Source organism: Salmo trutta, chromosome 32, assembly GCF_901001165.1.
Source record: "Salmo trutta chromosome 32, fSalTru1.1, whole genome shotgun sequence".
Lineage (NCBI taxonomy): Eukaryota > Metazoa > Chordata > Actinopteri > Salmoniformes > Salmonidae > Salmo > Salmo trutta.
The window spans coordinates 23996693-24058910 of NC_042988.1; the positions used below are offsets into that span (position 1 = coordinate 23996693).

At 43.7% G+C, this 62218-nt stretch overlaps 2 protein-coding genes across 7 annotated transcripts; both read right to left on the reverse strand.

Annotated features, from left to right (window-relative positions):
* Window positions 1-234: 234 nt before the first annotated feature.
* Window positions 235-16651, reverse strand: LOC115171493 (mediator of RNA polymerase II transcription subunit 25). 6 transcript variants are annotated; one of them, XM_029728371.1, is made up of 20 exons: window positions 16493-16651; window positions 15375-15502; window positions 15238-15283; window positions 15005-15129; window positions 14812-14910; window positions 13152-13272; window positions 12874-13030; window positions 12656-12783; window positions 12471-12546; window positions 11908-12182; window positions 11680-11778; window positions 10131-10216; window positions 9949-10006; window positions 9749-9856; window positions 9240-9413; window positions 5387-5500; window positions 3933-4004; window positions 1650-1820; window positions 1300-1420; window positions 235-778 (listed from the first exon to the last, which is right to left on the reverse strand). In XM_029728371.1, exons 2-20 carry the CDS (start codon window positions 15497-15499, stop codon window positions 672-674), a joined length of 2262 nt encoding a protein of 753 aa, XP_029584231.1. In that variant the 5' UTR covers window positions 15500-15502; window positions 16493-16651; the 3' UTR covers window positions 235-671. The 6 variants fall into 6 exon arrangements, with proteins under 6 accessions (XP_029584231.1, XP_029584232.1, XP_029584230.1 ...); XM_029728372.1 differs by lacking the exon at window positions 16493-16651 and adding an exon at window positions 15848-16046; XM_029728370.1 differs by lacking the exon at window positions 16493-16651 and adding an exon at window positions 15654-15734 and having other exon boundaries at window positions 12471-12519.
* Window positions 16652-24063: 7412 nt separating this feature from the next.
* LOC115171494 (synaptotagmin-C-like) lies at window positions 24064-58273 on the reverse strand. Its single transcript, XM_029728374.1, has 12 exons — window positions 57988-58273; window positions 56772-57182; window positions 47540-47926; window positions 47012-47126; window positions 38881-39063; window positions 36404-36530; window positions 35377-35595; window positions 31780-31900; window positions 29303-29474; window positions 25345-25474; window positions 24772-24862; window positions 24064-24300 (listed from the first exon to the last, which is right to left on the reverse strand). Exons 2-11 carry the CDS (start codon window positions 56917-56919, stop codon window positions 24776-24778), a joined length of 1689 nt encoding a protein of 562 aa, XP_029584234.1. The 5' UTR covers window positions 56920-57182; window positions 57988-58273; the 3' UTR covers window positions 24064-24300; window positions 24772-24775.
* Window positions 58274-62218: the final 3945 nt, after the last annotated feature.

Genomic DNA, 62218 nt, shown 5'->3' on the forward strand with positions numbered 1-62218 from the left:
ACAGGACTGTAGTGAAAGCCTACAGGACGGTAGCTCTCCAGGAACAGGACTGTAGTGAAAGCCTACAGGACGGTAGCTCTCCAGGAACAGGACTGTAGTGAAAGCCTACAGGACGGTAGCTCTCCAGGAACAGGACTGTAGTGAAAGCCTACAGGACGGTAGCTCTCCAGGAACAGGGTTGGAGAGGCCTGGTCTATGTGTACACTCACTTTTAAAAAGGACTCTACACATCGGTTGGCTCCTTGACAAAATGTATCTATTTCATCTCAATAAAACAACGTAATATAGCTCAAAAACACAACTTCAGAAAAAGATAAACCTCAATAAAAAATAAATTTCATATAAACAATTAAATGAATGTAAAACAGGTTTCCATACAAGCACACAACAGTAATGAACACTGTCCTCCCATTGGGTTGGCTTCATTAGGTGTGTGATACGGTGTGTGTTTGTGTGTGTGTGTGTGCATATGCATGAGAGTATGTGCTTGGCTTGCATGTCCTTCCCTCATCATCTCCAATAACTCTACAGTACAAACTTTTGATATAAAAAAAGAGAAAAAGAAAAAAAAGCCAGAGAAGAAACTAGGAAAACTACATCTCCCAGTCTGCCCCCATGATGAAACTGAAAATGCTGGTTGCTGGGGGGATGTAGTCTTTTTGGGTCCAAACTCAAATAAGGTCCATGAGAATCTCGTCCTCCATGACGGAAGACACTTGGGGCATCCCGGGGGGCTGGGCTCCAGGGCCCCTCTGACCAGCAGCCATCATCATCTGACCTGAGAGGGAGAGAGAGAGGAGAGAGTTAACCTGGGACAGCAACATGTGCATTGATGACATTACCATAAACACAGTGGTAATAAACTACAGACTAACTACTGATGAGTTACAGGTAGAGTCAGCGACGTACGAAGTAAACAGCATTATCGAGCAGACTTGAGCAAAAACCAAGAATGTGAAGAGCGAGTCTAAACTGCTCAGCTATTAGGTTGCAGCAAAGTGAAGGGCACCATGCACATACTCTATGAGACAGCATCACTCTAATCTGTGACATCCTCAATTCATCCTGCTGCTGGTGTCAACACCATATAGCCCAGTCTCAGTCTGATAACCATAGCCACAGATGGGAGAGATATGTTCAATCACCCTCCCTTTTGAATTTAGCCGTTTACACACAAAAGGTCAAATCATTAGGATTGCATTAGATTGCATTCTAAAGCCAATCCTTGCACTGATGTCTAGCTCCAAACTGTCTTCACAGTGTGTGATGTGAGTGAAAGGGTCCACAGCTGTAGCTAACCTGCCAGGGGCTGTCTCCACTGGGCCTGCATTTGGGGGCCCGCTCCTGGAGTAGGGTGGACCAGCTGCCCTCCCAGCCCCTGGTGAGGCATCATGCCCTGCATGTGACCAACACCACCCTGCTGAGAGACAGGAACACAACACCTAGGTTACCATCAATCATACAGTAGGTAGGACCTTCATTCTTATATCCTTTATCATTAACCAATAGAGACAAGTATTACATATTTAGAAGCCTTTCTAGAGTGTGCAGTGGTGATCTAGCCCTGGCTACAAGACGATGCACTATAACAACAAATGTATTTCATGAATGACGGTCAAGGCTGGTAGAGTTAACTGTTGTGTTCTTACTGGCTGCTGTTGGCTGAGGAGGAGACTGCGCAGCTGCGGATTGGCTCCTGGGTTTGGTAGGCGGAGCATGGCACCCTGGGGTGGGGCCTGTCCACCCTGAGCGACCTGGTTGGGCGGAGCACCGGTGACAGACGGCTGCTGATTAGGTGCGCCGGATGCTCTCATCGTCATCTGGATGAGAAGCAGAGAGTCGAAGAGGTTTAGAAGAAGGTTGGAGAGATAAGAGGACTAAGTAGAGAGACTTTAAATACAGTGCCTTCAAAAAGTATTCACACCCCTTCCCTTTCCATATTTTGTTGTGTTACAGCCTGAATTTAGATTTTGTGTCACTGATCTACACACAAAATTGAATTTTGTTTGAATAAAATTTTGGGAAAAAAATAAAAATCTAAACTGAAAAGTTTTGAGTAAATAAGTTTTCAACCCCTTTGTTATGGCAAGCCTAAATAAGTTCAGAAGTAAAACTTGGCTTAACAAATCACATAATAAGTTGCATGGACTCAATGTGTGCAATAATAGTGTTTAATATGATTTATGAATTACGAGACCCCAAACATACAGTACAACCATCTGTAAGGTCCCTCAATCGAGGAGTGAATTTCAAGAACAGATTCAACCACAAAGACCAAGGAGGTTGTTCAATGCCTCACAAAGAAGGGCAGAGATTAGTAGGTGTAAAATAAAAAAAATAAAAAGCAGATCATGAATATCCATTTGAGCATGGTGAAGTTATTAAATAGGCTTTGGAAGGTGTATCAATACACCCAGTCACTACGAAGATACAGGCGTCCTTCCTAACTCAGTTGCCGGAGAGGAAGGAAACTACTCAGGGATTTCACCATGAGGCCAATGGTGACTTTAAAACAGTTACAAAGTTGAATGGTTGTGATAGGAGAACGGAAACCTGTACAGCAGGGATCATAAACTAGATTCAGCCGCGGAACAATTTTTTCTTCAGCGGACGGTCAGGGGGCCGGAACATAATAAATAATTTGTAGACTTCAAATTGGGCTTCTTGCAGTCAAACAGATATAATATTTGACTAAAATATAATCATTTCAAACCTTGCTTACATTTGTACACAATCACATACATCTCTCTATTATACATGGGAATACCTTGGAGATTTCAAAAATTAAAAACACTGATTTGCTGGTATTTTTTTCAATCTTATGTCCAACAGAATATATTCCAAAGCATGCATCCTGTTTGCATCAAGGCACTTAAATTGTGACAAAAAAAATGAACTTTTTGTCCTGAAAACAAAGTGTTATGTTTGGGGCAAATACAACAGAACACATGACTGAGTACCAGTCTTCATATTTTAAAGCATGTTGGGGCTGCATCATGTTATGTGTATGCTTGTCATCGGCAAGGACTAAGGAGTTTTTTGGGATAAAAATAAATGGAATACAGCTATAAGCACAGTCAAAATCACAAAGGAAGACCTGGTTGTCTTCTTTCCAACAGATACTGGGAGAGGAATTCATCTTTCAGCAGGACAATAACCTAAAACACAAGGCCAAATCTACACTGGAGTTGCTTACCAAGACGACAATGAATGTTCCTGAATGGCCTAGTTACAGTTTTGACTTAAATTGGCTTGAAAATCTATGGCAAGACTTGAAATTGGCTGTCTAGCAATGATCAACAATCAACTTGACAGAGATTGAAGAATTTTAAGAAGAATAATGGGCAAATATAGTACAATACAGAAACTTACCCAGAAAGACTCACAGCTGTAATCATTGCCAAAGGTACTTCTACAAAGTATTAGTCAGGGATGTGAATACTTAGGTTAGAGATGTTTCTGTACTTCATGTTCAATAAATTTGCTAACATTTTTAAACACATTTTCCACTTTGTCATTATGGGGTATTTGTGTGTAGATGGGTGAGAAAAAAAAGTATTTAATCCATTTTGAATTCAGGCTGTAACACAACACAATGTGAAATAAGTCAAAGGGTATGAATACTTTCTGAAGACACTGTACATATGATTCATTAGAATGGTGTACCGGGTTCACTTTAAAAAGAGACAGGCCGAATGAAACAATGTAACTCGCTGAACCCAGAACATGCTGGGCTAGCTATATTGGTAGCAGTGAGCATCCATTGAGACAGTGTGAGAGAGTAGCCAACACATGCAGAGTGGAGAGGAGCAGCTCACCAACCAGGCAGGTGCCAAAACGAGCACAGGGAGAGTTTGTGCCTGGTAAAGTTCAGTGCATTTTTAAAATGTATTTTGGGTGAGAGTTTGTGTGTATATGTGTGAGAGTCTCACCAGGTTGGCCTGTCTCTGCTGTTCCTCCATCAGAGTGACCTGACTAACAGAGGGCATGCCCACCACCACAGACTGAACAGAGGAGAGAGAGAGGAGGAGGAAGAGGAGGTGCAGAAGGGGAGGAGATGAAAGTCATTGCGGGACATGCAGTCATTGCGGGACAATAGAAACAGGAGATGCAGACAGGAGGAGCGTGTGAGGGGGGAAGGGAGGAAAGGAGGAGCGTGTGAGGGGGGAAGGGAGGAAAGGAGGAGCGTGTGAGGGGGGGAGGGAGGAAGGAGGAGCGTGTGAGGGGGGAGGGAGGAAAGGAGGAGCGTGTGAGGGGGGGAGGGAGGAAAGGAGGAGCGTGTGAGGGGGGGAGGGAGGAAAGGAGGAGCGTGTGAGGGGGGAGGGAGGAAAGGAGGAGCGTGTGAGGGGGGAGGGAGGAAGGAGGAGCGTGTGAGGGGGGGAGGGAGGAAAGGAGGAGCGTGTGAGGGGGGGAGGGAGGAAAGGAGGAGCGTGTGAGGGGGGGAGGGAGGAAAGGAGGAGCGTGTGAGGGGGGGAAGGGAGGAAAGGAGGAGCGTGTGAGGGGGGAAGGGAGGAAAGGAGGAGCGTGTGAGGGGGAAGGGAGGAAACGGAGGAGCGTGTGAGGGTGGAAAGGGAGGGAAAAGGAGGAGCGTGTGAAGAGGGGGGAAGGGAGGGAAAGGAGGAGGAGCGTGTGAGGGGGAAGGGAGGAAAGGAGGAGCGTGTGAGGGTGGAAAGGGAGGAAAGGAGGAGCGTGTGAGGGGGGAAGGGAAGGGAAAGGAGGAGCGTGTGAGGGGGGAAGGGAGGAAAGGAGGAGCGTGTGAGGGGGGAAGGGAGGAAAGGAGGAGCGTGTGAGGGGGGGAAGGGAGGAAAGGAGGAGCGTGTGAGGGGGGAAGGGAGGAAAGGAGGAGCGTGTGAGGGGGGAAGGGAGGAAAAGGAGGAGCGTGTGAGGGGGGAAGGGAGGAAAGGAGGAGCGTGTGAGGGGGGAGGGAGGAAAGGAGGAGCGTGTGAGGGGGGAGGGAGGAAAGGAGGAGGTGTGAGGGGGGGAGGGAGGAAGGAGGAGCGTGTGAGGGGGGGAGGGAGGAAAGGAGGAGCGTGTGGAGGGGGGAGGGAGGAAAGGAGGAGCGTGTGAGGGGGGGGAGGGAGGAAAGGAGGAGCGTGTGAGGTGGGGGGGGGAGGGAGGAAAGGAGGAGCGTGTGAGGGGGGGAGGGAGGAAAGGAGGAGCGTGTGAGGGGGGGAGGGAGGAAAGGAGGAGCGTGTGAGGGGGGGAGGGAGGAAAGGAGGAGCGTGTGAGGGGGGGAGGGAGGAAAGGAGGAGCGTGTGAGGGGGGGAGGGAGGAAAGGAGGAGCGTGTGAGGGGGGGAGGGAGGAAAGGAGGAGCGTGTGAGGGGAGAAGGGAGAGGGAGGAAAGGAGGAGCACAAGCTGAGACACCACAGGATTAATCACAGTACCTGCTGCTGCACGTTGCCATGGGAGACAGGGATGGGCCCCTGCGGCCGGTTGAGGAAGTTCTGATTGGGTTGAACCTGGCCAGGTGGCCCTGGCATCGGCCCTCCTGAACCCAACTGGAGAAAAGAACCAACAAGGTTACTTTTCTAGTGTAAGGTTTACATGTGTAACCAACATCTGTATAACTAGGACACATATGTACATTGTATCGCTTATAATGGTATTCCTGCCTATCCTGTCGAATCCTGCCACTGGATGAGACAACACCACCATCTACGACATGTGTCAAACTCAAGGCCACAAGATGATTCAATCCTGCCAGCTGTTTTTTTTATCTTTTATATTTTTTCGGGGGAAAACCAATCTCAATTGACATTGCAATGACTAAAACCAAATCAAAACTGTGTAGAAATTATAATTGACCTACATTTATAGTCTCTTCACTCTGTCCAGTTTGCTAACAGTCAACGAAAGCTAGACAGTCAGGGAGCATCGAAAATTCCAAAAGAGATGGAGGAATATTTTTGCACATTTTGACGGCGAGGAAATATTACCCATTTGAAGTGCGGCCCTCCAGACCTCGGTGAAGACAGAATGTGGCCCGCGGGGTAAATTAGTTTGACACCCCTGATCTAGGATCTGTAGTCTCTCAGGATAAAAGCTGTCCGTCTCCTCTCCTCTATTTTCTCCTCTCTCTTCCCTGTGGACTTCCTATTTAACTCAGCAGCCTGCCTAAAAACACCCAGAGCACACATTAAAGGCCCAGTGCAGTCAAAACCTGATTTTACTCTGTTTTACATACTGCGGTTGGAATAATACTATGAAAATTATGATAATGCGATTTCAGTGTCAGAGCTGTTTTAAAAAGACCATCTGAAATATTGTTTTGGTGGGTTGGCGTTTTGGCCTAGCTGGTGACATCACCAGGTGGTAAATTAGTTAATAGACCAATAAGAGAGAGAGTTCCAAACCTCTCTGCCAATAACAGCTAGTTAAGTTTTCCCCTCCCCACTCAGACCTCTCCCAGACAGCAAAGAGCATTTTCTTAAGCTAAGAAGCTATTTTTGACAATTTTAACTAGGGATGTGCATGTATTCAAATACTTGTTGAGTATTAATTTTATCAACAAAAAACATATAGGCCTATTTTAACACTGAAAAATACTTTTCTAAATTAAAATGTGACATTTCAAATAATTAAAACATTTTCTGTATAATTTTTAATAAAACAAACTTTACAATGTAGTTTTTATGACATGCTCCCAGAAAAAAAGAGGTATCCTTCACGTGTATAGCTTGTTATTTATGTTGGCCAATCAAAGCTGCGTAGAGGCTCAATGTGTAGAAAATGTAGTGAGAGTTTACTAATACATGCGAACTGGAATAAAATGATATAATAAAACGTTAGCGAAATGAGAAGGAATAGGCTACAACGAGCAACCAACAGGTAGGTTGTTATTAGCCTAGCTAACTATAGCCGTCTTTCTCACATACACCGCCCCCTCTGCAGCTGCAGCAATAGTGCGCCAGCCTCTCTCCTTCAGGCAGCAGTTTTCAGGTTAAAGTTTAAAAACCACATGTATTTAGAATATCCAGATCTGACAAAATCTTCATGATACTATTCAAATAGTGAAATTATTTCTAACCCACATCCATAATTATAATTGAATACAATCACAGTAAGGTACTTAATTGTTACCCAGAAATGATTTGATATTGAGAGAAAAACAGCTGCATTGGACCTTTAACATCAAGTCATCGGTATGGTTCAGGGAAAATATTCAATTTGGGTCTTTCACGGTTATAAAATCTTATCTAATCACCAGTAACACTATTCCAGAGCCTCGTCTGTAAAAAAAAATACCCCAAACAACGATCAAATAATTGAAATTTTAATTGTGTTGAGATTGCCATAGCAATTCTCCATTAGCAATGCAGCTTTGAATATGTAATAGGACACAAGGTCTCGGTCTTCTCTAAATACACACGGTCTAACATGTTTTTCACATAAAATTAGCAGCATGAGTAGACAGGCGGCATCAACTATAATGGGAGCAGAAAGGCTGTGAGGATATAAAGTCATGCAGACCACAGGCAGGTTGGATTTGGAACTGAGGCATTCCGTTTCTGTCACAAAATCTGCACGCTAAATGTTTACCTGAAGGAAAACACGGTATCCTAACGGTTGTTAGAATTGTGTTGGCTGTAATCGAGATCAAACCAGAAATGACAAGGGGCAGTGCTCTCAAACCGGAAAACATTTTCCGCAGGTAGCCTAGTGGTTAGAGCGTTGGAGGGCATATGGGGTGGCAGGTAGTCTAGTGGTTAGAGCGTTGGAGGGCATATGGGGTGGCAGGTAGCCTAGTGGTTAGAGCGTTGGAGGGCATATGGGGCGGCAGGTAGTCTAGTGGTTAGAGCGTTGGAGGGCATATGGGGTGGCAGGTAGCCTAGTGGTTAGAGCGTTGGAGGGCATATGGGGCGGCAGGTAGCCTAGTGGTTAGAGCGTTGGAGGGCATATGGGGCGGCAGGTAGCCTAGTGGTTAGAGCGTTGGAGGGCATATGGGGCGGCAGGTAGCCTAGTGGTTAGAGCGTTGGAGGGCATATGGGGTGGCAGGTAGTCTAGTGGTTAGAGCGTTGGAGGGCATATGGGGCGGCAGGTAGCCTAGTGGTTAGAGCGTTGGAGGGCATATGGGGCGGCAGGTAGCCTAGTGGTTAGAGCGTTGGAGGGCATATGGGGCGGCAGGTAGCCTAGTGGTTAGAGCGTTGGAGGGCATATGGGGCGGCAGGTAGCCTAGTGGTTAGAGCGTTGGAGGGCATATGGGGCGGCAGGTAGCCTAGTGGTTAGAGCGTTGGAGGGTATATGGGGCGGCAGGTAGCCTAGTGGTTAGAGCGTTGGAGGGCATATGGGGCGGCAGGTAGCCTAGTGGTTAGAGCGTAGGAGGGCATATGGGGTGGCAGGTAGCCTAGTGGTTAGAGCGTTGGAGGGCATATGGGGTGGCAGGTAACCTAGTGGTTAGAGCGTTGGAGGGCATATGGGGCGGCAGGTAGCCTAGTGGTTAGAGCGTAGGAGGGCATATGGGGCGGCAGGTAGCCTAGTGGTTAGAGTGTAGGAGGGTATATGGGGCGGCAGGTAGCCTAGTGGTTAGAGCGTAGGAGGGTATATGGGGCGGCAGGTAGCCTAGTGGTTAGAGCGTAGGAGGGCATATGGGGCGGCAGGTAGCCTAGTGGTTAGAGCGTTGGAGGGCATATGGGGCGGCAGGTAGCCTAGTGGTTAGAGCGTAGGAGGGCATATGGGGCGGCAGGTAGCCTAGTGGTTAGAGCGTAGGGCATATGGGGCGGCAGGTAGCCTAGTGGTTAGAGCGTAGGAGGGCATATGGGGCGGCAGGTAGCCTAGTGGTTAGAGCGTTGGACTAGTAACCAAAAGATTGCAAGATCGAATCCCCGAGCTGACCAGGTAAAAATCTGTCGTTCTGCCCCTGAACAAGGCAGTTAACCCTCTGTTCCTAGGCCATCATTGAAAATAAGAATTTGTTCTTAACTGACTTGCCTAGTTAAAAAGGTAAAAAAAATATATATATTTTTTTTTGACCACCTGATTGGCCCAAGACTGCTCTTGGGAAGCCCTTCCACTGTGCTGGCCTAGTATAACTCCAGTCACTAGTGCGTATACTACCCCCTTTTCTCCAGGTTTAATCCCTTCATTCCCTCCTAACTCACAGAGTGGTGCTGCTTGACCTGTCTGTCTGATGCACCAAGCAGTGTTTGTGGTTGGTAATGACCCGTGTCTGTATGACTCACCGAGCGGTGCTGCTGGACCTGTTTGTGGTTGGTGATGACCCGTGTCTGTATGACTCACCGAGCGGTGCTGCTGGACCTGTTTGTGGTTGGTGATGACCTGTCGGATGCCGTTGACGAAGCCGCTCTGGTCGTTGGGGATGAGGCCCATGAAAATCCTCTTCTTTGAGGAGTAGAGCAGCATGAGCACCCGCACCTCACAGGGGGCGCTGTGGGGGAAGTGGACGCACCCCGCCTGCAGCCAGAGGGGGGGACATAGGTCAGAGGTCAGCACTGCCTGTCAGTCTGTCACAGCCCTCGTCATAGTTCAAGTGATCCAAAACCAGTCAACCTACAGCGTTGAAAATCTCTGTAGTCATTTACTGAATGATGAGCAACATGGTGCCCCCTCAAGTGTTCTCAAAGTGTAACTGCAGCCTATTTATATCTGCCTAGTCCATCTAGTGCACAATGGAGGGAACTGCTGATGTCTATTGTTGGAGACTCCACTGTATTGAATATTGAGATGGAAATGGATAGGAACAGATGGCAGCAAAAATAGAGCATGTGAAGCAGAAGAGCTGGACTTACAAATCCAGTGGCCATGATACGATAAAGACCTTTTAGTGACTCCACATCTTTGTTGGTGAAGAGAAACTGAACCATTCTAGAGTTTCTGAAGAGGGGACCGAGTGTTGTCTGGGGAGGGAGAAAGACTTTACTTAGATGTCTGTATTCTCAATGTCATCGAGTAATGTCTGAACACACACGCACGCAGAGGGTTCTCTGACCAGTAGCTGTTGTGGGATCAACTGCATGATGAGCTTCTGTGGCCACTGGTCGGCATTTCTGTCATGAACAACAGGGAACAAACCAAATCAGAACTCTCCATACATATAGCAATACACACAATGACCAATCAGTGCAGCTGACACTGCCATGATATCAAAGATAGTTGCAGTGAAACACTCACAGGTTCTCTCCTTGGTTGACTTGCACCTGGCAGGGCAGGGAGCGAGTGAGTTTGGTATTGGAATCCATAGACGAGGCTTTGGGCTTCTGAAGTGATGGATGGAGAGAGGGTGGGGGAGGTAGGGAGGGAGGAGAGGAATGGAGGGATGTTTGGAGAAACGGAAGGAGAGGTTTGGAAGTTAGCATACAGAGTGACCAGGGGGCTTTGGTCCTACACCCAGGGGCACCGTTTGAATAAAAACCTCCATGTTAGAAATTACCCAACATGCAAAATAGTGCTGCCAGTGGAACATTGTGAAGAAGATGGATGGCGCCAATCCTACGGGAAAATAAGCAGCAGCGTTCATCTTCAGGGGATCAATAGTTAATCAATCCCAGATTGGTCAGCTCTGCTGCAGTCCCTGTTGACCATTGATACTGCATTGTGTTGGGATTAAAGACCAGATGTATGGGTTCTTTATACGTGTTCTGTACAGCATTTGGGAGGACTCTCCTGGATTAGGGGAGACTAAGATATGGAGCCAGCAATATCCTGACCTGAACATTACAAGGAACATACAAATCTAAGCTGAATGCTCCATCTATTGATACGTGACTTCAGATGCACTTTAGGGACCTGTGGCAATACTATGTCTATGTGTTTGGTGATTTTGTGGTCTAACTGTGTTTTGGTTATAGTGTGTAGGCTTGCTGCACATTGTTGCGTGATAGAGTTTCATGGTCAACAGAAGAAGTAGTCCAAATCAGTCAATACTTAGTGATTATTGATCAAGTCAAGTTTTCAAAAGGCTTGGAAACACAAAGATCTCTTTAGTATTTTAGATCATTAAAATGCATGTTCCCCTACAACAGGTTCAACCATGTCAAGTAACTCCATCACTTTGACCTGAGGTGAAATCCATCAAAGGTATAGTATGATTATTCACGTCACAATTTATTTATTTATTTTATTTATTTCACCTTTATTTAACCAGGTAGGCAAGTTGAGAACAAGTTCTCATTTACAATTGCGACCTGGCCAAGATAAAGCGAAGCAGTTCAACAACAACACAGAGTTACACATGGAGTAAAACAAATATACAGTCAATAATACAGTAGAAAAATAAGTCTATATACAATGTGAGCAAATGAGGTGAGATAAGGGAGGTAAAGGCAAAAAAGTCCATGGTGGCAAAGTACATACAATATAGCAAGTAAAACACTGGAATGGTAATTTGTAGTAGAAGAAAGTGCAAAGTAGAAAGAGAATGGGGTGCAAAGGAGCAAAATAAAATAAAGAAATTAAATAAATACAGTAGGGGAAGAGGTAGTAGTTTGGGCTAAATTATAGATGGGCTATGTACAGGTGCGGTGATCTGTGAGCTGCTCTGACAGCTGGTGCTTAAAGCTAGTGAGGGAGATAAGTGACTGTTGATTCGATCAGTTCCAAGCATAGCTTGTTGCAGACCTTATAACATTTCCTTACAAGGTCAGAGGATGACAAACACACAAATAGAAGACGTATAGACCTCTTCAGCAACATGTTTACACCAAGTTCTAGTTTCCCTCACCTCTTGCCACTCCAGTACCCCACTCCATGCTACAATCTTATTGGCAACGCCTTGCTGCTGCCCCCCAATCGGATTTGCCTGGGCTGCAGACACACCAGGCTATCAGAAGAAAATGAGAGAAAGAGAGAGCGTTAGATGGAGAGAAAGACAACTTGACTGGAGGCAGAGAAGTTGAATATTGATGTGGAGTATTGTGGGAAGATGATGCAACATATGGACAGGCCTCACCATGCCAGGCTGTGATAATGGGGGCGTCTGCTGATTGGCTGTGGGCTGCTGCTGCTGAGGGGGTACCGGCTGTTGCTGATTGGGCTGTGGTTGTCCTGGTGGCTGGACTTGTTGCTGCTGCGGGGGAGGGGCTTGTTGCTGAGTCAACATGGGTGTGGAAACTGTGGTGACTGTGGATAGGCTGGGCTGACTGGAGGGAGCCAACTTCACTCCTGCTACAGATGGGAGAGTTGACTGACCGCTGAATGGGGGACCAGGATTCCCCATGCCTGGGACTGGATGGGGGATGCCAAAAAAAAGACAACGTAACAGACATAAGACCCCTCATATTCAACTCTGGACTTTGAAGCCAGTTCCGTACTGTCCCCCCCATTCTAACCCTCTAATCAGGGACTGATTTCGACCCGGTGCATTTAATTATCAGGTAGAACAGAAAACCTGCAGGCTCCAGACCTCGTAGTGTAAGAGTTGAACACCCCTGTAATAGACTAACAATCAACCTGGGCTGATGATCAACCATACTGGTGACAGAGGATAGAAGAATGCAGGCTATTGGTACTCACAGCGACTCTTCTGGTTGTTGGCTGCCTCTACAGCCATCTGTGCAGCTGCCTGAGCCGCGTTAAGGGAAGGTGGGGGCTGACAGGGCAGCAAGAGAGGGAGAGAGAATACTGTGTCAGCTAAGAGCCTGTCAATCCAATGTTGATGGGCTGGTAAAAGCTGCCAAGTTAAAACATATCTTCAGTACCTGATATGGATGGGCCGTGCTTATTGGTGGAGGAGCCTGCGAGGCGGGACCAAGAGGAGGCTGACTGACAGGCAGGGGTTGAGGGGGTAGAATTGGTTTGAGAGGGCCCGATCCTCCCCCTGATGACACTGGAGAAAGAAACATTTTAGAATTTGATGGGCCAATAGTGACTTCAATCAATCGGTTCTCTGTCAAGTATTTCGAGTGCTGCTCCTCACCAGGAAGTGAGATACCCCTAACCAGGATCATGTGGAAGGGGTCTTGGCTGTAGTCTGGGTGGGGGTCGACTGGTCCCCCGACTGGTGACGCCCTATCAAACAGCGCCCGTAACGCTGGCAGTTTCCGTGGCGACACCACAGAAAAATGAATCCCTCTCTGAGGAAGAGGCACAAGGTTATTATGGGGTATCAGCAGCCATTAATAAGTACACAAGTCACATCATTCCCCAAAATGGCCGAGCGGGTAGTCTATCTGATAGAGGTGCTATGTTACTTACGTCTCTGATGATCTTGACCAGATTGTCTGCAGTGCAGCCCGTATAGCTGACACTCTCCACGGCAGGAAGCAGGTATGGTGGAGAGTTACACAGCAGCACACAGACTTTGTGTGTCTGACCTCTGATTAATAGAGACAAGAGACATATGCTAGTGTGTGTGTGTGTGTGTGTGTCTACTAAACTCAGCAAAAAAAGAAACGTCCCTTTTTCAGGACCCTGTCTTTCAAAGATAATTTGTAAAAATCCAAATAACTTCATAGATCTTCATTGTAAAGGGTTTAAACACTGTTTCCCATGCTTGTTCAATGAACCATATACATACACCTGTGGAATGGTCGTTAAGACACTAACAGCTTACAGACGGTAGGCAATTAAGGTCACAGTTCTGAAAACTTAGTAAAGAGGCCTTTCTACTGACTGAAAAACACCAAAAGAAAGATGCCCAGGGTCCCTGCTCATCTGCGTGAACGTGCCTTAGGCATGCTGCAAGGAGGCATGAGGACTGCAGATGTGGCCAAGGCAATAAATTGCAATGTCCGTACTGTGAGACGCCTAAGAGAGCGCTACAGGGAGACAGGACGGACAGCTGATCGTCCTCGTGGTGGCAGACCATGTGTAACAACACCTGCACTGGATCGGTACATCCGAACATCACACCTGCGGGACAGGATGACAACAACAACTGCCCGAGTTACACTAGGAATGCACAATCCCTCCATCAGTGCTCAGACTGTCCACAATAGGCTGAGAGAGGCTGGACTGAGGGCTTGTAGGCCTGTTGTAAGACAGGTCCTCACCAGACATCACCAGCAACAACGTCGCCTATGGGCACAAACCCACCGTCGCTGGACCAGACAGGACTGGCAAAAAGTGCTCTTCAATGACGAGTCGCGGTTTTGTCTCACCAGGGGTGATGGTCGGATTCGCGTTTATCGTCGAAGGAATGAGCGTTACACCGAGGCCTGTACTCTGGAGCGGGATCGATTTGGAGGTGGAGGGTCCGTCATGGTCTGGGGCGGTGTGTCACAGCATCATCGGACTGAGCTTGTTGTCAGGCAATCTCAACGCTGTGCATTACAGGGAAGACATCCTCCTCCCTCATGTGGTATCCTTCCTGCAGGCTCATCCTGACATGACCCTCCAGCATGACAATGCCACCAGACATGCTGCTCATTCTGTGCGCGATTTCCTACAAGACAGGAATGTCAGTGTTCTGCCATGGCCAGCGAAGAGCCCGGATCTCAATCTCATTGAGCACGTCTGGGACCTGTTGGATCGGAGGGTGAGGGTGAGGGCCATTCCCCCCAGAAATGTCCGGGAACTTGCAGGTGCCTTGGTGGAAGAGTGGGGTAACATCTCACAGCAAGAACTGGCAAATTTGGTGCAGTCCATGAAGAGATGCACTGCAGTACTTAATGCAGCTGGTGGCCACACCAGATACTGACTGTTACTTTTGATTTTGCCCCCCCCCCTTTGTTCAGGGACACATTATTCAATTTCTGTTAGTCATATCTGTGGAACTTGCTCAGTTTGTCTGTTGTTGAATCTTGTTATGTTCATACAAATATTTACACATGTTAAGGTCGCTGAAAATAAACGCATTTGACAGTGAGAGGACGTTTCTTTTTTTGCTGAGTTTAGTAATAAACAAATCACTCACATTTGCTCCCTCATCTTTTTGAAGTCATCAAAGAGCTGCAAGGCCACAGACAGACCCTCTGCGATGAGACTACAGCTCTCTGCTCCTCCTCCCATGAACCTGACAGAGACAAAGTTACACATTGATCAAGGAAGATTAATACTAACGAATCTTAACATGTCCTTCTAAATGGCATGACAAAAACAAATCTTACTGGATGCTGTCAATCCATGAGACAAACTCAAAGGCTGAGCTGGTTGGTGCGTGACACTGGACGTAGGATTCAGGAGCACAGTCCACTGTGTTGAACACAACAAGACCATACTGTGTGCCTCCATACTGAGAGGAGAGAAGAGAATTGGCATTGTTGTTCTCATACTTTCTTAAATAAAGAGTAAATAAATAGTAATAACCGTAAGTAGAAAACAAAGTTGAATTAAGACTCACATCTCCTCCAAAGTCTGTCTCTGCTGGAGGGCCTCCATTGAAGTACCTGTGATGATGGGACAGGGACCAAGTCAGGACTCCACAGAGCAATATTGTACATACCAATGAAGCAAAAAGTACATTTGAAGTCCACTTACTCGATTGCAGGTAGTATGTAATGTTTTCTGAGGGATTCAAAATAGGGGCCGAGGTTTGCAGTTCCTTCGATGACGAACACCACGTCTGCCACTTGATTGGCGCCAGGTTTAATGGGCAGGTCCATGATCTAGATGGAGAAAAAAGTTGACTAGTTGAATCAGTTGCTGGGCCATAACAAAAGTTGCTCTCCCTGTGATTACTGGTTGTGACAGGTATGCATAACATACTGTGATATGTTACCTAGGTTTACGTTATGATAGCTAACTATTTAACAATACCTCGCATGAACACTCGATCTTGATAAAAACGAAATGCATGGATTAGCAGATGGAGATCCTTTGGCTAGCATTGGCTTGTGGTCACCTCGCTAATGCTATAATATCTACATGCCCACGATCAATGGAATTTCTACTTCGCTTACTAAAGCTTTTATATTAGTCTATTAAAATGTTTGAAACGTTAACCACATTACCGTTAGCTGGATAACTTCAGTTGTCCATATTGAAAAATAACCAAATCAGGCATAGTACGTTAGGCAGAAGACTAGAACTAGACAGGCGTAAAATGCATAATTAGCTACACTCCTTTGGTCGTTTTTAGCTGGACAACTATAAATAAACGTATACTGATGGACCGCGGCTACTGATTATGCTCAGTCAAAGCGTCCTAAAGTCACGTGTGTGTGTCATTACGTCTTGCAACGGAAACCGTTTAAGAACCAAACGGGAGCAACAAATAATAATAACGGGGAGGGTCCTACCTGCATTTGCCTAATAGAAACTATTGTTCGTGGCAAAACGTTTTCCGTTTGGAGTAAACGTTAGAATCGGCGTAATGAACACACCCCCAGTCAGCCAACGTTAGCTTAGCTCCCGCTAACTTTTGTACTTCAATGACCAGCAACTCTGACATTCACTATGAAGTTATCCAGCTAACGGTAATGTGGTTAACATTTTAATAGACTAATATAAAAGCTTTAGTAAGCGAAGTAGAAATTCCATTAATCGTGGGCATGTAGATATTATAGCATTAGCGAGGTGGCCACAAGTCAATGCTAGCCAAAGGATCTCCATCAGCAAATCATTAATTGTATTCAGCTAGCTAGATGGCTACTCACCTGGCGGTATTTAGCCGTCAGCCAAATAATTGTGTTTTAGACGAGGCCAAATACTTAAATTGTACAGTTAATAAAACGAAACCATTGTCATTTTGACACACAAAGTAGGCCGTGCCGAAAACAAACCACTAGTCAAACGTTCTGTTATCGACATCTCAGGTCTGGTTGGGCTTGAAAATGGACCTTAAGGGATGCTCAATCAACAACCGAGCAACTGATCAAGACCTGATTGCTCTCTCTGCCTTTAGGAACCTAAGCTGTAACTGACAGTCCTGACAGTCAGTGACAGTTCTATCATTTATACCAAATTGATGACATTTACAGTGAAATTATAGAGACACATAATATATATGAGATATTATTTATTTGCCATATATGCCATACCGCCTTGTTACACCAGAGGTCGGCACAGTCTGCCAGTCTTAGAAAATGACTAGGCCTTGAATGCAGTGAGCTGCATGATTTGAGAGACAACAGGCAAGGAAGTGATACATCAGTGATTATAGCCCCCCTTGTCCATGTATCCAGTACATCAAGCATAAACCTATGCCTCCTGTACGTTTACATAGGTTGTTAAATGGGCCTACAGGTTCTGCCTAACCCCCTTGCCAACATAACCTTTTTATAACCAAGACATGTCTCGATCACCTCCTATCCTCTGTGCTGAAACAAACACATAATTACTGGGGCGGCCTTCAGCGAGCTAACCTGTTGTCAAATCAACACAATGCGCCACGAGCTAAACCTGTGATCGGAACGCAACGGGCGCTGTGTTTCTCTCATCCAACAATAGAATCTATTCCCCTGTGGCACTGTGAGCCAGTCAGCACAGCCCAGTGAACAGCAAAGGGCATCAGAGCTCATCAAACACAATCTCACAGAAACAATGTTCTGAATCCATTTAACCCAATTTAAAGCAGTGCAAGGTGCTGTAAAGAGGCAGCGGTGTTATTTAGGCAGCAAGTGAGGGCCACATCATGGGCGCTGGCTCCCAGTGACCTTAGCAGGGTTTGTGCGGGGCCAGGAGTGTGCCCAAGGCTATCCTTGGGTCCCAAACTCATTAAACCCACACAGCCTTTCATTCTGACTTAAGCATAGTGGCCAAATTAATTCCGGTGAAAGGGACCAGGTGTCCATCCCTTTCTAGGGGACTTTGATGTATTTTGTAGCTTTGAGGGAAGTGCCGTTTGTCACTGCTTTTGAAGTTCAATTGGCAGAACTGGCAGTTCTCCTGCAATTAGAAAAGCTTTCAACTCCTGATGTGGTCGGAAAACAAATGTAGTCACTGTTGTATTTTGACTTCCTCTTGGTGATGAGAAATGGCATATTGCTTTAGGGGACTTTTCTGTGGGGTTTGATCATTTTTCTCTATCAGGTGCATTGATTGTCCTGTCTGGTTGTTCCAGGTGGTGTGTAGTATAGACCATCCCTCTTTTGACCGGCTCCTCCAGCTGGGAGAGAGGGGACCATCTGGTCCTCAACAGGTAATCACCACCAACACACTGATACACCTGACATACAGACACAACTGGGTTACCACAAATAACAGACACTGATTTTGGAAAACAGTATTAGGTCAAAACACAAACACACACACACACACACACACACACACACACACACAGACACAGAGGCTATTTCTAATTCTGGGGTGACATTTATGAACATTTATGGAGGCATAACATTAAGTTGAAAAAGTGAAATTGTATATGGAGGGGACTGAAAAGTGTAGCCATATTGCATATGATGAGTCTTACACCGCACAGTGAATATTTATATTTTTGTCACATAGATATGAGGTTTACATTCCCTTTATCTATATGGTGTCGTTGCTTTCTTTCCTTGCTAAATTCAAAAACACCAAAGACTCACCCACAGCAATGACATCTATATTTAATTAGATAACAGAATACATTACCATTATATATAGTAATGAGTAATATATTAGCAATAACGCGCAGCTGACAGCTTCCTAATAAATCCCTCCAGTGTGATAGAAACAGCTCTATGTATTGTATTGCACACACCTCCCCCAGTCTCCCTCCCTCTCTGCTTCTTTCAGCTCACTGAACTGAGTGAAATGTCTTTCCGCCGAAATTATTTTTTTTGCACGGTGGGAACGTTGCCATGGAGACAGCAGTTCCCCAGCCCCTTCACACACCTCCAGCCCCCCCCCCCCCCCCCTGAACTGTTCTCATGCTGCTCACACTGCCAAAGTGCTGCAGGTGCCCCATTCGCCCCTAGACAAGTGTGTCTATATACAGACCTGTTCTCCGCCGCCTCTCCCTCACACACAAACACACTCACTCTCACACACACACTCTTTCGCTTCCATTCCTTGTCTTTTTAATTCATCTCCTCATCCACTCCCTGCCTTCCCCTTTCTCTGTGTCATTCCCCCTCACTCTCTTAATCCTTTCCTACTCCTCTCTCTTTGTCACACACACGTACATGTATGAAAGCGCACACACACACACTTCCCCCTGGGTTGGTGTAGCAGAGTTTAAGTGTGCTGATAGTGGGCATGACTGTAATGCTCAGTTCATAAGGGTATAATCACTGCATGACTTCCCTGGCATTTATATGACTACTAGAAAAGACTCACAAAGCAACAGTAGGTGGCAGACCAGAGAAAGACACACTCAGGGCAGGCAGTAGCACTCCACTTTGCATTTCGATAAAGTGAGGACACAATAAAGAATTCATGACAAAGTGACTAAATAATTACACACGACGATAATGCACGGTAGGAAAGAGAGAGAGGAAGGTTCTATAGGTTCAGAGAAGATTCAATACAGTATTGATACAGATATATATATACAGTGAGGGAAAAAAGTATTTGATCCCCTGCTGATTTTGTGCGTTTGCCCACTGACAAAGAAATGATCAGTCTATAATTTTAATGGTAGGTTTATTTGAACAGTGAGAGACAGAATAACAACAAAAAAATCCAGAAAAACACATGTCAAAAATTTTATAAATTGATTTGCATTTTAATGAGGGAAATAAGTATTTGACCCCTTTGCAAAATATGACTTAGTACTTGGTGGCAAAACCCTTGTTGGCAATCACAGAGGTCAGACGTTTCTTGTAGTTGGCCACCAGTTTTCACACATCTCAGGAGGGATTTTGTCCAACTCCTCTTTGCAGATCTTCTCCAAGTCATTAAGGTTTCGAGGCTGACGTTTGGCAACTCGAACCTTCAGCTCCCTCCACAGATTTTCTATGGGATTAAGGTCTGGAGACTGGCTAGGCCACTCCAGGACCTTAATGTGCTTCTTCTTGAGCCACTCCTTTGTTGCCTTGGCCGTGTGTTTTGGGTCATTGTCATGCTGGAATACCCATCCATGACCCATTTTCAATGCCCTGGCTGAGGGAAGGAGGTTTTCACCCAAGATTTGACGGTACATGGCCCCGTCCATCGTCCCTTTGATGCGGGGAAGTTGTCCTGTCCCCTTAGCAGAAAAACACCCCCAAAGCATAATGTTTCCACCTCCATGTTTGACGGTGGGGATGGTGTTCTTGGGGTCATAGGCAGCATTCCTCCTCCTCCAAACACGGCGAGTTGAGTTGATGCCAAAGAGCTCCATTTTGGTCTCATCTGACCACAACACTTTCACCCAGTTGTTCTCTGAATCATTCAGATGTTCATTGGTAAACTTCAGACGAGCATGTATATGTGTTTTCTTGAGCAGGGGGACCTTGCGGGTGCTGCAGGATTTCAGTCCTTCACGGCGTAGTGTGTTACCAATTGTTTTCTTGGTGACTATGGTCCCAGCTGCCTTGAGATCATTGACAAGATCCTCCCGTGTAGTTCTGGGCTGATTCCTCACCGTTCTCATGATCATTGCAACTCCGCGAGGTGAGATCTTGCATGGAGCCCCAGGCCGAGGGAGATTGACAGTTCTTTTGTGTTTCTTCCATTTGCGAATAATCGCACCAACTGTTGTCACCTTCTCACCAAGCTGCTTGGCGATGGTCTTGTAGCCCATTCCAGCCTTGTGTAGGTCTACAATCTTGTCCCTGACATCCTTGGAGAGCTCTTTGGTCTTGGCCATGGTGGAGAGTTTGGAATCTGATTGATTGATTGCTTCTGTGGACAGGTGTCTTTTATACAGGTAACAAGCTGAGATTAGGAGCACTCCCTTTAAGAGTGTGCTCCTAATCTCAGCTCGTTACCTGTATAAAAGACACCTGGGAGCCAGAAATCTTTCTGATTGAGAGGGGGTCAAATACTTATTTCCCTCATTAAAATGCAAATCAATTTATAACATTTTTGACATGTGTTTTTCTGGATTTTTTGTTGTTATTCTGTCTCACTGTTCAAATAAACCTACCATAAAAATTATAGACTGATCATTTCTTTGTAAGTGGGAAAACGTACAAAATCAGCAGGGGATCAAATACTTTTTTCCCTCACTGTATATATAGGTCCAGTGTGTGTAGGCTACTGTATACGTACATAATACACAAGGCTTGCACACACACACACCTACTTCACACACAGTGATTAATAAACAAACACACACAGAATGAGGCTGGATGATACATATCCTTTATTTCCATGATCATTGCTTCAGCCACACCATCTCCCACACGTTCACCTACATCATCTTCCTCTTCACCCTCCTCCCCCTAGTTCTCTGGCTGAAATAAGCATCCTGACTGAATGTCTCACTTCTGTTCAAATGTCTATTTATCTGTTTAACCCATATAAAAAGTAAACTTCTGAAGAAATTATATTTTTTAAAAAGAATCAAAAATTAAATCAGGAATAACTATTTAATGAAGATATACAGGATAAACAATGTTATTTATCATCATTGTTTTGATTACAGAGATAACGATTGCTAGGTCTCCATTTGTCATTAGTAGTATTAATATCAAGTTCATTGTCAGGTTTTGCTTAAAGCATCACTTATTTAATTTTCATTGCATCAAGTTGACATCATTCATGTTAATATAAGCATGCACACACGTTTCCCCATGTCCATTCAGAACTGCACTAACACTGAGAGAGACAGAGGAGAGAGGAGTCCTACACACAGAGAGAGCGGGCAAGATGTGGGGAAAAGGGAGTTTTCAGGAAATAGAGCGGGAGAACCAGCAATCAAAGAGAGCGAGAGAGAGAGAGCGCAAGAGAGCGAGAGAGAGAGAGGCAGGCAGGCATAGAAAGAGATAAAGGGGCAAGAGAAAGGTATATTTAGAGAGAGCGAGAGAGAGACAGAGAGAGAGCGAGAGAGACAGGTATAGAAAGAGATAAAGGGGCAAGAGAAAGGTATATTTAGAGAGAGAGAGAGAGAGAGAAAGAGAGAGAGAAAGACAGGTATAGAAAGAGATAAAGGGGCAAGAGAAAGGTATATTTAGAGAGAGAGAGAAAGAGAGAGAGAAAGACAGGTATAGAAAGAGATAAAGGGGCAAGAGAAAGGTATATTTAGAGAGAGAGAGACAGAGAAAAAGAGAGAGAGAAAGACAGGTATAGAAAGAGATAAAGGGGCAAGAGAAAGGTATATTTAGAGAGAGAGAGAGAGAGAGAGAGAAAGAGAGAGACAGGTATAGAACGAGATAAAGGGGCAAGAGAAAGGTATATTTAGAGAGAGTGAGAGAGGTGGAGGGTAATACTGAGAGCACACTAGCAACCTCCAGTGCTGAGTGAGTACTAACACCACAGTGTTATGGGGCAGAGAATCATGTGGACTGTGAGGGATGGAGACAGAGCCTGGGGATAGGCCAATGGATCAATACTATAGAGGCAGATCAATGACCTCCCAGAACAACCTGAGCTGACATAGAGTTCCAGATGGAAAACTTCTGGCTATGATATGGGATATACGGCTTTAATCTGTGTACATACCAAGCATACCAGTAAGCATCCCTGCACTTCCTTGGCCTGAAGTTGGAATAGTAACTGCATCCCCCTGAATGTGTTTACGGGGAAATGGCAGCCATAGCATTAGTAGTGCTAACTGTTAGTTGAGGTTATAGTAGCAGAAGTGGTGGTAGACATGGTTCTCTCATGGCAGTAGCCACATGGTGCTTAAAGAGCAAGTGCAGAGCGTAAACAGGGGGTCGTCGTATTTCACTAAAGATAAAGGACATGGCTACCCCCTCTCTGTCTCCCCGTTTGGAGGGCCTGCTAGGGGACATAAAGGAGTCATTACTCAGCCCCAAAATTCTTACCTCAAGTAATCAAAACATATCTATCACGGTGCCAACTGGTTTCCCCTCAGACACAGTACACATTTACTAAAAGAAGTACACAACCAACACAGTTACTTAGATCAGGCAGGGGGGGCACCTTTGAGTGACTGACAGCTGATCTGGGAAACAACACAGACAATACACTCTAATCTCTGTGAGAGTCCGACTGTTCATCAGGGATCATAAGTATCCCACTCCCCACCAAGTGCAATGGGTCCTACACAAAAATGGTTCCTCTAAGACACACAGGACAGAAGACACATTTTGTTCAAAGACAGGAGTTTCAGTCTGTGGATGCTAGGAATGGTGTGGAGCCGTGAGGACAGGTAGAAGATAGGGACGGCATGAGCACAGAAACGTGTCACACAGAAGGTCACAGTGACACACACACAGACACAGGCATACACACACACAGACGCACACAAATACAAAACACACACACACAAACACAGAAATACACACAAATCAAAGCAACACAAATGTGTGTGTCCTTCTAACATTGTCGTCCAGTCGGAGACATGATGGACTGCAGACAATTTTTATCTTTTCAAATTAAATAATGTCTTTCCGAAAAACAAAATCTTGGAATGATAGAAAAATTGGATATAATGGTGAAATCCTTCCCTGTGGGATACATTTCCAGTAAGTGCACTCCAAGCCGAGCAGGTCCGTCCTCATCACAGTTCCCCTGTAGAGTCCTCTGGGATAAAGTCTGCCAGTATGTCCAAACAGTGGAACACTATTCCTGTAACATCCCAAGGCGCTCAAATAGTTCAGGTCTTCAAGTACTCACGGTCACATCCTTAGTGGATCGTAAAAAAATGGTATGGATAAATTCCTTTCTGGATGATTATATTACACAAACCCCCAAAACCAAACAAATAGAAAAATAAAAGCAAATTCATATTAATGAGCACCATGAAGAAGGTGACAATAATGAGGCGAAGGGACACATTTCAAGGTTACGTAACATGCTTCAGCAGATGGGTTCATCCACATTTCTCCCTCCCCTGACATCAATAATAACGACCGGCAAAGGTTCCTTCCACCAGCTAAAAGAAGCCAGAAAAGCCCAGATCCAGAGGGTAGGCCCAAACCAGGCCTCAAGAATGGACTAGACTAGAGTCTCCACAACTGATGTTTGTCCTGCTGAAAACACTACATGGATGTTTCCTAACTCCTACACTTGTATACTAATGGCCTAAAGTAAAGCATTGACACGTTTGTCTTTTGAAGTCCACACAGTGCAGAAACCTTAGGCCCAGGTGTGATTGGAGGGAGAAATGTGCATCATCACACTCCTCCTGGATGAATTACTGGCTCTAACCTGAAGCACTGTGTGTGTGTGTGTGTGTGTGTGTGTGTGTGTGTGTGTGTGTGTGTGTGTGTGTGTGTGTGTCTCAGCGTTCTAAGGGTTGCTTGTATAGAATGTAGAATCTGTTTCCTGTGCTTTGTTGCGACAGGACAGGAGTTGGAATATTCAGCAGTAGCAGTAGAACAGCAGTAGCAGTCGATGTGTCTCCATATCTCTCTTTGTTTGATGGAGAGAATTATTCACAGATGAGCAGAAAGAAAGGAAAGTCTAGAACTGGAAAGATGATAATAACCTGGGGAGAAAAGGAGAAAGAGAGAGAGAGAGAGATAAAGTAGGAGAGACAGTGCGGATGAGAAGATACATAAACAGAGAACAGAGCCTCAGAGTACAGTAAGTCAGGGGTGGCGTACACAACATCTAGATGGTACAGATACTCTTGCCTCACAGCTCGTTAATCTAACAGCCTCTGAGTCTCAGCTGGATCACATTCACCAAGGTTATAATCACAAAGCTGTGGTTATATAGGTCCCTCCACAGAAAGCTATGGAATATTGAAAAATTGTGTGTTAGGGTTGGGGTCCACTTCAATAAAGGCAATGCAGGAAATCAATTCAATCTAATTCATGAAGCAGAAATTGCCCGTCCTTTGTAATGACGATGTTTTCTAAATCCTACAACTAATTTGTCTGAATTGGAATGGAAAGGACTCCAACACTGGTCCTGGTACTGCATGTGAAAGCATTGAACCAAGAGTTCTACTCACAGTTCTACTCAGAGTGAGGACTGTCCACCACGATGTGAGGCTTGGGAGAGGCTGCGGGACTCTTTGACACAAATGAGGCCACAAGTTTTTCCTGGAAAAATATATTAAAGCAGAGTTAATATCACCAACACAGACACTGTAAATGTATGGTAAAATAAAAATATGGTGAGTGGATGAATAGACAGACCAGTTGTTGTACAGTATGTATCAAGCATCTCAGAGTAGGAGTGCTGATCTAGGATCAGGTCCCCCCTGTCCGTGTCATCTAATTCAATGTGATCTAAAAGGAAAAACTGATCAGCACTCCTACTCTGAGATGCTTGATACATACGGCCCCCAGACTACTGTATGTATGTGTGGTTACTTACAACGAATGAATAGAAAAACAAAGACTAGTTAGAACAGGGGAAAAGAAGGCCAAGTACAATTACATACATGAAGTAGGAAAATAGAATGAGAGCACAGGCCTGCACAAAAAAGCACTGTAGTCACACACGCCAAACACGCACTCACACACACACACACTCAACGGTACACAGACACACACACACATCACATCATGCACATAATTACCTCGACGAGCTGGTGCCAATGGTCTATGGGTTTGCGGGGGTTGGCCAGCATGGCTGTCCAGTGCTCCCTCCCAGGACCCTCAGCGTCACTGCCCACACGGCACATTCCTATGACCTCATTATGACCAATACTGACCAACCGAGAGAGAGAGAGAGAGAGAGAGACTGTGATGAACAGGCAAAGTAGGCCTCATTTATCAGCCTTGAGTGCTGGGAAAATGAATGCGGCCACAGAGGTTAGATATTCAATAGTGAGCGCACAATATACAGAGGCTATTACAAAGGTTTCAATACCAATGGAGAGCACATTCATATCATACACAAACACGCATGCATGCACACACACAAACAAGCATCGAACTATAGAGATGCTATAACCTGGGTTTTAAATGCATAAAAGATAACACACACACACACACATAACTATAGAGATACTATAACCTTCAACATGGGTTTAATAATAGATAAAGAAAACACAAACACACACCAGCCAGGCGATGGTGTGATGATGGAGGGTGTGAGTGCCAGACAGAGAAACACTGGCATGGTTACACAGTGTCTCACCACCAGACACTATTTCCATTAGCATTAGCATAAATCATGTTTATTCATGAGGAGCCCATCCTCATGTAAAACAGGAGGCGTCCGCCTGGAGTCTGACTCACAGGGACAATCAGCTACGTGTTCAACAGACCACTGCTACACACCAACCAAATAACAACGTCTATCAACGGTACAGACCCACATAGTACTAACTACACACCAACCAAATAACGTCTATCAATGTTATAGACTGACCCATGCTAGTACACAACAACCAAATAACCACATCTATTAAAGTAACTGTCCAGTGAAAATCACACTTTTCAAAGTTCATATTCTGCTAATTCATACCCAAATAATTGTGTTAATTCATCCTATACTCGTATTAGTGGCCAAAGCATGAATTGGAGATAAAAACACCTCAAACTTGTATCTCATAAAGACCGTTTCAAAAATGCTTGCTATTTCCTCATAGAGTATGGTGTCATAGTCCTGAAGAGGATGAGCTGGCAAATCAGCGGTCTAGAGGATGATATTTTTAACGACCGGTATACACCCACACCATTCTATTGTTGGGGTACACCCACACTATACCAACACAGAAAAGCTTCTTAACATACATAATTAAAAAAAAATTGGAAGGAAAACTTTTCACTCATATTGTAAGAAATAATAGGTCATATTTAACACTGGACAGTTATTTTAAGGTAACAGAATGACCCATCCTACTACACACCAACATCTATCAACGTAATAGACCCACACAGTGCTAACTACACACCAACCAAATAATAACCACCATCAACATACGTTACACATGATCCAGTACTAACTACACACCAACCAAATAATAACCACCATCAACATACATTACACATGATCCAGTACTAACTACACACCAACCAAATAATAACCACCATCAACATACGTTACACATGATCCAGTACTAACTACACACCAACCAAATAATAACCACCATCAACATACATTACACATGATCCAGTACTAACTACACACCAACCAAATAATAACCACCATCAACATACGTTACACATGATCCAGTACTAACTACACACCAACCAAATAATAACCACCATCAACATACGTTACACATGATCCAGTACTAACTACACACCAACCAAATAATAACCACCATCAACATACGTTACACATGATCCAGTACTAACTACACACCAACCAAATAATAACCACCATCAACATACATTACACATGATCCAGTACTAACTACACACCAACCAAATAATAACCACCATCAACATACGTTACACATGATCCAGTACTAACTACACACCGACCCAATAACAACCACCATCAACATACGTTACACATGATCCAGTACTAACTACACACCAACCAAATAATAACCACCATCAACATACGTTACACATGATCCAGTACTAACTACACACCGACCCAATAACAATGTCTATCAACGTAACAGAGTGCTAACTACAAGGTTATTATTGTTTATATTCCTGTTAGTTTTAAGATTTTTATTTGAAATTCAGTTAGTTTTCAGATCTACTTTACCTTATTTTTATTTTGTTTACTTTTTATAAAAACATGCATATAGCTTTTGTGTTTTTTGGAATGTCACTTCTTTCCACTGTGGGGCAGTAATGCATAACGTGATGGGTCAGGTCATAGGTTAGGTTAGGTTTAAAGGTAGACTCAGGGAGATGATGTAGATGCACCAAGTAAACAGTAGTGGTGGGTCAATTTGACTGCAGTAGACTGCAAGTTTCTGCAGTTGCTCTTCACCAACTTCATCCTGCAGTCATCACCTGCATTGTGGGAGGCTCTATTGTCAACCAATCATTAGTTTAGCTTGAAAACCCTGTTCGATTTTTGCCCCCAAAAAACATAATTCATGATGTTTTTTATTTTATTTAGTTTTGGAGGCAGTACAATTTTCATTTTTTCAAACGGGTTTGTTAATTATTTTAATTAAATGTACTTAATGGTTTTGAGTGATGATTAGTCATAATTCGTTTTTTTTTTTTTTTTCAGTTTACTATAATACCTTGCTACACACCATAAAAATAACACCTACCAACAACAGACATACCCTTATCTAACAATTAACATCAGACATACCCTTATCTAACAATTAACATCAGACATACCCTTATCTAACAATTAACATCAGACATACCCTTATCTAACAATTAACATCAGACATACCCTTATCTAACAATTAACATCAGACATACCCTTATCTAACAATTAACAACAGACATACCCTTATCTAACAATTAACAACAGACATACCCTTATCTAACAATTAACAACAGACATACCCTTATCTAACAATTAACATCAGACATACCCTTATCTAACAATTAACATCAGACATACCCTTATCTAACAATTAACAACAGACATACCCTTATCTAACAATTAACAACAGACATACCCTTATCTAACAATTAACATCAGACATACCCTTATCTAACAATTAACAACAGACATACCCTTATCTAACAATTAACATCAGACATACCCTTATCTAACAATTAACATCAGACATACCCTTATCTAACAATTAACAACAGACATACCCTTATCTAACAATTAACAACAGACATACCCTTATCTAACAATTAACATCAGACATACCCTTATCTAACAATTAACATCAGACATACCCTTATCTAACAATTAACAACAGACATACCCTTATCTAACAATTAACAACAGACATACCCTTATCTAACAATTAACATCAGACATACCCTTATCTAACAATTAACATCAGACATACCCTTATCTAACAATTAACATCAGACATACCCTTATCTAACAATTAACAACAGACATACCCTTATCTAACAATTAACATCAGACATACCCTTATCTAACAATTAACATCAGACATACCCTTATCTAACAATTAACATCAGACATACCCTTATATAACAATTAACAACAGACATACCCTTATCTAACAATTAACAACAGACATACCCTTATCTAACAATTAACATCAGACATACCCTTATATAACAATTAACAACAGACATACCCTTATCTAACAATTAACATCAGACATACCCTTATCTAACAATTAACAACAGACATACCCTTATCTAACAATTTACATCAGACATACCCTTATCTAACAATTAACAACAGACATACCCTTATCTAACAATTAACAACAGACATACCCTTATCTAACAATTAACATCATACCCTTATCTAACAATTAACATCATACATACCCTTATCTAACAATTAACAACAGACATACCCTTATCTAACAATTAACAACAGCAGCCATCCAAATAAATAGTCAGTATTATAATGGTATCAATTACATCCACATCCCACACAAAGTTCTAAAACTCCCATTGTCCAGTAATAAAGTAATAACAGCCCAGGTCTGTTCTTACCAGTCGTAGTCCATGACAGCGATGATGATGGACACCCTGTCGATGTCCTCATGAGGGATGTCAAAGACCAGAGCCTCGTTGTAGGTGGGGTTCAACGTATTCTTCTTAATGGATGTCTTCCTCTTCTTTAGCCTGCGGCCGTCACATATCAGAGAAGCCTTCACGTACGGGTCTGAGAGAAGGAGAAAGAGGGAGGGAGGGAGGGAGGGAGGGAGGGAGAAAAAGAGAGAGAAAGAAATAGAGGAAGAGAATGGAAGAAAGAGAAAGAGAGGGACAAAGATATGAGACAAACCTTGAGCAGGCTATTAACAACTTATACTCCCACGTCCAGGCATCTGTCTTTAACACATAAAAGACATACAAATCAAGGCCCCTTGGACGAGGCGGATTAAGGCCAATTACCACAGAATACAAACTGCCGCTCTAGTCCGTTGTAGCACTTACAGAACACTGAGAGTTGCCTTTTGATTTTATACCTTTGTTAGGCATTCTAATAATCTCCTAATCAGAAAAGCAATAATAACGGTGTGGCCTCATAATTTAGCGTGTAATTTCATCAGTATAGTAACTGTTACTGTGGTAATGCAGGATCATCACATCCTCACAGGCAGGATTAATAACTCAATTACTTTAGTTAGGCGTTCATTCATTAAATCATCATCAGCTACCTAAGTCCCAGCCATCAATCAGGCCAGGACATGATTGTGTTTAAAGCGTTTGGTTGTTTGTTGGCTGCGGTTTTTAGCACTCCAACGTTTATGATTTTTGCTATTTGCTTGTGTTTCCAACATTGCCACAAAACAGATTTTTGACACTTCATTGTGTTTGGAACAGTTTAACAGTATTTATTTGGGAAATATTTACAGAGTGTAACATATCAATATTCAAATATTCATGAATTCAGTCAATTGATGTGTTTGCTCCATCTGTTTATGCAGGCCTAATTGCATTCAAATAATAGTTGAAATACAAAATGTATGATGTGAGTCTTGTCAGGCTGTTTCTAACAGAAGAGACAATCCCCAGTGCTGTGATCAGTGTGCTGTCAGTGTGCTGCGGTCAGTGTGCTGCGGTCAGTGTGCTGCGGTCAGTGTACTGCGGTCAGTGTGCTGCTGTCAGTGTGCTGCTGTCAGTGTGCTGCGGTCAGTGTGCTGCGGTCAGTGTGCTGCGGTCAGTGTACTGCGGTCAGTGTGCTGCTGTTAGTGTGCTGCGGTCAGTGTGCTGCGGTCAGTGTGCTGCGGTCAGTGTACTGCGGTCAGTGTGCTGCGGTCAGTGTGCTGCGGTCAGTGTGCTGCGGTCAGTGTGCTGCGGTCAGTGTGCTGCGGTCAGTGTGCTGCTGTCAGTGTGCTGTTGTCAGTGTGCTGCTGTCAGTGTGCTGCGGTCAGTGTGCTGCGGTCAGTGTGCTGCGGTCAGTGTGCTGCGGTCAGTGTACTGCGGTCAGTGTGCTGCGGTCAGTGTGCTGTTGTCAGTGTGCTGTTGTCAGTGTGCTGCGGTCAGGGTGCTGCGGTCAGTGTGCTGCTGTCAGTGTGCTGCGGTCAGTGTGCTGCGGTCAGTGTGCTGCGGTCTCCTCTCTCCCACAGGTCCACAGAAAGACCCTAAACCCTATGCTGCTGTCAGTGTGCTGCTGTCAGTGTGCTGCTGTCAGTGTGCTGCGGTCAGTGTGCTGAGGTCAGTGTGCTGCGGTCAGTGTGCTGAGGTCAGTGTGCTGTTGTCAGTGTGCTGCTGGCAGTGTACTGCGGTCAGTGTGCTGCGGTCAGTGTGCTGCGGTCAGTGTGCTGCTGTCAGTGTGCTGCGGTCAGTGTACTGCGGTCAGTGTGCTGCTGTCAGTGTGCTGCTGTCAGTGTGCTGCGGTCAGTGTGCTGCGGTCAGTGTGCTGCGGTCAGTGTACTGCGGTCAGTGTGCTGCGGTCAGTGTGCTGTTGTCAGTGTGCTGTTGTCAGTGTGCTGCGGTCAGGGTGCTGCGGTCAGTGTGCTGCTGTCAGTGTGCTGCGGTCAGTGTGCTGCGGTCAGTGTGCTGCGGTCTCCTCTCTCCCACAGGTCCACAGAAAGACCCTAAGCCCTATGCTGCTGTCAGTGTGCTGCTGTCAGTGTGCTGCTGTCAGTGTGCTGCGGTCAGTGTGCTGCGGTCAGTGTGCTGCGGTCAGTGTGCTGAGGTCAGTGTGCTGTTGTCAGTGTGCTGCTGGCAGTGTACTGCGGTCAGTGTGCTGCGGTCAGTGTGCTGCGGTCAGTGTGCTGCTGTCAGTGTGCTGCGGTCAGTGTACTGCGGTCAGTGTGCTGCTGTCAGTGTGCTGCTGTCAGTGTGCTGCGGTCAGTGTGCTGCGGTCAGTGTGCTGCGGTCAGTGTACTGCGGTCAGTGTGCTGCGGTCAGTGTGCTGCGGTCAGTGTGCTGCGGTCAGTGTGCTGCTGTCAGTGTACTGCGGTCAGTGTGCAGCTGTCAGTGTGCTGCTGTCAGTGTGCTGCGGTCAGTAGGTAAGTCACCTGAGAAGCCGGTGAGGTCCATGGCTTTAAGGTTGGTGGCCTTGATGACGGTGGCGGTGAGCCGACCTGCCGTAGGCAGGTAACACAGAGAGAAGTTCAGCTCCCCCAGGTCAGCCTTCTCCTGTATAACACACACACACACACACAGAGGTCAGAGGTCAGGGTTCAAACAGGGATCCCAGCAAACGTGTGGTAAACACTCAGCCAGTAATACCCAAAGAGCCACAGGCTGAGAGCAGGGTCTGTAAAAGAGACCACCATCTTGCATTTGGTTTGCTAATGAAGCAGGCATCATTGATAATTGCCACAGAGACATGACAGGTGTCACAATCTAAACGGGCAGCATATTCAAACTGAAGGCAACTGTCATCACAGTACATTAATGAAATGTCAATCTTTCAATGTCCCCAAGAAGATAAAAGTTAAATTGCGCTAGATCTAAAGGCTATTTAAACACTCTCCCCTGCTTCCTCCTAACTCGGCACAGCCAGTGGTCATGGTGGTGGCATAGTGGCATAGCAGTGGCATTATAGTGGCATAGGGGTGGCATTATAGTGACATAGCGGCGGCATTATAGTGACATAACGGCGGCATTATAGTGGCATAGCGGCAGCATTATAGTGGCATAGCGGTGGCATTATAGTGGCATAGCGGCGGCATTATAGTGGCATAGCGGCGGCATTATAGTGGCATAGCGGCGGTATTATAGTGGCATAGCGGTGGCATTATAGTGGCATGGCGGCGGCATTATAGTGGCATAGTGGCGGCATTATAGTGGCATAGCAGTGGCATTATAGTGGCATTATAGTGGCATAGCAGTGGCATTATTGTGGCATATGGTGGCATATGGAGGCATAAGGTGGCATAGCGGCGGCATTATAGTGGCATAGCAGTGGCATTATAGTGGTATAGCGGCGGCATTATAGTGGCATAGCGGCGGCATTATAGTGGCATGGCGGCGGCATTATAGTGGCATAGTGGCGGCATTATAGTGGCATAGCAGTGGCATTATAGTGGCATAGCAGTGGCATTATAGTGGCATAGCAGTGGCATTATAGTGGCATTATAGTGGCATAGCAGTGGCATTATTGTGGCATATGGAGGCATAAGGTGGCATAGCGGCGGCATTATAGTGGCATAGCAGTGGCATTATAGTGGTATAGCGGCGGCATTATAGTGGCATAGGGGTGGCATTATAGTGGCATAGCGGTGGCATTATAGTGGCATAGCAATGGCATTATAGTGGCATAGCAGTGGCATTATAGTGGCATAGCGGTGGCATTATAGTGGCATAGCAGTGGCATTATAGTGGCATAGCAGTGGCATAGCAGTGGCATATGGTGGCATATGGAGGCATAAGGTGGCATAGCGGCGGCATTATAGTGGCATAGCGGCGGTATTATAGTGGCATAGTGGTGGCATTATAGTGGCATGGCGGCGGCATTATAGTGGCATGGCGGTGGCATTATAGTGGCATAGCGGCGGCACTATAGTGACATAGTGGCGGCATTATAGTGGCATAGCGGCGGCACTATAGTGGCATAGTGGTGGCATTATAGTGGCATAGCGGCAGCATTATAGTGGCATAGCGGTGGCATTATAGTGGCATAGTGGCGGCATTATAGTGGCATAGCAGTGGCATTATAGTGGCATAGCAGTGGCATTATAGTGGCATAGCAGTGGCATTATAGTGGCATTATAGTGGCATAGCAGTGGCATTATTGTGGCATATGGTGGCATATGGAGGCATAAGGTGGCATAGCGGCGGCATTATAGTGGCATAGCAGTGGCATTATAGTGGTATAGCGGCGGCATTATAGTGGCATAGCGGCGGCATTATAGTGGCATGGCGGCGGCATTATAGTGGCGGCATTATAGTGGCATAGCAGTGGCATTATAGTGGCATAGCAGTGGCATTAGAGTGGCATAGCAGTGGCATTATAGTGGCATTATAGTGGCATTATTGTGGCATATGGTGGCATATGGAGGCATAAGGTGGCATAGCGGCGGCATTATAGTGGCATAGCAGTGGCATTATAGTGGTATAGCGGCGGCATTATAGTGGCATAGGGGTGGCATTATAGTGGCATAGCGGTGGCATTATAGTGGCATAGCAATGGCATTATAGTGGCATAGCAGTGGCATTATAGTGGCATAGCGGTGGCATTATAGTGGCATAGCAGTGGCATTATAGTGGCATAGCAGTGGCATAGCAGTGGCATATGGTGGCATATGGAGGCATAAGGTGGCATAGCGGCGGCATTATAGTGGCATAGCGGTGGCATTATAGTGGCATAGCGGCGGTATTATAGTGGCATAGTGGTGGCATTATAGTGGCATGGCGGCGGCATTATAGTGGCATGGCGGTGGCATTATAGTGGCATAGCGGCGGCACTATAGTGGCATAGTGGCGGCATTATAGTGGCATAGCGGCGGCACTATAGTGGCATAGTGGTGGCATTATAGTGGCATAGCGGCAGCATTATAGTGGCATAGCGGTGGCATTATAGTGGCATAGCGGTGGCACTATAGTGGCATAGGGGTGGCATTATAGTGGCATCATAGTGGCATTATAGTGGCATTATAGTGGTGGTAAAGTTATAGTGGCATAGCGGTGGCATTATAGTGGCATAGTGGTGGCATTATAGTGGCATTATAGTGGTGGTATAATTATAGTGGCATAGCGGTGGCATTATAGTGGCATAGTGGTGGCATTATAGTGGCATTATAGTGGTGGTATAATTATAGTGGCATAGCGGTGGCATTATAGTTGCATAGCGGTGGCATTATAGTGGTATAGTGGTGGCATTATAGTGGCATATTGGTGGTATAGTGGTAGCATTATAGTGGCATATTGGTGGCATAGTGGTGGTATAGTGGTGACATTATAGTGGCATAGTGGTGGTATAGTAGTGGCATAGTGGTGGTATAGTGGTGGCATTATAGTGGCATAGTGTTGGCATTATAGTGGCATAGCGGTGGCATTATAGTGGCATAGTGGTGGTATAGTGGTGGCATTATAGTGGCATATTGGTGGTATAGTGGTAGCATTATAGTGGCATATTGGTGGTATAGTGGTGGCATTATAGTGGCATAGTGGTGCTATAGTGGTGACATTAAAGTGGCATAGTGGTGGTATAGTGGTGGCATTATAGTGACATTATATTGGCGGCATTATAGTGGCATAGTGGTGGCATTATAGTGGCATAGTGGTGGTATAGTGGTGGCATTATAGAGACATAGTAGTGGCATTATAGTGGCATAGTGGTGGCATTATAGTGGCGGCATTATAGAGGCATAGTGGTGGTATTATAGTGGCGGCATTATAGAGGCATAGTGGTGGCATTATAGTGGCATAGTGGTGGCATTATAGTGTCATAGTGGTGGCATTATAGTGGCATATCGGTGGCATAGTGGTGGTATTGTGGTAGCATTATAGTGGCATAGTGTTGGCATTATAGTGGCATTATAGCGGCATAGTGGTGGCATTATAGTGACATAGTGGTGATATTATAGTGGTATAGTGGTGTCATCATGGTAACATAGTGGTGGCATTGCGTTGGCATTATGATGTCAGGCATGGGCTCTCTCTCTCACCGCAGTGCCCTCCACGATGTCCCTCCAGACAGGCTTTTCCCCTGTGCCCTCGCTGAAGTCCAGAAGGTTGTCCACAACCACCTGGCCAATCAGGTCATGTCTGGAGAAGCGGTCAAAGTCGTAGACAGAGAAGTGTAGCTTCCGGGAGTGCAGCTCTGCCAGGGGGACACCGAACTGGAACGTCTCGTTGAAGATAGGGTTTAGGGTCTTTCTGTGGACCTGTGGGAGAGAGGAGAGGGGGGAATTGAGGAGGGAGAGCGGGATAGAGGTAAAGATGTGAAGGGGGGAGAAAGGGGAAGGAGAGGGAGAGAGGGGGGGAGAGGGAGAGAGAGAACAAGAGTCAACAAGAGAGTATGCTAGACAGCCTAACATATTTATTCAGATTAGGCTGAACAAAATATCAGCTAATTCCAATGTGTAAGGGAGGAGACTATGCATTTATAAATTATAATAAATTACTGACAATAATTTAGAATAAAATCCCAACTTGAGAAACGGCAATGAAACTCTCTCGTGGTAATGCATACACAAATCTCTCGTGGTAATGCATACACAAATCTCTCGTGGTAATGCATACACAAATCTCTCGTGGTAATGCAAACACAAATCTCTCGTGGTAATGCATATACAAATCTCTCGTGGTAATGCATACACAAATCTCTTGTGGTAATGCATACACAAATCTCTCGTGGTAAGGCATACACAAATCTCTTGTGGTAATGCATATACAAATCTCTGGGTGACATCAATGGATGATTCACACAGAACTCCAAGTAATGCCTGAACACATTTCTCAATTGGCATCAGAGTGAAACTACACGTTTGTCAGGTTAGTATTTTACTGTGCCTTCAAACTGGACTGAAAACCAGCCCCATTTGTGTGAAAACTGACAAGTGTAATAAATGACAGCCTGATCCCAGATCTGTTTGCACTCTTCCAAGGTATTTATGGTCATTGGCAAGACAGCACAAACAGATCTGGGATCAGGCTTGATAAATGTGTTACATTTTACATTTTAGTCATTACCTTGGTCTGGAACTTCTTCTTCCTGTCTGGCAGTAGGTAGATCTTGACGTAGGGGTCTGAGAAGCCGTTGGCGTCCTTGGCAGCCAGGTCTACAGCCTTCAGGATCTTCACCACTAGCTGCTCTGTACTGCAGACGGGGACACACATATACAATCTATGTTAGACTCACCGTCTGGGACACACACACACAACACAATCTATATGTCAAACTTAACTGGGCAGACATAGGGCTACAGAGTAGATAGAGACAGTGGAGTGGTTAGGAGAGTATGTTGTATCTATGGAGTGGGTCGATGGGGATCCATTGAGGTCTAGGATGAAGCAACCCTTGACACTGATTTAAGGGTTTACTCCCTACTAATGGAGAATTTGAGGAAGGTTGATCTGTGAATGAGAGCAACTTCTACAAGTAGCATAATCCATTGCTACAAAGCCACAGATTGGCTCCAGCAGTTCCAGTGAGAGAAGCCAAGCCATTAATACTCCTCATAGTAGGCTATTCCACTGTGTTATGGTCAGTCTGGGTCACACACACGCCCACACACACACATACACAGTCTTGCACATATACACACACACGCGCGAAGACGTCCGTCTAAACCGCCTACGTCCAGTGGTCTGTCTGCAGAACTACTGATGAGGGATTTAATTAAGAGAGTGAAGATGGCTGGCAGGCCTTTAATCAGACCTCATTATACCCTGTCTTTCTGCGTTAACGAGCGTGTCACCACTTCATTACGGGCCTTTAGGAGCACAGCGTGAACTCTGGGGAAGAGAGCACCACCAGGCTATAGCCAATAGCAGCTCAGATAAACACACTGTTTAATCATCTGGCCCAATCAGGACTGAGATAAGCCTGTTGACGACACGATTGCATCCAATCAGGTTTCATGTTTATCATGCAATCACGTCCAATTAAGGAAATCAGGTAAACATGCCAATCCTACAATCACATCAAATCAGGGATAAGATTAATACCGTTATTAGTAAATTAAGAAGTTATATTTAAATTGGATAAACACGTTAATCAGAGAAACATGTCCAATTAGTATTTCTTAAGTCTATCTACTTACTTTAAGTCCAGTATCATCTCCGCTTGGAAGTCGATACACACTGTCAGTACGTGTTGGGAACTGTAGTCCTTATGACTATGAGCAGTGTAGTTTTATAAAGCATAATTGAAAATGCCAGGTGAGGCCTGTATAAAAGCTGGCCCTGATGGCATGTCACATTCAACATCATTACCTTATTACAACAACAAACACTGTAGTGTTCCTACACTCATGTCCGTTTGAACATCAAGACAACAAAGAGCAGGAACAAAAGACAACCTTTAAAAATATATATATATATATTTAACCTTTATTTAACTAGGCAAGTCAGTTAAGAACACATTCTTATTTACAATGACGGCCTACTAACACGGTCCCAGAAGCACTCGGAAGAAAATACACCTATTACTGATCTGTCAGAGGGAAATTCGCTCTACTATTCCTCACAGACAATGGCTGGAAACCACCCTATTCCCACAGCACTAATGTGTCAGCGTTTAACTACAGTGTCAATAGAAAATACATTTCCCAGAGGGCCGAGGGAAAATTGACATTGTTGCCCTGACTGCTATTCCCCAAATGTGCTCGGGTCTAGCACGTTAACATTGATGTATGGTAAATACATTACAATTATCCCACACAGTGCTAACGGTGTGAAGAGATGGTGACACACATTATATCTCTCTCTCCCGCTCTCTCTGTCTGTCTCCTCTCTCTCCCGCTCTCTCCCACACCCTCCGTCCGTCCGTCCCTCCCTCCCTCTGTGTGTCTGTAATTCGTGCTATAACAGTCTGGTGTTATTATGTGTTGACAGGATCTGCTGTTTAAAGTAGCTCACCATATATAATTCATGACCCTAACTGCCTCTCACTCCCTTGTTTTTCCAACATCAGCACTTTCTTTCTCCATTGTAATGTTTCTCTGTGTGACGGCAGAGAGAAAGGACCCCACCAGGCAGCCACAGAGCCACACATAGACTGAGACTGAACAAGCAGACTGTACTACACTGCCCCTGCTCTCTCCCTCCTCTCCTCTGTCCTCCCTCCATCTTCCCATCTTCAACCCTCCGAAGGGGGGCACGCCCACCATTTACATAAACAGAGCTGCAGAAAACCTACAACGGGGGCATGCATGACTAATGCACTCAAGGTTTGGAAAATTAGACAATTACAATAACAATGTCTATCTATCTATCTTGTGTACACTACTTAGTCCATAATGTAAAAGTATATATGGGTGAAAAAAACGACCCACTGTGTGATACTTGACACTGCAATGATAGAATTTCTAGGGCAAGTACCTTAAGTCAGCTGTGATGACAGAGCAGCTGTTGATCCTCTGTCTAAGCCTTAATGTAATGTACATTTAACAGTGCACTCAGACCGAGGTGTGAAGAGGATTAATTAAGTGAATCGGTTCACTCACTTGAAGGCGTAGCGCAGGAGGAAGCTGATCTTGCCGCAATTGTCCCCCGTTTTCCCTTCCCCCTGGTCGCCCCCACGCAGTCTGTAGAGTTCTGGTTTGATTTGGCCAATGCTGGTCACCTGCTCGCTCTTCTCCTCACCATGGAAATCAGGGCTGGACAACTGGTGAGTCATGGGCTTGGGCCTGGGGAGAGAGAAGGGCTTAATAGACACATTAACACTCACTGGAGACAGACAGGGTTAAAGGAGAAGTTCTCTTTTTTTACAGCCAAATCTACATTTTTTAAGTAAATGGCATGTTATAGAAGGGTCCAGATACCTTTTTTTGTGATTTCAGTTGTTTTTGAGAAACTTACCCCAAACAGAAAAGCCCTTCATTATCCTCATTGTGCAGTACAGGGGCCCTGAAAAAACATGAACAAATGCTCCAAAAACACCCAAATATGTCCTTTTAGAAATGACAACGCTCTCAGTATAGTGATACAGGTCTTTAGATGTGGTACATATGAATTGTGTCATTACGAACTTTATCAGCAATGTTATATTCCATTTTGTGCTACTCGAGCCGTTTCCCCTATCCAGCTGTTCCATTCTCTGTTTAGACTGCTGCTATAGGTAACTACCAAATGAAAGGAAACTCCATAATAAAGTGTCTTAATAGGGCGCTGGGCTTCCACGAGCCGCCAGAACAGCTTCAATGGTTCTACAAATGCCTGGAACCTACTGTGTGGAAGTACATTGCAGAATAATAGTGAAGACATCAAAACTATGAAATAACACATATGGAATCATGCTTTCAATATACCTTGTATCCCTCATTTACTCAAGTGTTTCCTTTATTTTGGCAGTTGCCTGTAGAATGGACGGAGTAGTATCGCTCAAGTCGCAACAAAATGGAATAAAACGTTACGGATAAAGTTTGGAATGACACATTTTCATGTGTACCACATCTAATGACCTGCATCACTATACTGAGGGCTTTGCCGTTTCTAAAAAGACGTATTTGTGTGTTTTTTGGAGCCTTTTTTCATGTTTTTTCAGGGCCCCTGTACTGCACAACGAGGATGAGGAAGTGATTTGCTGTTTGGGGTAAGTTTCCCAAAAACAAGTGAAATCACAAAAAAGGTGTCTGGACCCTTCTATAACATGGCATTTACATAAAAAATAGAAACATGGCTGTAAAAAAGAAAACAGAATAAGACACTAAAAAGATCGATAGGGTTAATTCACAGACATACATTCACTGGAGAGACAGACAGGGTTAATACACAGAATAACACTCAGAAAATGTATACACTAGACAACCAATCACAGAAATGTGATGACCCTTAGATAATATAATTATCACATACTTAAAAATATATACAGTACCAGTTGAAAATGTGGACACACCTACTCATTCAAGGGTTTTTCTTTATTTTTACTAATTTCTACATTTTAGAATAATAGTGAAGACATCAGAACTATGAAATAACACATAGGGAATCATGTAGTAACCAAAAAAGTGTTAACAAATCAAAATATATTTTAGATTTAAGATTCTTCAAAGTAGCCACCCTTTGCCTTGATGACAGCTTTGTACACTTTTGGCATTCTCTCAACCAGCTACATGAGGAATGCTTTTCCAACAGTCTTGAAGGAGTTCACACATATGCTGAGCACTTGTTGGCTGCTTTTCCTTCACTCTGCAGTCCAACTCATCCCAAACCATCTCAAGTAGAGGTCGACCGATTATGATTTTTAAACGCCGATACCGATTATTGGAGGACCGGGGAAAAAGCCGGTACCGATTACTCGGCCATTTGTAATTTTTTTTATTTGTAATAATGACAATTACAACAATACTGAATTAACACTTATTTTAACTTAATATAATACATCAATAAAATCAATTTAGCCTCAAATAAATAACGAAACATGTTCAATTTAGTTTAAATAATGCAAAAACAAAGTGTTGGAGAAGAAAGTAAAAGTGCAATATGTGCCATGTAAGAAAGCTAACGTTTAAGTTCCTTGCTCAGAACATGAGAACATATGAAAGCTGGTGGTTCCTTTTAACATGAGTCTTCAATATTCCCAGGTAAGACGTTTTAGGTTGTAGTTATTATAGAAATTATAGGACTATTTCTCTCTGTACGATTTGTATTTCATATACCTTTGACTATTGGATGTTCTTATAGGCACTTTAGTATTGCCAGTGTAACAGTATAGCTTCCGTCCCTCTCCTTGCTCCTACCTGGGCTTGAACCAGGAACACATCGACAACAGCCACCCTCGAAGATGTGTTACCCATGCAGAGGAAGGGGAAAAACTACTCCAAGTCTCAGAGCGAGTGACGTTTGAAACGCTATTAGCGCGGACCCGCTAACTAGCTAGCCATTTCACATCGGTTACACCAGCCTAATCTTGGGAGTTGACAGGCTTGAAGTCATAAACAGTGCAATGCATTGCGAAGAGCTGCTGGCAAAACGCACGAAAGTGCTGTTTTGAATGAATGCTTACGAGCCTGCTGCTGCCTACCATCGCTCAGTCAGACTGCTCTATCAAATCATAGACTTAATTATAATATAATAACACACAGAAACACGAGCCTTAGGTCATTAATCTGGTCGAATCTGGAAAATATCACGTTTATTCTTTCAGTGAAATACGGAACTGTTCCGTATTTTATCTAACGGGTGGCATCCATAAGTCAAAATGTTCCTGTTACATCGCACAACCTTCAATGTTATGTCATAATTACGTAAAATTCTGGCAAATTAGTTCGCAACGAGCCAGGTGGCCCAAACTGTTGCATATACCCTGACTCTGCGTGCAATGAACAGAAGAGAAGTGACAGAATTTCACCTGGTTAATATTGCCTGCTAACCTGGATTTCTTTTAGCTAAATATGCAGGTTTAAAAAATATATACTTCTGTGTATTGATTTTAAGAAAGGCATTGATGTTTATGGTTAGGTACAGTCATGCAACGATTGTGCTTTTTTTGCAAATGCGCTTTTGTTAAATCATCCCCCGTTTGGCGAAGTTGGCTGTCTTTGTTAGGAAGAAATAGTATTCACACAGTTTGCAACGAGCCAGGCGGCCCAAACTGCTGCATATACCCTGACTCTGTTGCAGAGGTGACACATTTTCCCTAGTTAAAAGAAATTCATGTTAGCAGGCATTATTAACTAAATATGCAGGTTTAAAAATATATACTTGTGTATTGATTTTAAGAAAGACATTGATGTTTATGATTAGATACAAGTTGGAGCAACGACCGTCCTTTTTCGCGAATGCGCACCGCATCGATTATATGCAACGCAGGACAGGCTAGATAAACTAGTAATATCATCAACCATGTGTAGTTAACTAGTGATTATGATTGATTGATTGATTGTTTTTATAAGATAAGTTTAATGCTAGCTAGCAACTTATCTTGGCTTCTTACTGCATTTGTGTAAAAGGCAGGCTCCTCGTGGAGTGCAATGTAAAGCAGGTGGTTAGAGCATTGGACTAGTTAACCGTAAGGTTGCAAGATTGAATCCCCAAGCTGACAAGGTAAAAATCTGTCGTTCTGCCCCTGAACAAGGCAGTTAACCCACCGTTCCTAGGCCGTCATTGAAAATAAGAATGTGTTCTTAACTGACTTGCCTAGTTAAAAAATATTTATAAAAAAAATATAAAAAATCAGCAAATCGGTGGCCAAAAATACCGATTACCGATTGTTATGAAAACTTGAAATCGGCCGTAATTAATCGGCCATTCCGATTAATCGGTCGACCTCTAATCTCAAGTGGGTTGAGATCGGGTGATTGTGGAGGCCAGGTCATCTGATGCAGCCCTCCATCACTCTCCTTCTTTGTCAAATAGCCCTTACACAGCCTGGAGGTGTGTTGGGTCATTGTCCTGTTGAAAAACAAATGATAGTCCCACTAAGCGCAAACCAGATGGGATGGCGTATCGCTGCAGAATGCTGTGGTAGCCATGCTGGTTAAGTTCTAAATAAAACACAGACAAGTGTCACCTGCAAAGCACCCCCACACATCACACCTCCTCCTCCATGCTTCACGTTGGGAACCACACATGCGGAGATCATCTGTTAACCTACTTTGCATCTCACAAAGACCCGGCGGTTGGAAACAAACATCTCAAATTTGGACTCATCAGACAGATTTCCAACAGTCTAATGCCCATTGCTCATGTTTCTTGGCCCAAGCAAGTCTCTTCTTCTTATTGGTGTCCTTTAGTAGTGGTTTCTGTGCAGCAATTCAACCATGAAGGCCTGATTCACACAGTCTCCTCTGAACAGTTGATGTTGAGATGTGTCTGTTACTTGAACTCTGTGAAGCATTTATTTGGGCTGCAATTTCTGAGGCTGGTAAATCTAATGAACTTATGCTCTGCAGCAAAGGTAACTCTGGGTCTTCCTTTCCTGTGGCGGTCCTCATGAGAGCCAGTTTCATCATAGCGCTTGATGGTTTTTGCAAATGCACTTGAAGAAACTTTCAAAGTTATTGACATTTTCCACATTGACTGACCTTCATGTCTTAAAGTAATGATGGACTGTCATTTCTCTTTGCTTGTTTGAGCTGTTCTTGCCATAATATGGATTTGGTCTTTTACCAAATGGGGCTATTTTCTGATTTGCTCAAATGCATTAATTTGCTCAAACACATTAAGAAGGAAAGAAATTCCACAAATTAACTTTTAACAAGGCACACCTTTTAATTGAAATGCATTCCAGGTGACTACCTCATGAAGCTGGTTGAGAGAATGCCAAGAGTGTGCAAAGGCAAATGGTGGCTACTTTGACAAATATAAAATATATTTTGATTTGTTTAACACTTTGTGGTTACTACATGATTCCATATGTGTTATTTCATAGTTTTGATGTCTTCACTATTATTCTACAATGTAGAAAATAGTAAAAATAAAGAAAAACCCTGGAATGAGTAGGTGTGTCCAAACATTTGACTGGTACTGTATACACAGTGCATTCGGAAAGTATTTAGACCCCTTGATTTTTTCCCACATTTTGTTACTTTACAGCCTTATTCTAAAATGTATTAAATTGTGTTTCCCCTCACCAATCTACACACAATACCCCATAATTTCAAAGCAAAAACAGGTTTAGACATTTTTTTCAAATGTATATAAAAAAATACAAAAAATTGAAATATCACATTTCCATAAGTATTCAGACCCTTTACTTAATACTTTGTTGAAGCACCTTTGGCAGAGATTACAGCCTCAAGTCTTCCTAGGTATGACGCTACAAGCTTGGCACACCTGTATTTGGGGAGTTTCTCACATTCTTCTCTGCAGATCCTCAAGCTCTGTCAGGTTGGATGGGGAGCGTTGCAGCACAGCTATTTTCAGGTCTCTCCAGAGATGTTCGATCGGGCACAAGTCTGGGCTCTGACTGGGCCACTCAAGGACATTCAGAGACTTGTCCCGAAGCCACTCCTGCATTGTCTTGACTTTGTGCTTAAGGTTGGAAGGTGAACCATCGCCCCAGTCTGAGGTCCTGAGCGCTCTCGAGCAGGTCTTCATCAAGGATCTCTCTGTACCTTTGTACTTTTATCCGTTCATCTTTCCCTCGATCCTGACTAGTCTCCCAGTCCCTGCTGCTGAAAAACATTCCCACAACATGATGCTGCCACCACCATGCTTCACATGGTTCCAGGTTTCCTCCAGACGTGACACTTGGCATTCAGGCCAAAGAGTTAAATCTTGGTTTCATCAGACCAGAGAATCTTGTTTCTCATGGTCTGTGAGTCTTTAGGTGTCTTTTGGCAAACTCCAAGTGGGCTGTCATGTGCCTTTTACTGAGGAGTGGCTTCCGTCTGGCCACTCAGATTGGTGGAGTGCTGCAGAGATGGTTTTCCTTTTGAAAGGTTCTCCCATCTCCAAAGGAGAACTCTGGAGCTCTATCAAAGTGACCACCGGGTTCTTAGTCACCTCCCTGACCAAGGCCCTTCTTCCCCAATTGCTCAGTTTGGCCAGGAGGCCAGCTCTAGGAAGAGTCTAGGTGGTTCCAAACTTCTTCCATTTAAAAATGATGGAGGCAACTGTGTTCCTGAGGACCTTCAATGCTGCAGAAATTATTTTGTACCATTCCTCAGATCTGTGCCTGGACACGGAGCTCTCGGAGCTCTACAGACAATTCCTTCGACCTCATGGTTTGGTTTTTGCTCTGACATGCACTGTCAACTGTGGGACCTTATATAGACAGGTGTGTGCCTTTCCAAATAATTTCCAATTAATTGAATTTACCACAGGTGGACTCTAATCAATTTGTAGAAACATCTCAAGGATGATCAATGGAAACAGGATGCACCTGATCTCAATTTCGAGTCTCATAGCAAAGAGTCTGAATACTTATGTAAATAAGGTATTTCTGTTTTTTATTTTGAATACATTTGCAAACATTTCTAAAAACCTGTTTTCGCTTTGTCATTATGGGGTATTGTGAGGGCAAAAAATGATTTAATACATTGTAGAATAAGGATGTAACATAACAACATGTGGAAAAAGTCAAGGGGTCTGAATACTTTCCAAAGGCACTGTATAAATATAGGACCCTGTCTTTCAAAGATAATTCGTAAAAATCCAAATAACTTCATAGATCTTCATTGTAAAGGGTTTAAACACAGTTTCCCATGCTTGTTCAATGAACCATAAACAATTCATGAACATGCACCTGTGGAACGGTCGTTAAGACACTAACAGCTTACAGACGGTAGGCAAGTAAGGTCACAGTTCTGAAAACTTAGGACACTAAAGAAGCCTTTCTACTGACTCTGAAAAATACCAAAAGAAAGATGCCCAGGGTCCCTGCTCATCTGCGTGAATGTGCCTTAGGCATGCTGCAAGGAAGCATGAGGACTGTAGATGTGGCCAGGGCAATAAATTGCAATGTCCGTACTGTGAGACGCCTAAGACAGCGCTACAGGGAGACAGGACGGACAGCTGATTGTCCTCGCAGTGGCAATGTGTAACAGCACCTGCACAGGATTGGTACATCCGAACATCACACCTGCTGGACAGGTACAGGATGGCAACAACAACTGCCCAAGTTACACCAGGAACGCACAATCCCTCCATCAGTGCTCAGACTGTCCGCAATAGGCTGAGAGAGGCTAGACTGAGGGCTTGTAGGCCTGTTGTAAGGCAGGTCCTCACCAGACATCACCGGCAACAAAGTCGCCTATGGGCACAAACACACCATCGCTAGACCAGACAGAACTGGCAAAAAGTGCAATTCACTGACGAGTCGCGGTTTGTCTCACCAGGGGTGATGGTCGGATTGCGTTTATCGTTGAAGGAATGAGCGTTACATCAAGGCCTGTACTCTGGAGCGGGATCGATTTGAGGGTCCGTCATGGTCTGGGGCGGTGTGTCACAGCATCATCGTACTGAGCTTGTTGTCAACGCGGGCAACGCTGTGCGTTACAGGGAAGACATCCTCCTCCCTCATGTGGTATCCTTCCTGCAGGCTCATCCTGACATGACCCTCCAGCATGACAATGCCACCAGCCATACTGCTCATTCTGTGCGTGATTTCCTTCATGACAGGAATGTTAGTGTTCTGCCATGGCCAGCGAAGAGCCCAGATCTCAATCCCATTGAGCACGTCTCTAGGTTGAGGGCTAGGGCCATTCCCCCTAGAAATGTCCGGGAACTTGCAGGTGCCTTGGTGGAAGAGTGGGGTAACATCTCACAGCAAGAACTGGCAAATCTGGTGCAGTCCATGAGGAGACGCACTGCAGTACTTCATGCAGCTGGTGACCACACCAGATACTGACTGTTACTTTTGATTTTGCCCCTCCCTTTGTTCAGGGACACATTATTCCATTTCTGTTAATCACATGTCTGTGGAACTTGTTCAGTTTATGTCTCAGTTGTTGAATCTTGTTATGTTCATACAAATATTTACACATGTTAAGTTTGCTGAAAATAAACGCAGTTGACAGTGAGAGGACGTTTCTTTTTTTTGCTGAGTTTATAGATAGATAGATATATCACATCCTGTATATTTTAATCAATCACACACAAATTCACTACATATACCATAACCTCTTTGTAATCACCGACACAGAGAACACACACAAACAAACAAGCACACACACACAGTACAGTACTGACCGTGCAGTGACCTGCTGCTGGGAGTGGGCGTTGGGCATGTCTTTGTGGGGTGGGGCGGCTCCCCCCTCAGTGGTGGGGGGCAACTCTGGAGACGTCTGGCTCAATTTAAGATTCCCTAGACCACAGACCAAAGAGAAAGGGATAGAGAGAAAGGACAATACAGAAAAAGGAGTGCAGAGTATAGAAGGGGGATAGAGAGAACAAAAGAGGTGTTTGTATAGAAAGTGAAGCTGGTTCTACTGTAAGAGATTGTTGTGTCTTATTTCTTCAGTTTATGGGGGGGTTGTAGTGCATTTAGCAATGTGCTGCACCATTTCAAGATGTGTTAATAATACTCTGGCTAGACATACCGTCAGTGGAGTTAAAATGTAATATAGTACAGAACATTTTGTAGATATAAATGTGATATGTTACTATAGTACAAGACTTAAAACATCGACCAAGGCATTATATGACGCAAACTCTGTACACATGCTATAATAATGCTACTTCAGTATCAGTGGGGTGAGATCAGGCGTTCCTTCTCACCAGCGTTGTTGGGGTAGGAGTCCATGTCCAGGTAGGAGTGTTCCTGGGTCTGTTCCGGGCCTCCCACCACGCCCCCCACCCCCTGGCCACTCTCCACCCCCACCAGGTCACAGAAGTGTGGGTGATGCTGCTGGGGCTGTGCCAGGGAGGGGTAGAGTGAGGAGTGGGACGCCTTCCTCTGCATGACAGGAGGTAGGAGGGAGGCCCCCCCACTGCCGCCCATCCCACCCACGCCCCCGGGCATCAGCCCCGATGTCAAACTCAGGCCCCCACCCTCCTTGTCTCGCCATGGCAACCAACAGAGCTTCCAGGAGACAAAGAGAGAGACTGAGAGAAGGACGATCCCGCAGAACGTCACGATCACAGACAACAGGCTGACAGAGATCTCTGGAGGACGAGAAGAGAGGGAAGGATGGAGAGAAGAGAGACAGAGACAGAGGGTGAGTTTGTTTCAGGCAATGATGGATGAAGACTCAATACTTCAACCTCATCATCTAAAATACCAAAAAGCCTCATGTCACATTAATCAGTATCCTTCACATAGTTTATTCTCTCAATTGGGGCGGCAGGGTAGCCTAGTGGTTAGAGCGTTGGATTGGTAACCGGAAGGTTCCAAGTTCAAATCCCCGAGCTGACAAGGTACAAATCTGTCGTTCTGCCCCTGAACAAGGCAGTTGTTGAAAATAAGAATATGTTCTTACCTGACTTACCTCCTTTTTCCACTCCTCATCAGAAATAGCCCCTATCAGCCCAAAATCCACTAAATCCCACATCATCAGAGCAGAGGGACAACACACTGTGAGCGTAATGTGATACGCCGCTTCAAATGCTAATATACCCATTTTGAATATGGCAGCTTAAACATAACAAACATTGGTGGACCGATAACACCACAATAAAAATACTAACACCCACAATGATATTTCCTGTGATGTGATTAGGCCTGTGCTTGTGGTTATGAGCTTTTAATTACTGACGGCTAAAATATTTTGTCTGAGGGGAAGAGGGGGGGGGGGGATGAGTCATCCTGGTGAGAAAAAAAACAAGTAAAAAAGCGCGGTTTCAGCACCAGTCTGGTGGACAGCTCCTCCAGCCCTTTCCAATACACAGACCAGAGGCCTGCCAATCACCTGAGGCCATTGTCTGGGTGTAGAGCGATCAGTGTTGGACCTGGAGAATGTCTCTCTTTATCTGTCTTTCTATCGCTCTCTCTCTTTTTGTCTGTCCGTCTCTCTATTTTTCCTTCCCCATCCCTCTCTTTCTATCACCCTCTATCTCTTTCTATCCCTCTTAATCTTTCTGTCTCTCGGTCTCCCCATCTTTCCTTCCCCCTCTCTCTCTCTCTTCCTATCTCCGTCTCTCTTTTTTGTGCATCTGTTTATCTGTCTTTCCTTCACCCTCTCCCTTCCTTTCCCTGGCTCTGTCTTTCCTCGATTCAATCCGAAGTGGCTTTGTGGGCATGACAAAGACACAAACATTGTTCAATCATTCAAAAGATATTGAAACTGTATCTATAACTCACTGACAACGAGACTGAGAGTAAATGAGTAAATGAGACAACAGCAGCCAGTGCGAGACACTCCTCTACCCCTAGGATGCATCTCCTGGAATTCTCTACACCTTCTGTCTCTCTCTCTCCATCTCTTCCCCCTTTCTTTAGTCTTCTCTCACATCCTCCATTGCTCTCCTTTTTCCATGCTGTCTTATTTTACCTCTCTCTCCTCCATCTCTCCCCCTATTCTCCTCTCTCTCTCCCTTCTTTTCTCTCCTTCTCCCGCCCTTTCTCCATCATTCTTCCCCTCCTCTTCTCTCTCTCCCTCCTCTTCCCCCTCTCCTCTCTCTCTCTCCCTCTCTCTCTCTCTCTCCTCTCGCTCACTGTGGTGAATTATTCATCAGTCTATGTATGACATTAATCAGCACTTGTTCAAAGGATATGATCAGAAAGAAAGAGGGAGAGGGGGAGAGAGAGAGCGAGAGAGAGAAAGAATGAGAGAGAGGTGGGAGGGCATTGATGTTATATCCTGCCTGTTTGGCCCTGTCCGGGGGTATCATCGGATGGGGCCACAGTGTCTTCTGATCCCTCCTGTCTCAGCCTCCAGTATTTATGCTGCAGTAGTTTATGTGTCGGGGGCTAGGGTCAGTCTGTTACATCTGGAGTATTCTCTTGTCTTATCCGGTGTCCTGTGTGAATGTAAATATGCTCTCTCTAATTCTCTCTTTCTCTCTTTCTTTCTTTCTCTCGGAGGACCTGAGCCCTAGGACCATGCCTCAGGACTACCTGGCATGATGACTCCTTGCTGTCCCCAGTCCACCTGGCCATGCTGCTGCTCCAGTTTCAACTGTTCTGCCTGCGGCTACGGAACCCTGACCTGTTCACCGGACGTGCTTGTTGCACCCTCGACAATTACTATGATTATTATTATTTGACCATGCTGGTCATTTACGAACATTTTAACATCTTGACCATGTTCTGTTATAATATCCACCCGGCACAGCCAGAAGAGGACTGGCCACCGCTCATAGCCTGGTTCCTCTCTAGGTTTCTTCCTAGGTTTTTGGCCTTTCTCAGGAGTTTTTCCTAGGGAGTTTTTCCCAGCCACCGTGCTTCTTTCACATGCATTGCTTGCTGTTTGGGGTTTTAGGCTGGGTTTCTGTACAGCACTTTGAGATTTCAGCTGATGTACGAAGGGCTATATAAATAAATTTGATTTGATTTGATGTATCACTGTGGAGAACATGACACAGATGGAGAGAGAGAGAGAGAGAGAAAGGGGAGAGGAGCCCTAAGGGAGAGAAGAGAGGTGGAACGAAAGAGATGGTGGGAAAGAAAATGAGCGGGGGGAACGAGAAAGGAAAAAGGGAAGAAGAGATGAGGGAATAGGTGTAGAGCATGATAAGAGAGAGAGGGAGATTCTGAGAGAAGAGAGGGGGGGAGGAGAGGAGAGAGGCTGTAGGGGCGGGCCAGATAGAGATAGATTGGTAACCATGTTAAAACAGACATATTGGCTGACTGGTCACATTCAGCCTCTCCATCTACACCTCTAGTCCACCCAGAAGGATACAGCCAGGTTAATATAGTCACCATCCACCAACATGCCACGCCACAGAAGAAAACAAAAAGAGATAATGATGGAGAGAGAAAGAACGAGAGAATGAATGATGGAGAGAGATGGAGGACAAACAAGGCAACAAGGATTTAGAGAGAGAACTAAAGAGGGGAGGGGTTTAGGACGGTAGAGAGAGAATAACAGTGTGTGTGTGTGTGTGTCTCTACATGCGTGTGTTTGTGCATGTTTGTGTGTGTGTATGGCAGCTCAGGGGGCATAGATAAGACAGGGCTGTGATCAAGCGTGTGTGGGGGGGGGACTGTCAGGTGGAAAACGTTGCTTATTCATTAGTCTTTCAGGAGGTCAGGTGCTCAATACTGATCCCCATAGGTTAGTCCTAATCCACACAGCCTAACCGTTAACGTGTGTGTGTGTGTGTGTGTGTGTGTGTGTGTGTGTGTGTGTGTGTGTGTGTGTGTGTGAGATGGGTAGCTTGGCGGAGGCAGGTGGGGGTGAAACCCAGCATGGGGCAGATTGACACCAGCTGTCAATCAGTAAGTGATGTATCCGACTGGGAGTTTTTCAGGCAGAACATCAAACAGCTCACACCCACCCTGCTTACACAAGCCATTGATTGACAGACAGGCGACGGATGGCGGATCCTGTACTGCCCAGAGGCCCTTGCTTTGGTTTCTCACGTCATTACCCAGAGGCTAGCCGCTAACGCCTCCCACCAAACCCACTGCCTGATGACATCCTGCACTGTGTCACACAAATCTCTAGGTGCTCCATGCAGCAGATCCAGCCTAATCTACACTACAGCACACTGATCCACACGCATCCCCTCTAATCTCCACTACTGCACATTTCTGCCACCGCTCCAAAACCTCTCCATGAGAATCCACACAGGACCAAAATGCTGCTGGGACTGCAGCTAGCTAGCTCCACCACTCATCCACTCTGCTGTCTAGAATTCATTCAAAGGGATCTGGGACGATGCTCCATATTTACAATTAGCCAGGTTGGGATTGCACTTGGACTCTGGTTCGCCCTATAAACAGAGGGCTGGACCTTCGTTATCAATTTGGAAATGTCTCATTAATATTTAAAGGTTTTCTGGAGGTGCCCTGATTAGCTGTGGGAGGGCTAGCCAGCCCCTCAGGGCAACCCTGGCATCGCAACCCAGATAATAACTCTTCTTCAGGATATTCTGCTCTATCCCACAATACACATTACTATGGCCGGGAGTTTTTCCTGGGATTTTTTCCTGCTAATGTCACTTGGACAGAAAAACCTCCATGTCCTATACAGTGAGGGAAGAAAGTATTTGATCCCCTGCTGATTTTGTACGTTTGCCCACTGACAAAGAAATGATCAGTCTATAATTTTAATGGTAGGTTTATTTGAACAGTGAGAGACAGAATAACAACAAAAAAATCCAGAAAAACGCATGTCAAAAATGTTATAAAATGATTTGCATTTTAATGAGGGAAATAAGTATTTGACCCCTCTGCAAAACATGACTTAGTACTTGGTGGCAAAACCCTTGTTGGCAATCACAGAGGTCAGACGTTTCTTGTAGTTGGCCACCAGGTTTGCACACATCTCAGGAGGGATTTTTTCCCACACCTCTTTGCAGATCTTCTCCAAGTCATTAAGGTTTAAGGTGTACATGGTGTCATTAAGGTTTAAGGTGTACACAGATTTTATATGGGATTAAGGTCCGGAGACTGGCTAGGCCACTCCAGGACCTTAATGTGCTTCTTCTTGAGCCACTCCTTTGTTGCCTTGGCCGTGTGTTTTGGGTCATTGTCATGCTGGAATACCCATCCACGACCCATTTTCAATGCCCAGGCTGAGGGAAGGAGGTTCTCACCCAAGATTTGACAGTACATGGCCCTGTCAATCGTCCCTTTGATGCGGTGAAGTTGTCCTGTCCCCTTAGCAGAAAAACATCCCCAAAACATAATGTTTCCACCTCCATGTTTGATGGTGGGGATGGTATTCTTGGGGTCATAGGCAGCATTCCTCCTCTTCCAAACATGACGAGTTGAGTTGATGCCAAAGAGCTCCATTTTGGTCTCATCTGACCACAACACTTTCACCCAGTTGTCCTCTGAATCATTCAGATGTTCATTGGCAAACTTCAGACGGGCATGTATATGTGCTTTCTTGAGCAGGGGGACCTTGCGGGCGCTGCAGGATTTCAGTCCTTCACGGCGTAGTGTGTTACCAATTGTTTTCTTGGTGACTATGGTCCCAGCTGCCTTGAGATCATTGACAAGATCCTCCCGTGTAGTTCCGGGCTGATTCCTCACCGTTCTCATGATCATTGCAACTCCACGAGGTGAGATCTTGCATGGAGCCCCAGGCCGAGGGAGATTGACAGTTCTTTTGTGTTTCTTCCTTTTGTGAATAATCGCACCAACTCTTGTCACCTTCTCACCAAGCTGCTTGGCGATGGTCTTGTAGCCCATTCCAGCCTTGTGTAGGTCTACAATCTTGTCCCTGACATCCTTGGAGAGCTCTTTGGTCTTGGTCATGGTGGAGAGTTTGGAATCGGATTGATTGATTGCTTCTGTGGACAGGTGTCTTTTATACAGGTAACAAACTGAGATTAGGAGCACTCCCTTTAAGAGTGTGTCCCTAATCTCAGCTTGTTACCTGTATAAAAGACACCTGGGAGCCAGAAATCTTTCTGATTGAGAGGGGGTCAAATACTTATTTCCCTCATTAAAATGCAAATCAATTTATAACATTTTTGACATGCGTTTTTCTGGATTTTGTTGTTATTCTGTCTCACTGTTCAAATAAACCTACCATTAAAATTATAGACTGATCATTTCTTTGTAAGTGGGCAAACGCACAAAATCAGCAGGGGATCAAATATTTTTTTCCTTCACTGTAAATGGCTAATTGTTCCTGTATGTTACTGTGTTGTTAATGATTCATGTATGTTAGTGTGTTGATAATGATTCCTATATGTTATTGTATGTTACTGTGTTGTTAATGATTCCTGTATGTTACTGTATGTTACTGTGTGTTAATGATTCCTGTATGTTACTGTATGTTACTGTATGTTACTGTATGTTAATGATTCCTGTATTTTACTGTATGTTACTGTGTATTCATGATTTATGTATGTTACTGTGTTTTTAATGATTCCTTTATGTTACTGCATGTTACTGTGTTGTTAATGATTCCTGTATGTTACTGTATGTTAGTGTGTTGTTAATGATTCCAGTATGTTACTATGTGTTACTGTATGTTACTGTGTTGTTAATGATTCATGTATGTTACTGTATGTTAGTGTGTTGTTAATGATTCCTGTATGTTACTGTATGTTACTGTATGTTAGTGTGTTGTTAATGATTCCTGTATGTTACTGTATGTTACTGTATGTTAGTGTGTTGTTAATGATTCCTGTATGTTACTGTGTGTTACTGTGTGTTAGTGTGTTGTTAATGATTCCTGTATGTTACTGTGTGTTAGTGTGTTGTTAATGATTCCTGTATGTTACTGTGTTGTTAATGATTCATGTATGTTACTGTGTTGTTAATGATTCCTGTATGTTACTGTATGTTACTGTGTGTTAGTGTGTCGTTAATGATTCCTGTATGTTACTGTGTGTTAGTGTGTCGTTAATGATTCCTGTATGTTACTGTATGTTAGTGTGTTGTTAATGATTCCTGTATGTTACTGTATGTTAGTGTGTTGTTAATGATTCCTGTATGTTACTGTATGTTAGTGTGTTGTTAATGATTCCTGTATGTTACTGTATGTTACTGTATGTTAGTGTGTTGTTAATGATTCCTGTATATTACTGTATGTTACTGTGTGTTAGTGTGTTGTTAATGATTCCTGTATGTTACTGTATGTTACTGTATGTTAGTGTGTTGTTAATGATTCCTGTATGTTACTGTGTGTTAGTGTGTTGTTAATGATTCCTGTATGTTACTGTGTGTTAGTGTGTTGTTAATGATTCCTGTATGATACTGTATGTTACTGTATGTTAGTGTGTTGTTAATGATTCCTGTATGTTACTGTATGTTAGTGTATGTTAGTGTGTTGTTAATGATTCCTGTATGTTACTGTATGTTAGTGTGTTGTTAATGATTCCTGTATGTTACTGTATGTTACTGTATGTTAGTGTGTTGTTAATGATTCCTGTATATTACTGTATGTTACTGTGTGTTAGTGTGTTGTTAATGATTCCTGTATGTTACTGTATGTTACTGTATGTTAGTGTGTTGTTAATGATTCCTGTATGTTACTGTATGTTACTGTATGTTACTGTGTTGTTAATGATTCCTGTATGTTACTGTATGTTACTGTGTGTTAGTGTGTTGTTAATGATTCCTGTATGTTACTGTATGTTACTGTATGTTAGTGTGTTGTTAATGATTCCTGTATGTTACTGTATGTTACTGTATGTTAGTGTGTTGTTAATGATTCCTGTATGTTACTGTATGTTAGTGTGTTGTTAATGATTACTGTATGTTACTGTGTGTTAGTGTGTTGTTAATGATTCCTGTATGTTACTGTATGTTACTGTATGTTAGTGTGTTGTTAATGATTCCTGTATGTTACTGTATGTTACTGTATGTTAGTGTGTTGTTAATGATTCCTGTATGTTACTGTATGTTAGTGTGTTGTTAATGATTCCTGTATGTTACTGTATGTTACTGTATGTTAGTGTGTTGTTAATGATTCCTGTATGTTACTGTATGTTAGTGTGTTGTTAATGATTACTGTATGTTACTGTATGTTACTGTATGTTAGTGTGTTGTTAATGATTCCTGTATGTTACTGTATGTTAGTGTGTTGTTAATGATTACTGTATGTTACTGTATGTTACTGTATGTTAGTGTGTTGTTAATGATTCCTGTATGTTACTGTATGTTAGTGTGTTGTTAATGATTCCTGTATGTTACTGTGTGTTAGTGTGTTGTTAATGATTACTGTATGTTACTGTATGTTAGTGTGTTGTTAATGATTCCTGTATGTTACTGTGTGTTAGTGTGTTGTTAATGATTCCTGTATGTTACTGTATGTTAGTGTGTTGTTAATGATTCCTGTATGTTACTGTATGTTACTGTATGTTACTATGTGTTAGTGTGTTGTTAATGATTCCTGTATGTTACTGTGTGTTAGTGTGTTGTTAATGATTCCTGTATGTTACTGTATGTTACTGTATGTTAGTGTGTTGTTAATGATTCCTGTATGTTACTGTATGTTACTGTATGTTAGTGTGTTGTTAATGATTCCTGTATGTTACTATGTGTTAGTGTGTTGTTAATGATTCCTGTATGTTACTGTATGTTAGTGTGTTGTTAATTATTCCTGTATGTTACTGTATGTTACTGTATGTTAGTGTGTTGTTAATGATTCCTGTATGTTACTGTATGTTAGTGTGTTGTTAATGATTCCTGTATGTTACTGTATGTTAGTGTGTTGTTAATTATTCCTGTATGTTACTGTATGTTACTGTATGTTACTGTATGTTAGTGTGTTGTTAATGATTCCTGTATGTTACTGTATGTTAGTGTGTCGTTAATGATTCCTGTATGTTACTGTATGTTAGTGTGTTGTTAATGATTACTGTATGTTACTGTGTTGTTAATGATTCCTGTATGTTACTGTATGTTAGTGTGTTGTTAATGATTCCTGTATGTTACTGTGTGTTAGTGTGTTGTTAATGATTCCTGTATGTTACTGTATGTTAGTGTGTTGTTAATGATTCCTGTATGTTACTGTATGTTAGTGTGTTGTTAATGATTCCTGTATGTTACTGTATGTTAGTGTGTTGTTAATGATTCCTGTATGTTACTGTATGTTAGTGTGTTGTTAATGATTCCTGTATGTTACTGTATGTTAGTGTGTTGTTAATGATTCCTGTATGTTACTGTATGTTACTGTATGTTAGTGTGTTGTTAATGATTCCTGTATGTTACTGTATGTTAGTGTGTTGTTAATGATTCCTGTATGTTACTGTATGTTACTGTATGTTAGTGTGTTGTTAATGATTCCTGTATGTTACTGTATGTTACTGTATGTTAGTGTGTTGTTAATGATTACTGTATGTTACTGTGTGTTAGTGTGTTGTTAATGATTACTGTATGTTACTGTATGTTAGTGTGTTGTTAATGATTCCTGTATGTTACTGTATGTTACTATGTTGTTACCTGTTTCGTGCTGCTGTCCCCTCATCATGTAGACGAAGTCTCGGCATCTGGCTTCATGGCTGTCCTTCGCTGAGGAGTGTAAGCACAACTCCTCCACCAGAGTGAGGGCCTTCTTACACAGGTGGTCTTCATCCCAGTCCCCCGACATCCTCCAATCCGCATTGCACTCCCACCCGCAGTCAACCAATCACAGCACAGCCCTCGCCGCCCTCACCAAACGGACAGCACCTGGGTGAGAAGAGGTTCGATCCGGCCACGTTCCTTGGAGGGTCTGGAGAAATGAGTGGCCCAATCTAGGAATAAGGGGAGGGGCTCTGTCAGGCGCTGTGTACTTAGGCGGAGTCTAGCAGAGACCCTCCATGACTGACACGCCCATAAATGTGTGAGCCAAACCCACTCCTTTGGCTTTTCCTGAGAGGAATGAAAGGAAAAGATTAGGAAAAAGAAGATGAAAGACGATGTATAAATAGGTACTGTTATCATTGTAACAATTGGTGACAGATTTTCATGCAAATATTCTCAAATCTACATTAAACAATATGTGCATTTTCCCACCAGAGGTGAGTTTCCATCAAACTCACCCATTGTGGATAAAAGTCTGTGTGTGATAAAAATCACTTTTGTGGTTAAGTTCCCATGCACCGGATAAAACATATAAGTTAAATGGGGTACCGATGGTTTTGTCACAAAAACTGTTGCGATAAATAGCGAACTTGGCCAATCTGGTTTTGGCGCATGCTCTCTAGACAAGATTCACTGATATGATAATTGGCAGCCAAGCACCGATCATCATATCCCCAGAATTCAAATAATAGCCTACCCTCGATATTTATCTTCTTGGAAATTTGCATGATCACCGTGCACTTAACCACCACGTGAAGTTCATGATCTGGCTGTAAACCTTTCCTGCTCTTCCACGTCGTGGTGGGTCATCGTGTGGCTCCAAGTTTAATTTCCATATGATGGTTATTATATCAATATTTGCGCATGAAGGCGTTCACGTTAGCATTTCTCAGATAACTAATTTTACAGACACAAAAAGATCCCAACATGTCGAATGAACAAATTGTCTGTCGGCATTTATGAATTTGAACAGACATTTCCTGTTTTCATCAGCCTTGACTTTTTTTATATGTCAGGTAATTCATCCGCGTTTAATGGTTGGATGGAAACCTGGTTTATGGTACATTTTTATTTCTGTTTTATGTCAACATACCTGTATTAGAGTTGTTTGTAAAGTCTAGGAGTCCCTGTCATGTTTGAAATGTCTTCTCCACCAAGATACAGTTGAACAACACTTGGTTATGCTTCCAACAAATTCATAACCTTAGTTTGTGTTCTTCTTTTTCTAATGTCACAGAGATAGGGATAGCTCTAACAGCATTTAGAGCCCGGTTTGGCTCTGGGTAATGTAGTTCCAAGCGGATTCAATGAAATGCAGTAGTTTTCCTGGTTTTCCTCCAACCTAGATTCATAGAATGTCTTATAAATGGCTCCAACATCACCTGAAAGACAATGACAACACATTACTGAATGAGGTCAAGAACAAAATCCACAGAGATTGTGATAGAGATTGTATTACAATGGTTACACAAGGGTATTACATTGAATTTATCTCTTGTTGTTTAGATGCTCTTAGTAGTGCACAGAATATAAAATCCCAGGACTATTAGTGTTTCAGTGCACATACAGATAGACGTTGTCCTCATTGTCCTTTTGTCAGAGATCTCTATTTCCAGAGCTCCTTAACATTCTCCCTTTGTTTTGAACTCATTCTGTCTCCAAAAAGCAGGTCAATGCCCCAACTTTCTCTTTCTCTATAGCTCTCTCCTTTCTCACAGTCTGTGTGTCCGCAGGGATATATGGTAGAAATATGTCTAAAAATACATACATTAATGAATGTCTACATTCACAGTAATAGCTGGCATACTGTAATCACATCTGGCGAATAAGATTTCTCATCAGTGAGGGGTCTGCTGCCAGAACGTCCAACGAGATGTCTTATTAGCGCGAGGTAGGCCCACTTGTCCAATGAGAACCCTGTTCGGCCAAAGGAACATCTATTTATCATTTGATGATTGTGGTTCTGTGAAATGTCAGCATCAGTCTTTGTGCAGTGACTGGCAACCTCCCTAGCAAAGTGTTGCTTATATGTGCATCTATCTCCCTGGCCATCAATCCATCAATCCATCACAGCATTAAGAAGAGACACATTTCAATCAGGACAAGACTCAGGACAGGACATGTTGGTGCCATTTCTCCTTCCTCATCTCTCTCTCTCTCTCTCTCTCTCTCTCTCACTCACTCTCAAACACACTCTTTCTCTATATCTGAAAACTTCTGATAGGCATATTAGGCCTGTCAATTCGTCTGAATCAGGTTCAGAAAGGAAACTCAGACTAAACAAGGTCCATTTATCTGTCCATCTCAGCTCGCTCCATTGTAAAAAATGAGTCTGAGATTAGCGTATTAAAACGCTACCCCCAACCCAACACCCTAGTCTGTATCCCCGCTCCACTCCCCTCCATCCAGACTGAGATAGTAAATATTTCTGAGTGTGACTTTAAAACCCAGCATATCTCAATCTGAGGAATGGCTGTCTGGCACCAAACTGGTCCTCTCAAATGCCAGCAAGAACATCAGGGGGAGGCAGGAAAAGAGACGGGGAGAGAAAGAGAATGTGTAGGGATGTGTATGTGAGAGAGAATGAGATGGTATGAGAAAGAGGGGAGAGAAAGGAGCGATATGGACATTAGATGAAAGGAGGGAGAGGAGGAGATGAAAGGTAAGTAGAAAGGAATGGAAAACTGTGGAACAGGAGGCAGTGTTGGTGACATAGCATCAATAGTAATCAAGGTCTGGCTGTGCAATTTACTACAAGCTAAATATTTACAGAGCCTCATTATTTACTGATAAATATGCCTTCAGACACGTACAGACTCATCTCTCCCTCCATACAACACCCTATACTGAGACGCTCACAGCCACAAAGGAACACAAACCTCCCACAGACATTCCATTGACTGCTGCCCTGTTTTAAATCAATAACCTTGGGCAACCAATACACTAACAGAGACCGGTCAACCAGGAAGGTCACTGTCCAATCGCACTACAGCGACTGGACAGCTGGGAAGGTAATTGTCTAATCACACTACAGAGACTGGAAAACCAAAGACGTGCTCTGTCCAATCACAATAGACAGACTAGGCAACCAGGAAGGTCACTGTCCAATCAAACAACAGAGAATAGGTAAGCGGTGTGAGGTCACTGTCCAATCACAAAATAGTGGCTGCATTGCAAGTAAATTCACTGCTCAAACACCCAACATGGACTGGGGAACCAGGAAGGTCACGTTCCAATCACAAAACATTAATCTGGCAACAGTAAGGTCACTGTCCAATCATGTAGCAGAGAGCTGCCAGGCGCCCACTAAGGTCAGAGACGGATGACCAAGGCTACTGCCCAATCTTATGGCAAGAAACAGATGGTTAGTAATGTCACTGTCCAATCAGAGACCCCCTCCAGCTAAACACATTTAACATGTGATGAATGATGTTGACTGAAAGTGCCCCTAAGCACTGGTTTTAGGCCAGATGTTTCTTTGGGTCTATAATGGGTGAGGCTTGTATTTGTTTGGGACAACTGATTCTGGGCATGCTCTCAGGGGCCTTCTCTCTCTGGAGTGTGATGAATCTCTGGGGTTGTGCCAGTTTGTCAAGAAAAGCCGAAAAGGCAGAAGAGGAGGAGAGGAGTGAATGTGTGAATTGTGACACATTGAAATCCAAAAAGTGCGTATTTCACACACAGGGGATCATAGGAGAGGAGCGTAAATCTCAGCTCATTCACTGGATTTCCTCTTCAAAGGAAGGCATCACACCTGAGCCTGATACAGTATGTCTCTCATACAGAATACGTTCAACATCACAGCTTTGCATTATGTCAAAACTAGTATAATATCACACTACCTGCTGTGTAGCGACCATTATGCAGAGATTATGGTAACGTCAGCACGTCCTTTGAAATATTCCACTTTATTTCACATCAGACGTCACTCTTTCTTGAGGGACTTCACTTTTCATTTCACCGCAACAGAAGCGGTGAATTCGACCAAAGGGCTAAGCAGTTTGGATTAACTTCAGAGTTCAATCAAACATTTGGATGGGTTTAGAGGATTTCATCGTCTCCTCAAATGCACGGCTGACTTTCACGCTACAGGCTCAGCAACTGTTACCTTTTAACAGAATTGCTTTGCTATTCGAAGTAACGCTCTGTCTGAAAAACGACAACCTATGTGTTTGAGTGAGAGAAAATATAAATTAGCAAAGACAGGTTGTGTGAAAATATGCACGATGCAAAAAGAGACAAAGAGAGGTAATCCATGAGGTACAGCTAATGGGATGTTTCAGCAGCATCTCAATGATGCTGATGGGATAATTTTCTATTAACTCCCTCTTCTTTTTGGTTTCTTGTATCTGTAGAGTCATCTCAAATCTACCTCTCATTATTTTCAGGAATGTTTTGGTTTCTTGTATCTGTAGAGTCATCTCAAATCTACCTCTCATTATTTTCAGGAATGTTTTGGTTTCTTGTATCTGTAGAGTCATCTCAAATCTACCTCTCATTATTTTCAGGAATGTTTTGGTTTCTTTTACCTGTAGAGTCATCTCAAATCAACCTCTCATTATTTTCAGGAATGTTTTGGTTTCTTGTATCTGTAGAGTCATCTCAAATCTACCTCTCATTATTTTCAGGAATGTTTTGGTTTCTTGTATCTGTAGAGTCATCTCAAATCTACCTCTCATTATTTTCAGGAATGTTTTGGTTTCTTGTATCTGTAGAGTCATCTCAAATCTACCTCTCATTATTTTCAGGAATGTTTTGGTTTCTTTTACCTGTAGAGTCATCTCAAATCTACCTCTCATTATTTTCAGGAATGTTTTGGTTTCTTTTACCTGTAGAGTCATCTTAAATCTACCTCTCATTATTTTCAGGAATGTTTTGGTTTCTTGTATCTGTAGAGTCATCTCAAATCTTCCTCTCATTATTTTCAGTAACGTTTTGTTTTCTCCTGAGGAAAGATTACCTATTATGATGTTACACATCTAGTAGCTTAAAAAGCAACAGGATATTCCACCGTATGCAGAGAGTTTGATTAATTTTACAAAATGCATTTTCATAACAATATGATTGTATAGTTTTCTATTTCACTACCTCACTTTAAAAAGCAGAGCTTGGTTCTCTTCTCTTGAGCTCTTTAGTATCCTGCCCTCCTCTACTCTACCATCCTCTACTCTACTCTACCATCCTCTCCTCTACTCTACCATCCTCTCCTCTACTCTACCATCCTCTCCTCTACTCTACTCTACTCTACCATCCTCTCCTCTACTCTACCATCCTCTCCTCTACTCTACCATCCTCTCCTCTACTCTACCACCTCTCTGTAACTA

Excerpts from the sequence above, each read along its gene's own strand:
- LOC115171494 (XM_029728374.1), bottom strand. The coding sequence starts at position 56,919 with ATGTCGGGGGACTGGGATGAAGACCACCTGTGTAAGAAGGCCCTCACT. Across the intron at positions 29,475-31,779 it reads GGACCTCACCGGCTTCTCAG|ACCCGTACGTGAAGGCTTCT; the intron begins GTGACTTACCTA and ends TCCTTCTCTCAG. Across the intron at positions 24,863-25,344 it reads ATTGGCACCAGCTCGTCGAG|GAAAAACTTGTGGCCTCATT; the intron begins GTAATTATGTGC and ends ATATTTTTCCAG.
- LOC115171493 (XM_029728368.1), bottom strand. The coding sequence starts at position 15,692 with ATGCATTTCGTTTTTATCAAGATCGAGTGTTCATGCGAG. Across the intron at positions 13,273-14,811 it reads AAAAAGATGAGGGAGCAAAT|AGGTCAGACACACAAAGTCT; the intron begins GTGAGTGATTTG and ends TCTATTAATCAG. Across the intron at positions 779-1,299 it reads GTGGAGACAGCCCCTGGCAG|GTCAGATGATGATGGCTGCT; the intron begins GTTAGCTACAGC and ends TCTCCCTCTCAG.